The following is a 69664-nucleotide window of genomic DNA, read 5'->3' as shown; positions in this document are numbered from 1 at the left end:
TTCTTTTTGGTACTGGGATTGAACCCAGGGGCACTTTATCACTGAGTTACATCCCCAGCCCTTTTAATTTTTTACTCTGAGACAGGACAGGGTCTCATTAAGTTGCTGAGGCTGGCCTTGAACTTATGATCCTCTTGCCTCAGCTTTTCCCCAGTCTCTAAGATTACAAGCATATGTCACTGTGCTCCACAAAAAAGTTTCTTTCTTAAAATAATGGTAGGTTTGCTGTGTTTATATCTCTGTAATTCATCATCCATATCTATTTCTCTAGATTTGGATCATCCTCACCATCTTTAGTTATAGTTTTATATGTATAGATTTGGAGCTAGACATAGACCTAAATCTACATTTAGAGATATAAATAGATACAGATCTAGACATTCCCACATGGATATAGATATCTATTTTTGCCATGGTAGGGAGAAACTCATATCATTTTTAATAAAAAACTAAAAAAAAATAAGTAAAATGAAATAAATAAAAATGACACATGCTCCCTAAATTAAAAAAAAAAAAATTAGCCAATACAGAATGGGGGAGAAATGAACAGCCAAAATCATATCACCCAAAACACCTCTGTTTATTTATTTTTTTCTTTTTCTGTTTAATATTTTGAGTTTTTTTTTTTTCTCCCAGTATTGGGGATTGAGCCTGAGGTGCCTATCCTCCTATCTCAGCCTCTCCAGTAGTTTGGATTAAAGGCATGGGACTCCATGCTCACCTGAGAATATTTTTATTGTCTTCTGTACTGCCTATAGGTTTATAAAATAGAAGCAGAAGTAACCATATGTATGTACAACTTTGAATCCTGCTGTTTTGCCAGGATAAATATAACCTTTGACCATAGGGGAACTTGACTTTCAACACTAATAAATTTGTTCTCTGTTTTATGTTATTCATTTTCTATTTCCACTGAATAGTTGTATTTTACTTTTTGTATTCCACTATAAAGCACCTCAAACCATTACTAAAAATTAAAGAGTTGGTCTTCTCTGGGTAGCTGTACCTTCATGATGAGAGGGGCACCAACCAGGCTGTCTGCAGGAACTTCCAATCTAGCACCAGGCTCACGTAGGTGTTTGCATGGGACAGGCCAACAGGAAGGGTGAGCAGGTGATGCCATCTACACAGAAGCAAGACCTCTCAGGGAGGGAGAATCTGTGAGGATGTAGGGACCGGAACACGGAAGGGGGTGATGTGGTAGGTCTTGAGGAGAACTGGGAGGATCTTGGCATCCTGAAGGAGCACAGCCTCTGCAGTCAAACACCAGCTGTGGGACTAACACGGGTCACCGTAGCTCCCTGAACCTCAGCTTCCTCATTTGTAAGATGTGGATAATAGCACATTCTTTGCAAAAATAGTGTGAGGACTAAGTAAAATAACATGTGAAGCACCTGGCATAGAGAAGACGTGAAACAAAAAAGGGGATATTTTGATAATTGCATCTAGGAGTTGTAGTAGGTGATGAAGCCCATAGCTTGAATATTTGAAGGTCAATTAAAGGGTCTTTGGAATAGTTCAGAAAAAAAATGCAGTTTTGGGAGGGGGGTACAGGGGATTGAACCCAAGAGTGCTTGACCACTGAGCCACATCCCCAGCCCTTTTTAATATTTTATTAAAGACAGGGTCTCACTGAGTTGCTTAGGGCCTTGCTAAATTGCTGAGGCTGGCTTCAAACTCGTGATCCTCACAAAATTGCAATTTAGACCCCTTCCTCCATATTTCCTCTGAATAAGGATGAGAAGGTGACTTGTCCATAGGTGATTACAGGAGAGGCTGCGTCAGCAGATGAAGCACGGGAAAGGGATGCCAAAGACATGCACGGTGAGTGCTGAGAGATGTCCAGAGCTTGCTTCCCTGGTGCAAACATGCAGGAAGGTAGAGGGTGGGGAGAAGGGGGCTGTGGGGTGCTGCTTCCTGTTTGAGATGGTTTAGGTTGATGGGAGAGGATTTCTCTCCCATGTGCTGACTGCATCAATGACTTAAATAGGGGTTCCCTGCTTCTTCCTCCAGGGCTCGGTCCTCATCCCCAACCCTCTCTCTCTTTTTTTTTTTTTTTTTAAGACAGAGAGAGAGAGAATTTTTTAATATTTATTTATTTTTTTTAGTTCTCGGCGGACACAACATCTTTGTTTGTATGTGGTGCTGAGGATCGAACCTGGGCCGCACGCATGCCAGGCGAGCGCGCTACAGCTTGAGCCACATCCCCAGCCCCCTAACCCTCTCTTGACTGCAACCTCCACAGTGTAGACTGGTCACTGCTCAATTGTTCCAGGGTCAGTCCTTGCTGTCCATTACTCCTTTGATCCAGTCCACGTAGTTGAGTACTTTGGTGTAGAAGCCGTACCCCTTGCCACACCCAATGCCCCAGGATACGATGCCTGTGGCCACCCAGCGATGGGTGCGATCATCCCACACCACATAGACACTACCACTGTCCCCCTGGCAGACACTGTTCATCTGCATCTTATCCCCAACACAGAACATGTTGTCAGAGAACACCTCAGTTCGATGCCTCTCCCGGAGCCAGGCCTCACAGGCCTCCCTTGGAGCTACAGGCAGCCGTGAGTATTTCAGTTCCTCAGTTAACCAGCCCATCTCCACACCAAACCCACTGACATAGCCCCACAGGCCATCAAGGTAGAGGCTCTCGTTGTCAGGCAGACAGACTGGGAGGAGGTTGGGGCCCAGGGGGACGCTGTGCTGGAGCTCCAGGAGGGCGATGTCCCCATTGAAGTTGTGGGACTCGTTCTGATGGTAGTCTGGGTGCACAAAGACCCGGCGGACAGGGTAGTTTCCCACTTTCAGCATCTCAGCTATGTCTGTGTGGCCCAGGAACACATTCACGCTCCGGTTCTTCCTGAGGCAGATGCTGTCCTTAGGCTGGATGGTGTGGGCAGCAGTGAGGATCCATCTGTCGCCCAGTAGGGCCCCGCCCCCACGTCCATAGATGCTGGTGAAGGCTTGCCAGGGGAAGTTGCCCAGTTTAGCTTTGGAAGAACCCAGGATCTTTGGGTTCTGGGCAATGGGGGTGACTGGCTGTCCACAGACTGGGAGAGAGAGGGAGAAGGGAACAATCAGCCCTGCTACCAGACACATGGATTACAGCGCTGCTCTGTGAGTGTTGTGGTGGATGCATAAAGAAGGCCCCAGGTAATGCTCTGCATGGGATCAGGACCTTACGATGACACAGACCCATGAGTGTAGACCACAGGGACTGATGGAAGCAGTGAGTCAACTCTGACACTACTGGGCACATAACCTGTGTGGGACTCAGGACAGTGGACTGAGAGGTGGGGAGCCTGGATGAGCACTTTTGGGACTGACTCTGTGGGGCTCCCTTTCCTGCCTCCTCGGCCATCTTTAAGCCATTCCTCTAGACTCTTGGTGGGACTACCCCTGGGCCACATCATGGTGCCAGCAGAGTTTGTCTTTAGTACCTCTTGCCTGTTTTCTATGTCATTTCCTAATTTGTATCATGTGCATCTTCTGTCCTCCAACCCACTCCCTGAGCAGGAAACTTCAGGCTCGCCCTATGGTTTTCTGTGGATCCTATTGGATTTGGAAGGTAATGCTTTAGTTGAAAATGTGGCCAGGTGCAGTGGTGCACACCTGTAATCCCAGCAACTTGGGAAGCTGAGGAAGGAAGATCGCAAGTTCAAGGCCAGCCTTGGTAACCTAGTGAGACTCTGAGCAACTTAGTGAGACCTTGTCTCAAAATAAAAAATAAAAAGGGCTGGGAATGTGGCTCAGTAGTAAAGTACCCCTGGATTCCACCCTCAGTACTGGAAAAACAAAAGTGAATTATAAGTGATGGGTTTGAACCTTCATATTGCTGGTGAGATGTAAAATGTGGCAGCTTCTATGAAACACAGTTTGGTGGTTCCCCAAAAAGTTAAAGATGGAATTATCATATGATCCAGCCACTTCACTCATATCAGTATATTATTCATAATAGGCAAAAGTGGAAAGAAGGGACTGGGGCTGTAGTTCAGTGGCAGAGCACTTGCCTAGCACATGTAAGGCACTGGATTTGATCCTTAGCACTGCATAAAAATAAACAAATAAAATAAAGGCATGCTGTCCATCTACAACTACAAAAAATTTTAAAAAGTGAAAATAATCCACATGACATGCCCATCAGTTGATATATGGATAAATAAAATGTGGTATATAGGCACAAATGGATATTATTTAACTATAAAAAGACTGAGGGCATAGCATGGTGGTGCTCAACTGTAATAAGAGCAGCTCAGGAGGCTGAGGCAGGAGGAAATTCAAAGCCAGCCTCAGCAATTTAGTGAGGCCCTAAGCAACTTAGTGAGACCCTGTCTTTAAATAAGTAAATAAAAAGGGCTGGGATGTGGCTCAGTGATTAAGCACCCGTGGGTTCAATCCCTGGTACCAAAAAAGAAAAAAAAAAGTATAAAAGGAATGAAGTCCCCTGTGCACAGTGGTGCACGCCTGTAATCCCAGCAGCTCAGGAGGCTGAGGCAGGAGGATCCTGAATTCAAAGTCACTTCAGAAAAAGCAAAGCACTAAGCAACTCAGTGAGACCCTGTCTCTAATATAAAATACAAAATAGGGCTGGGGATGTGGCTCAGTGGTCCAGTGTTCCCGAGTTCAATCCCCCTGTACTACTGCCCCCTGAAAAAGAATAAAGTACTGCTACAAAGTATACATATTATAACATTGATGAACCTTGAAAACATTATACTAGGTGGGAGAAGCCAGACACATATTGTGTGATTCTACTTGTATGAGATGTCCAGAATAAACAAATCTACAGAGACAGAAAGTAGATGAGTGGTTTCCAGGGGATGGAGGAACAGAGAGTTAGAGGTACTGGGTTTTTCAGATGGAGGATGGTGGAAATGTTCTGGAATTAGTGGTATTGTTTTTACAAAATCTACTGAATTGTACACTTCAAAATGGTTAAAATGGTGAATTTTGTCTCAGTTAAAAAAAAAAAAAACGTAGAGGGCTAGGGCATAGCTTACTGGTTAGAGCACTTGTCTAGCATATGCAAGGTCCTGGGCTTGAAGCTTGGCACCCTTCCCAACACACACACACACACACACACACACACACACACACACACACACACACACGTCTGCCATAGTGTAGCATCTAGGCAGGAAGATTTTGGGAGGGCAGGCAGAAAGCCTGTCTGTACCCTTAAAATACATACAAAGAGAATTTTCTCTTATTTCAACTTTCCTTTTCTTCCTCATTCACTCACCCAACTGATTATCCTCTTGTGCTTTTCTTTTCTCAGACATACTTTGACCCTTGAAGAATAAGGGACAAGCTCCTTGGCTCTTCTTTTCTGGGCCTTCCTAATTTCCTCCTCACTTTCTGTTCTCACACCTCTCTCTCTCTCTCTCTCTCTCTCTTTTTTTTTTTTTTTTTTTTNCATGTGCTAGGCAAGTGCTCTGCCACTGAACTACAGCCCCAGTCCCTTCTTTCCACTTTTGCCTATTATGAATAATATACTGATATGAGTGAAGTGGCTGGATCATATGATAATTCCATCTTTAACTTTTTGGGGAACCACCAAACTGTGTTTCATAGAAGCTGCCACATTTTACATCTCACCAGCAATATGAAGGTTCAAACCCATCACTTATAATTCACTTTTGTTTTTCCAGTACTGAGGGTGGAATCCAGGGGTACTTTACTACTGAGCCACATCCCCAGCCCTTTTTATTTTGTGATAGGATCTCGTTAAGTTGATCAGGACCTCACTAAACTGCTGAGGCTGGCTTTGAATTTGTGATCTTCCAGTCTCAGCCTCTCAAGGCGCTGAGATTACAGGCGTGCACCACCATGCTCATCTACTCTCATCTCCTCTTTCTACCCCAAGGCTTTCCTTTAGTCCCCTGTGTCCCACAGGTCAAGTTACAGCTGAGGCTTGTTTGGGAGTGACCATGAGAACAGCACTGGGCAGGTAACTACTCACCAGGTACACACTGAGGAATCTCCACCCCATCCTGTCTGTCCTTCCAGGTCCCCCAGGATGGGCAGCTGAGTGTCCCTGAGGAGCAAAATGGGGGTTGGGAGCAAAGAAGCAGACTCAGAACTGGAAGGTGTCAGGCTAACAGATTAGGTCCTTCGAGGGCCTTAGTAGGTCTTTGGGTGGGAGTGAGACAGATGGAAATTGCTTATTCAGCAGATGGGAACTCACCCGCTGGCACTGTCTGATAATAGGGTTCCTGGCAGTGTCTATGGATCTTGGAGGAGTTGGCTCCCGGTACAATGATGGGTTCAGAGCCTCCACTGGCCTGGTTGATGGGCTGACTGCAGCTCACAACTGTAGGAAAATAGCTGTCATTAGGCCTCACACAGACTTGCAAAGTGGCAACTCAGGAACTGGTTCTGGCCATAACTATATTTTGTTTGACTTGAACAGTGCTTTTTAAAAAGTATTCGAAGGCCAGGTGCCATGGCACATACCTGTAATCCCAGCAACTCTGGAAGCTGAGGCAGAAGGATGGCAAGTTTGAGACCAGCCTCAGCAACTTAGTGAGACCATGTCTCAAAATAAAGTATAAAAGAGGGGCTATAGATGTACTTCAGTGGTAGAGCACACCTGGGTTCAATCCCCAGTACCACCCCCCCAAAAAAAAAATTGAGCTAGTTCTTACTAACTGGTTGTCAACATGCAAAGACTTCAAAAATAACTATGGCTAAGTGGGATATGGGGGAGACAGAGACTTCCAAACATGGTTGGTGGGAGTGTAAATCAGTAAAACCTTTATGGAGGGGAATTTAACAATACCAAAAATAAAAATGCAAGTCTTTTTTGACTGACCATTTCAATTTCTAAGACTTAAAGATGCTCTCTTACACACACTCAGAAATGTATATGTAAGGCAATCCACATCATCATTGTTTATGGCAGTAAAATATCTATTGGCAGAGAATTGATTAAATAATTATGACATGTCAATCAAAGGGATATTCTGTGATCATTAAAAAGGAATGAGTCAATGCTAATCCTATGCATATGGAATGATTGTTAAGATACAGCAAGTGAGAGGGTGGAGTTGTTGCTCAATGGTAGAACGCTTGCCTGGCATGTGTGAGGCACTGGGTTTGATTCTCATCACCACATATAAATAAATAAAATGCAGGTCCCTTGACAACTAACTAACTAACTAACTAACTAACTAATTAAATAATTTTAAAGAAAGATATAGCAAGTGAAAAAACAATTTAGAACATTGTATATAGTATGTAACACACACATAATATATCTTCAAAGTGTATAGAATATTTTGGAAGAATATGCAGGAAATGGAAAGCAAAGTTGTTTCTGGAGAAAGTAACCAGGAACTAAGGGCCAGAGATCAGAGGAACACTTATCACACTATCTACTGTGTTTTTGCCTTTTAATTTAACACATGGAAGTACTTTTTTTAAAAAAAAGTCTGAGTCACCATTTGAAAAATCTAGAATTTTACTTAAAACTCTTTTTGGCTTCTCTTGATCTGTAAATACTGGGACTGTAAATCTGCCTGGAAACAATGGCTGGAGCTAAGCAATGATTTCCCCTTAATTGGGCTGCTTGCTAGTAGGGTCAAGAATGGGGCAAGGATGGGGTCCACCCAGATGTCCCTGAACCCCTAGCCTCAGCAGTCACTCAAGTTTCCACTTGTCCCTTCAAGATACCAGTATAGTGGCACCCCCTACTCCACAGAAAATTTTAATTAAGCTTCTCCAGAGACCCTCACCATAATTGTTCTTAGACTATCAGCAAGAATTTCTGCAAAAGAGTTTCAAAAGTGGTTAAGCTTCCTATTTCCTGTTGCTCTATCTTGTCATAACTATCTTGTGGGCCCGGAGGAGATCAGCACTCCAGATGTTGAGAACCCCTTTACTAGTTTTTCACAACATTTATGGGCTATCTAGTGTAGTAAATTTTCTAGTCTAAAATTACATATGATTGTAAGAGTTTTTAGGCGGAAAGTGTGTTTACAAAAGCAAAGTGTGATGAAGGAAGCACACAGGCTCCTTTAACACAGCCTCTAGCCTTAGCTAGGAAGCCTTTGCAGAGCTGTTTACATTTCAAAGGAAAGTAGTTAGATTCTGGGGAAAGTCTTTTTTTGGGGGGGAGGGTACTCAGGGGCACTTGGCCGCTGAGCCACATCCCCAGCCCTATTTTGTATTTTATTGAGAGACAGGGTCTCACTGAATTGCTTAGCTTCTTGCTTTTGCTGAGGCTGGCTTTGAACTGGATCCTCGGAGCCCCTGGGATTACAGGCCTATGCCACCACAGGTGGGGGTGGGGGTGGGGGTGTGGAGAGGGGGGAGTGAGGGGTGTCCAAAAGAGTAGATGAGTAGATGGTGCTGGTGCTAATTAGGTTCCTTGGAAAAACCAGCTGGTGGGGTGTGGGGAGGGAGAAGGGGAGGCAACTGTCCCTTTCCCAGGCACTGATTTTCACAGAGAGTGTCCTAGAGTTATTTTTGTATCCAGGCTTGGGTTGATTGCCCAGAACAATAGAAAAAACCTACTTTTATATGAACTTCTGCAGATTGTGAGTCTCTGAGCTCCCCCTCCCCCTATACACTGGGTATAAAGTTTTAAACATTTCTGAACTTTGGGTTCAGAGAAATTAACTGATTTAGATGAAAGCCTTCCTCTGGACCTGGGCTACAGCCAATACTGCTTCCTGCTGATTCCTCAGTGTCCAGCTTCATCTGTCCTACAACACCGGGACCATAGCTGGGGACAGAGGCTCTCTGCCTGCACCCAAGGAGGGATACTCACCCACAGCTTGGAAGAGGGCCAGAAAGCCCTTGTGGAGATGGGTGGTCTTGTCTTTGGAGGAAGTGTGTGCACGGAAGGTCAGCCGAAATCTCCTCCCTGAGGACACAAACTCCCCCTGACCAGGGGGGCTGCCCAGAGAGGAGCCCTGCTTACCACAGAGCTGGCTCAGATCTATCCTACTAGCTGAGATCTGAAAGGAAGACACAGAGGAGTGAGAGGTCAGGTAAGTATACAGTGAGTCTGCACCATTGGTGGACACAGGGTCACTTTTGGGTTAGTTGGTGTGTGACTCCAGTCCCACCTAGAAGGTCTGCACCTCTCTGGCACTCAAAGGCCACACTTTCTTTTTCTTTTTCTTTTTTTTGGTACTGGGAATTGAACCCAGAGGCACTTAACCACTGGGCCACATCCCCAGGCCTTTTTAATACTTTATTTAGAGACAGGGTCTCCCTGAGTTGCTTAGGGCCTCACTAAGTTGCTGGCTCTGGCTTTGAATTTGCTATCCTCCTGCCTCAGCCTCCCGAGCTGCTGGGATTATAGGCAGGTGCCACCGCACCCAGCTTGTGCCTCAGTATTTTGAGAAAAGCTGTACATTCCTGGATAAGAGTTTGGAAGAAATTAGTTACAGGGAGAACTAAGCAAACTAAAAATTGAAACAAAACCCAACAACCTTCCGGCCCTTGGAGAACTCCCTGTCATTACTGACTCCTGGGAAACCCAAAAGTTGGAGAAGGAAATATAATTACTGAATACTATGTGCACAAATGTGAAATAATAAATATAGATTCAACTAATAATGGTAACATTGATAAACTGGGAAAATTGGGCAAGGGAAATGTGGATGGTGAAGGTCTAAGAAAGATAAAACCAGTCCTTATTTTCTATGGTTGGAATTAATAGGAAATGAGAAATAATGAAAAATGAATAATAGACTAAAATTGAAAAGTGAGTAATAGACTGAAAATTAACAATGCATAATATAGTAAGCATTATTCATATATATGAAGGTAAATACCAAATGAAACCGTTACATGAATTGGAAAGGATTGCTCCTGGAGAGCAGCATTTAAGGGGGGGTGAGAGGAGTAGACTGCAGACTGCTATTTCTCATTAGAAGCCTTGAAAGACCCTGCTTTTTTTAAAAAAAAAAATATGTGCATGTTTTATTTTGATATAAACAAAATTTAAGCCAAAAGACAATATAAAGTACTGTTCTAAAAATGTCCTCATTCTGAATAATGCCCATGCCCTAAGAAGTCTTGGGGTATCTTTGCCAAGGTAAACGTTTCCCAGGAACTCAACAATAGCTGATGTGTGAGTCCTTGACCTTTTCCTCTAGAGCTGCAATGTTTATGTTTCCTTTTGTAAGTCTAAAATGCAAGACCTGTCCTGCCACTTTCTCTTTTGTCCTCCAGCACTCAGATAGTAGCCAGGGACAGAGACACTGGTAGGAAGCCATGTTTTGGGTAGACTGCCACTTCCCTGACTTGCACTCTTCATCCCCCTGCCCCCCCCAGATGGGCGATTCAGGGCAGATTCACCTCCCACTGCCCCTGGGAGTCTCCCTCCCCAGGGTCCCTGAAAGCCCTCTCCCCGAGCTCACTGTGACAGAATCCCCTTCTGGAAATGGCTCTAAGTCGAAGTCCTGGAAGACTAACCTCACAGTAAACCCTCTGGAGCCTCAGTGCTGCTCTCTTGGCCTTTAAGATATGGCTTTGGGTACCCAGGGGATGTCAGCTCCTGGGGGAGTCACTAGGCCACGGGCACAGAGCCCTGTGTGGGGTAAGACTGGAGGACTCCCCAGAGGAGGAGCCAGCACCTGTGAGTAGGGGAGGCCATGGATATATGAAAATAACATATATCCATGGCCAAGTGACAATAAGGAATAGGAAGGCCTGTGGCAAAGGCAGGGCCAGTAGCTTTGGCCTCAGCCCTTGAGGCCTGGCCACTTCCTGTCTACTCCCTCATTATTACCCTTTCCTCACCCAATTCCTACAGCCTCCCATTCGGCTTGAGCTGCAGAACTCAGTTTTCCACCCTCTGAGGACATTGCCATTGCTCCTTTCCCTGGAGAGTCTCATCTGCAGAAGGGCTGCCTTCTGCCTGGATCTGAAGCAGCAATGAGGGTACAAGAGGGGGACATTTAAATGTTTCCTGTTCAGAGCATTAAGCCTGACCAGCCCCAGGGAAGAAGGCTGCTAGAGGCCATAAGCAAACTCCAGTTCCCTCTGGACTAACTGCTCTGTGCGTGTGTGTGCGTGGGCTGTGTGTACATAGGCTGCATGTGTCCTATTCCCTGTCCTATCCTCCCTCTCCTCACCCTTTTCCTCTTCCAGGCCTCTCCCCGGGGCACACTTACATCTTGCCTGGGCAGCTTGTGGAGGGAGGGCTTTTCCAGAGATAGCTCCCCAACTCTGGGACCAGCCATCTGGAACCAGACATCTGGAACCTGCTAGAGGACTTGGCCCAGGCCAGGGAACAGGAAGTGGGGCTGGAGAAGGCTCTGTGGGCCCTGTGGGGAGGAGGGAGAAGTTACTGGAAATGAGTTGAGTAACTAGTTCCCTTTTTCTAATTCTCTGGGTTGAGTGCCACCTGCTGTCCAATAGCTTATCCACCACAACTGGGAAAAGCAATCTCCAAAACCATGCTGGCCTTCAGGCATCAGAGTGGAGGGCACCACCTTTTGACACTTTTTTTTGATTTTTGTATACAGTAAAAACTAATTTTTACTGTATGTGTATCACGTGTGGTATGATGGCTTGAGCCTTTAACCAGTCATCTCTCTCCCTCCCACTCACTTACATTACCATCCTGCAGCTTGGAGAACCTGTGACCCATGAACTTGAGCATTCTTTTCCTCTCCCTTTTCACCAAAGATGGGTTGGGGTCATTCGACTTACACCATCTTTTATTTTATTTATTTATTTTTGGTACTAATGTGTACTTAACCACTGAGCTCACTCCCCAGCCGTTTTTAATTTTATCTTGAGACAGGTTTTGCTACGTTGTTGAGGCTGGCCTTGAACTTGTGATCCTCCTGCCTCAGCCTCTTGAGTTACTGGAATTATATGTGTTTGCTGCTTGGCTTATATAGTCTTTTAAATCCCTCCCGTAACCTCTGGAAGTTCCTTATCTACCATGGTCAGGGCCACAGGCGAGCTCAAGTATCCCCACATCCCTAGGAATCAGCTCAGCTGTCACTTCAAATTTCTTAAGCAGATACAAGAGGACAATTGGGGTCAGAGGGTCCCTCACTACACTCCCGGGAAGGACTCTTACTCATGGCTTGGCAGTGGGCCAGGAAGCCCTTGTGGAGGTAGGTGGTCTAGTCCTCAGAGGAAGCAATTGTATGGAAGGTCTAGACACATACCTGTCTTGAGAAGAATCTACTGTTTCTTCCATTTTACTTTTAGTAACTTGGTTTTTCACAAAGGCAGCAAGTTATAATCCCTAACAGGGTATGTTCTGGATGTTTGGTTTTTCCAGATTAAAAAGGTTTGAAAGAGCCACAGTCCATAGCTATAAGGGGATGGCAGAGTCATACCTGATGTCCCAGGCAAAGTCTAGAAATCTACTCTACCCTGTGCACCATGTCCCAACCCCAAATACACCTGGGGTTGATCTCCAAAAATTCATCTTTTGAGGAACAGGCCCTTCTGGCTGGGATTTCTTCCTTCCCCCCAAAGCACTGAAACCCACTCTGTCGTCTTAGGATCACATATAGCAGTTGGAAATCCAGAGTTGCTTTCATGGGGTGCCCAAGGTTCCAATCCCACAACCCACCTGTTGGGAAGAAACCAGTGTGGCTCAGGTCAGGGCTTATTCCCCTGAAAAATCAGGGAGGATCAGAACTATCCTCTGTTCCTGAGCTATTCCTAAGAGGGGTGGGGACTGGAATACTAGTTTAGCAGGTCTGAGGAGACTTCCCTGGAGATGTTCTGGAGGAAATGAGGAAAAAGGCCTTTAAAGGAGGCTCCAGAGCATATAGGAGGCCCAGCTGTCCTGATGTGCATGTGACTGAGGGGCTTCCTGCGTTTTCAGTTTTATAACAAAGCAAGTTCTGGGAAAACCAGGACATTGGCTGCCCCTTCATGGACAGGGGTTAAAGTGCTGGATGGAAAGAGGACAGGAAGCCAAAAGAGAAAGAGACAGTGACATCCCTAGAGCTGGTGACTGTGTCAGTCTGGGGCTAGATGTATGGGTCCCTGTTTGGGTAAATCTGACAACTTGAATATGAGGATCTGCTTTGTTCTCACTTAAGTGGTGTAGCTGCAGGGTGTTGAGGTCCAGGGTCCAGTCTCCAGGGACTTGGCCCTGGAGATGGAGCCTGACAGCTGTGTGTAGCTGGTGTGAGGCCTACAACTATGCTTCTATCCTGTTTGCAGCACCACCTCCCCTGCACCTAGGCTTCTTCTCCAGCTTGCAGGGACACAGAAGTAGCTGTTGCTCTCTGGTTTCTAGCCTGGGCAGGAGAAGCAGAATAGCTACCTAAGTAATTATGGGCATAGATGCAGACACAGGCTTTTCAGGACTGACACTGCAGGATGGCACACTTGTCCATGTCTGGGTGGGGAGATAGGAAAGATGAGAAGTTGATGATGTGGGTTTTAGAGCTGTGGGGACGGAGCAGGACTGAGGGAAAACTAGCACTCCTTCCTTAATTTCATCACCAGCAGCTTTTGTTCACTTTGATCTCTCTGGGGCCACAGGTGGATGCTAGAATAGGCTGTGAAGGTTATAGCATCGGGCCTCTGAGCCACTCCCTTGAGCTCCATCCTCTAAAAGTGGGTTTCCTCTCATTGTGTGATGCTTGGCTCATAACCAGGCTGGAAGCAGCTTGAGTGTATCAGATATTTCTACCTTTGCTTCTCTAAATAATGCTTGCATGGAACAGACTCCACTAAGCTGAAAAGATCTGAACTTACATTTGAGCTATTGTTTATCTCAAGACAGTTTGTAGCTTAAGTAAATAGCCTACTGGAAGCACACACACGTAACAGAAGAATGGAGATGGCAGAAGGAAAAGTCAGTGATCTTTCCTCTGAACAACAGAGGAAAATATTCTTTAAAAGAGCAGAAGTTCCAGGAAACCGTTAGACAATATAAAAAAAACAAAACAAAACACAAAATATATGTTTTCTTGGAATTTCAGGAGAGAGAGAGAAAGAGAATGATGCAGAAGAAATATTCAAAGAAACAGTGACTGAATTTTCTCTCATTTTGGTGAGAGATACATATTTTTAGACTCAAGAAGCTTAGTAACCCCAAAGCAGAGTTGAAAGTAAAAAATAAAAAAAGCACACATTGACATATCTTAGTCAAACTTCAAAAAAAAAAAAAAGCAAGATAAAGAAAATATCTTGAAAGTAGTCAGAGAAAAAGGACACATAACATAACGGAGAAGAATATTTTCAATGTCATTGTCTTGTCATCAACAGCTAGGCAGACTAGGAGATAGTGGAATAACATCATTAAAGGGCTGAAAGAAAAAAAGTCGGCCAAGTTTTTTTTCGAGTGAAGATATTTTTCTAATATGAAGATGAAGTAAATCTACAGATTTTGTCAGCAGCAGACCTGCACTGTGAAGAGTGCTGAATAAAGTTCTTCAGGCTGAAGGGAAATGAGGCTAGATGGAAGAGCAGAGCCATAGGCTGGAATAAAGAAGTAAATTTGTAGGTGAATGTAAAATACATTTTCCTTATCAAGGTCTTTAAAATACATAAAAAGCCTTAAGGCAAAAATTATCACACTGTATTGTAAGGTTTATAAATGTATAGATGTGCCCGGAGTTGTGGCTCACACCTGTAATCCCCGCAGTTTGAGAGGCTGAGACAGGAGGATGGAAAATTCAAAGCCAGCTTCAGCAACTTAGCGAGGCCCTCAACAATTCAGTGAGACCCTGTCTCTAAATAAAATACAAAAGAGGGCTGAGGATGTAGCTCAGTGGTTTGGTGCCCCTAGGTTCAATCCCTGGTACCAAAATAAATAAATAAATAATAAAAAACAAAATATATCGTGCAGAGGGGAGTGAGAGGATGGTTGGAGCTGTGGGGATGGGAAGGACAGTAGAATGAGACAGACATCATTACCCTATATACATGTATGATTACACTACTGGTGTGACTTTACACCACATACAGCCAAAGGAATGAGAAGTGTGCTCCATTTGTGTACAATGTGTCAAAAGGCATTCTACTGTCATGTATAACTAATTATAACAAATTAAAAACAAAACAAAAGAAAAAAATAGAAGGAAGACTAGTAGAATAGAGGAAAGGGATTAGGGGGAAGGAGGGCAGGGAAAGTGGGGGTACTGGGGAATGAAATTGATTAAACTATACTGTTTTATTCTGTGCACGTATGAATATATTATAACAAATCCTACTTTTATGTAATTATAATGCACCAATAAAAAAAAAGAAAAAGAAACTAAAAAATAAAAATTAAAGGGCTGGGAATATAGCTCAGTTGGCAGAGTGCTTGCCTTGCATGTACAAGGCCCTGGGTTCTAATCCCCAGCACCACACACACACACAAAAATAACTTAAAAATAAAAATAAAATATGTGTAGATGCGATCTACACGGAAACTATAGCATATAGGATGAGTGGTTGAACTCAGAAGGTTATAAATTTCCTTCATGTTACCTGAAGTGTAACAAATATGAACTTTAAGACTAGAAAGTTAAGGGTGTATTCTGAATTCCTGGTAGATGTTTCTCTGGAGAGCAGTTGCTCTCTGCATTGTCTGGGAAGCCCTCTGGGGCGAGAGTCTTAATATCCTTTCAGGGGGTCTATTAGGTCAAAATGATTTTATAAAAGCACTAAGATACTATTTGCTTTTTTTCCCTCTCATTCTCTCATGAGTATACAGTGGAGCGTACCAGAGGCTACATGATCTGTGATGATTTATCTATCGCCTGATAACTATTGGAATGTGTGTTGTGTATATTTGTGTTTTAAATTTTTCTTTTTAATTTTTTTTCTGTTGATACTGGGGATTGAACCCAGGGGTGCTTTACCACTGAGCCACCATCCCCAGCCCTTTTTATTTTCTATATTGAGACAGGGCCTCCTTAAGTTGCTTAGGGACTCAGTAAGTTGCTAAGGCTGACCTTGAATTTGTGATCCTCCTGCTTCAGCTTTCTATAACTTTGGGATTATAAGCATGAGTCACAATATCTGGCTTTCTGTTTTAATTTCGAAAACATTGAATATTAATAGAAATAACTTACATAAGCAAATACTCTTCAGGGTTTGCAATATTTTTTTTAAATCTCTTTTTTTTTTTAAGAAAGAGAGAGAGAATTTTAGAGAGAGAGAGAGAGAGACAGACAGACAGACAGAATTTTTAAATATTTTATTTTTTTGTTTTTGGCGGACACATCTTTGTTTGTATGTGATGCTGAGGATCGAACCCGGGCTGCACGCATGCCAGGCAAGCGGCGCTACCGCTTGAGCCACATCCCCAGCCCTTGCAATAATTTTAAAGTCTATAAAATTTAAAAACAGCTACCCTAGGGCAAACAAAGGTGGGGAGAGGCAAAAATGGTATAGCTAAAAGGACAATATATAAATTAAAGTGGACTTCTGAACTCTGAACTGGTATAATTCAGGGGGACTTATTTCTAACAGGGTGATCAATTAGAAATCATCATGATTGAGCTGGGACTGAGGGGTTTCCTGAAACATGGACCTTTCAATCCTAGGCAAACCAGGACAGTAGGTCACCTTATTCTAATGCGTCAATCACTCACTTTGGCCCCTGTTCCCTTATCCCAATGTGAGCCCCTAGAGAGTACAAGCCATATCTGGTCTATTTTAAGGCCCCCAAATATAGGTAGGAGGATTGAGATTCCTGCAGGCTAGCTATGAAAAGAAGCAAGCTACAAATTGCAAGTATACTATATTCACAACTATAAAAAACTCCATGAGCAAATTCCCCCAACAACTGTGTCATATTAGAGCACAGGGTTATGGATAATTTAAAGGATGCTTAGTCAAATTTCTGTAATGTTATTAAGTCACTTTACTAGTTACAAAATAAATACATTTAAAATTATAAGCATGACTGGATCATCCCTTCTAAGCCAGAGAGGATTAGAAGGATGAAGTCACAGATCTTGAAAATAGTGTGAGACTTTGACTCTGGGGATTTTTTTTTTCTTTCTTCAGTACCAGAGATTGAACCCAGGTGTACTTTACCGCTGAGCTGCATCCCTAGTTCTTTTTTAATTTATTTTTGAGACAGACAGTTGTTTAGAGCCTTGCTAAATTGCCAAGTTTGGCTTCTTCAAGCCTGCGATCCTCCTGCCTCAGGAGGTCAGTTGTAGATCCTTTTTTTCTTTTCCTTGCTCTACTAGGAATTGCCCATTTTTTCTTTTTCTTCCTTGGGGTACTGGGGATTGAACCCAGGACCTCATATATGCTAGGCAAACACTCAACCACTTAGCTACACACTTAGTCTTCCCCCCTTTATTTTATTTTGAAACAGGGTTCAAGGGCCCAGGCTGGCTTTGAACTTGAGATCCTCCTAATCGTCTCCTAAGTAGCTGGAATTACAGGCAGGCGTGTGCCACTACACCTGGCTCTTTGTGGATTCTTTTAATCCTGGGGAACTGGATAAGTGAGAACAAGGGTGCTCCAGGGACCAGGAATACACTTGGGCTTTGTCTAAAGACAAAGTGATATTCCTCCCCTGCCTCTAGTTCTCACACTTTCTAAACTTACATCTGGGTCCATTGGATTTCGTTTCTCATTAACTGAGGAGGAGCAGAGGGCGGGGGTGGGTGGGGAACAAAAGCAGAAATAATACATGCGTGTAAAGGCAGGAAGTGCATAAATACACTTGAAATTTGGGCTTTTACTTTTGGTTTTGACAATCTTGTTGGTGCTGCCATCTGCTGTCCTGCAAGGGGGAAGGGCCCAACAGAGGAGGGATGTGTTCTGGCCAGGGAGGTTTTTCTGCAGCCTTTGTTTAAAGAAGAATTTGCTCTCTCTCTTGAAATCCAAACAGCCATGGAAGACCCTGGGCCCTGGAGGCAACAACAGCTATTCCTTTCCACGGTTTTCCTGTGTTTAGACACCTTGTCCAGGGTCAGGACATGGTGGGACTTCTACACCCAGTACCACATAGGAAAGACGATAGAGGACAGCAGCAGGATAAACAGCCTGAGTGGGCTGAGTTGGGAGCCTGGGCTTCTGTCCTGAATGGCCAGTACTGATTTAGGCAGGGCAGGGATTTAGGGGACAGGATGACCCCAATTAGACTGGGGTTTGTTCTGCATTCTCTTCCACCACCCATGTCATCTCAGGTTTGCAAATTAGGACTCTGATTTCCATTGGTTATGGACACTCAGGGGCCAAATCAATCCAAAGGAGTGTTAAGCCCGCCCTTCTTACCTGGTCAAATCTGTCCATATTCATCAATCATGCCCCTTGCAAGCTGAAAAATTTTCAAGGACTCTATCTTCCAATCCAAAAGATGCAGCCTGAGCTATATGTGGACCATGCAGTTTATTCCTTTGTAACCAGGCTCTATTTGTGTTTTGGCATCTGCACAGTTCTGCCACACATGTGTGTTCCAGTCACATTGATGACATGGTTTCCTGAATGTGTCTCACATTTGCACACATGATTCCCTGGCCAATATCTTGTTCTATATTTTTGGACTGAATATTGAACCCACTGAGCCACCTCCTCTATCCCTTTTATTTTTTATTTTGAGATGGGTTCTTGCTAAGTTGTTGAAGCTGGCCTGGAATTTGTGATCCTCCCACCTCAGCCTCCTGAGTCACTGGGATTATAGGCATGCATTAAGGGTGCCTAGCTCAATAGAATGTTCTTCAGTCAACAGAGACCAAAAAACAGTATAGCATTGTTGTAAAATGGGTGGGCTCCTATGCTACATTCACCAAGCTCAAAGCCAGGCACCACATAGAAGATGTATGACCATAGCCAATTTACATAAGTTTTCTGCGAATATCCTCCTCTTTGGAACAGAGAATGATGGTGCCCATATCAGAAGATTATTGTGATGATTAAATGAGTTAATAACCGATATTGTTTAGGAGAGTGCCTGGCATTTGGCAAACAGTAATGTAAATTATCATCATCATCATCATCGTCATCATCATAATCATCATTACTTGCTTAGAGAGGCCAAAGAGGTTAGGTCAGTGGTTCTCAATCAATTTTTCTTCCCAGGGGATATTTGACAATATCTACAGATTTTTGTTTTGGATTTTACAAGCGGTAGATGCTACTGCCATCTAGTGGACAGAGGCCAGGGACTCTGCCAAGCATCCTACAATTTACAAGGCATTACCCCTGCAACAAAAAATGATTTAGCTCAAAATGTCAATAGTGCCAAGGATGAGAAACCCTGAGTTAGGTGGTCAGCTCCAATCTGCTTGGGTCCAAACCCCATAATACCCTTTTATTTGATATATAACCTTATTAAATTCCTGAAACTCACCATTCCTTAGTGTCCTTATCTGTAAAATGGGATAATAATGTGTGATGGGGTTCTTGAGAGGAGTAAGTGCCTGGTATGTGGGAATCATGCCACAGGTGCCAGACATTATTATGATTCTCTCTGCATGTGTCTCCTCCTCGGGAAAGCCCTTCTTGACTCAGGATCCCATTACTTTCCCTGTGCATATCTTGATACATGATAACCACCTGTCCACTTGTCTGTCTTTCCCACAGGACCGTGAGTTACTTGAGGGAGGATTTGTCCTGCAGGTTGCAACATCCCCAGGACTGAGCACATTTCCTGGCACATTAGGTACCACCTGTGTCTCCAGTGGGGCAGAGCAGGAAGTATGTACTAAGTATGTACTGGAGTTCTTGTTGAAGGAGAAGCAGGTGGTAAACAGGTGTGTTTGGGAGCTAGGGTTGGCATTGGAGGCAGATGGTCTGAGCATAGCCCTGCTCCATTTGCTGTTCCCTAGTGAGAGTTCTGACCTTTACCACGTGACCTCGCTCTTCACCTTTTGTTGGAGAGAGCAACCCAGTGAAAGGAAGAAGGATTCTGTCCCTCTGAGGGCCCAGCTGGCCCTCACCTCATCTGGTGATACAGCTTTTTGGCAGCAATTATATCTGGGACTGGTGTGTGTTCTGCTCCTCCTGGATGTTCTCAGTTGGCAGGCTGGGGGCTGCCTGTAGTCTCTGTCTGGGAGAGCACAATGGGACAGTGTCTCCACACACTTTCCCTGGAATCCTTCTCCTTTCAAGAATTAGATTTGGCTACATCATTGTTTTTTGTTTGTTTTGTTTTTGTTTTCTTTGGGGGGGACCAGGGATTGAACCCAGGGGTACTTAACTACTAAGTCACACCTCAGCCTTTTAAAAATATTTTATTTAGAGACAGTGTTTTACTGAGTTGCTTAGGGCCTTGCTAAATTGCTGAGGCTGGCTTTGAACTCACAATCTGCCTGCCTCAGCCTAATGAGCTGCTGGGATTACAGGTATGCACCACCACACCAGCTCAGATTTGGCTACATTTGATGGCCCCTGCACAAGCCTTCTTCCATCTGCATCTCCCCATCTTACTCATCTCATTTTCAGCAGAGAAACTTTGGTTCCAATATCACTGTGCTGGCCCTAGAGGAGTAGGGAGGACCCAGAACCTCCTTCTTCTGGGAGGTATATATGAATCTCTAGGTGTGGCCCTTTTTTGCCTTGTGTATTTGAAATGCTACCTCTTCCTCACTGCTGCTGGTCTTCAGGATCCTCTGCAGAACTGGTCACCTGCTTCCTCCCAGTAAAGACCAGGTGCCATGTGAGTATGCTCCCCATCTCCAGTTATGCCCTCTCTTTGATGACATGAAGCTTACTGAGTGGTGCTCTGATATACTTGCCTTATGAAGCCACAGAATAAGGCTGCACACCAGTGAAAGGGGTGGGTACCACCTGAGATGCCAGATCAATTACATAGGGAAGACATGGCTTCTCAGATAGTATTTAGGCAGGTGGAGCTTACAGAGGATTGAAAGAGAACAGCTGCCTGTCTCTGACCTTCCTTCTCTTTAGATGTGTGGAGGGGCTGATGCTGAAATGTGAGCCCCTGTACCGAGTGGTCAGGTGGTATCTGGGCTTCTAGCTAGGATGGGATGCCTGTGTATACTGAATAGAATCATATCTTTTTGTGACTGGACATGTTTTTATTGCTTCAAGTCATCCCCCAATTTTTTGCCAGCCTGACAAATACTGAAGCTATGGTTCTAGGAGAGATTTGCTTGTGATGAAATTCAAGATTGGGACTATGTATTAATTATCTGTTATTGTGTAACAAATCACCCCTACACTGAGCAGTTTAAAACAGCAAATGTGCATTATTTCACACAGTTTCTGACCATCAGGAATCTTGAAGTGGCTTGAAGGGTCCTTTTGGCTCAGGGTCTCTCACAAGGTCTCAATCAAGGTGTGACCAGGGCTACAGTCATCTGATGGCTTGACTGGGGCCATCTTGGGTCTTCCTTCAAGATGGCGCACTCCCATGATTGTAGAAGGAGACCTCAGTTCCTTGCCACAAGGCCCTCTTCATAGGACACTTGAGTATTCTCAAGAGTGACCCAAGATAGAGCTGGGCATGGTGGCACAAACCTGTAACCCCAGCAACTTGAGAGCCTGAGGCTGGATAGGCAGGAAGATCACCAGTTTGGGACCAGCCTCAGGAACTTAGCAAGGCCCTATGCAATTTTGCGAGGCCCTGCCTCAAAATAAAATATGAAAAGGACTGGGGATATAGCTCAGTGATGAAGTGCCCCTGGGTTCAGTCCCTGGTACAAAAAAAAAAATAAAAATGTGACTCAAGGTGGAAAAAAACAAGGCAGAGGCCAAGATGTCCTTTGTAATATAACCTTGAAAGTGACAAGTGACATACCATTTCTGCCTATTCATTTAGTCACTTGGACTAACCCTGATGCAATGTGGGAGAAGACAACACAAGGACAGGAATTCCAGGAAGGGGATCATTGAAGGCTGGCTGTCACAGAAGCAGACCTCATTTTAGTATATTTATCAAGATGTTATTTTTTTTGGGGGGGTGCTGGGGCTGGGGCTCAGTGGTAGCGCACTTGCCTGGTATGTGTGAGGTACTGGGTTCGATTCTCAGCACCTCGTATAAATAAATAAATAAAGATCTATCAACAACTGAAATATATATATATATATATATATATATATGATGTTATTTTTGCTAGCTCTCTTTGTATTTCAGATACATTAACCTGAATCCAGAGAGTTGGGAGGACTCTGATCTTTTCTTTGTACCTTTAGATCCGAAGGGCCCAATATCCATTCTCATCCAGTGGTAGGACTGGATAGATCCAAGTGTAACCTGCAGGAGGCTAACCTGAGAGATGGTGGAACTTTGGGAGGATAGCAAAGGGTTCAAAGGGAAGCCCCAGCCAGCCCAGTGAGTGCTGTAACCCTAGCAACTAGGCTGTGTGAGGTAGGAGGGCCTTGGCAATTCAGCAAAATCTTCCACAACTTAGTAAGAACCTGTCTCAAAATAAAAATAAATAAATAAATAAATAAATAGATGTAACTCGTGGTAAAGCACCCCTGGGCTCCATACCCAGTACAAAAAAAAAAAAAAAAAGGAAAAAAAAAAAAGCCATAGGTAAACGCCCTTTCCAGTTCAGGGAAATTAATAGCAATTCTGCATCCTGAGAATCCCAGGAGGTTCCACTCCGGCAGATTGCCCAAATAAACAAGTTCTGAGTCTATAGAATCTAGTTCTAAACTTACCGGGCAGCACAAAATCCTGCCCAGGGAAGAAAAAGGCTGGGCGATTAGTGCTCACTATGCCAGAAATATGTGGAGTCAGGTTGGTAGGAAAGTAGGTATTTTTTAAAGCCAACTTTGAGGGAAGAGGGAAGAACTTAATCGTTTCAAAGTTGCCATCTCCACAATTCCTGAAAATCAGCAGAAGTTTAAAGGAGAAAAGGCCAGGGAGAAGAGGCAGCTGTAGGTCAGCCACATAGATGCTGGGAAAGTTACAGTCGCAGATTCATTAGCTGGAGTTAGTGGGGACAGGGGCCACCTTGGCTCCCATCTTCTTTGGCGCCTATCAGGGTTGGGGGGGTGGTGTTGCAGCCTCTCCAGCTTCCTTCTCTTTGGAGGAGAAGCTCCTTTTGAGAGTCTGGAGTGGGGTGAATTTGGCCTGTTTCAAAACCTCCCACACCCCACAGGCTTTGTGCAGACTTTTATGTTGCAGCAAAGTCTTTAAACACATGGCCCATGATCTTGGCACACTAACAGCAGAGCAGTTCTGTTCTATCCTGCACACCCCTTCCTTGACAATGGGTTCATGGATGAAGCTATGCTTGTATATTACTCTGTTCCATTTCCCTTTTGTTTTCTCCAAGATTTTAATAAACACTTATTCAAACCATGTACCTTGTCCCATCTGTGCTACTCAAAGATAAAGGGACTGCAGGGGGACAGAAAAGGGGTGGTGATTGCCACAGGGTGGGGACAGCCTCAAGGAGAGGGGCTTTGCCGTCTAGCTACCCCTTCCTGTGTGGGTTCTCTCTCTATTGGGGACCCAGCAGAAGCCCCAGTTACATTAAGGATGACAATAGTTTCCTTGCAGCTGGGTTAAGGATATGGAGCAAGACTCCTCTGAAAACATCTGGAAAGAGAAACTCAAGGGGAGAGGGTGGGTACAGAAGGCAGGAGACATCAGTTGTAGAATATAGGAGCTGGACAGGACCAGTCCTGTGAGGAAACAAAGGCACACAGAAGTAAAATTATTTGCTCAGGATCACACAGGAGAGAGCGACAGTGGATCCCTCAATGATGCTTTCCGTTCTGCTCTGTGTCACCTGCCTAAGTCAAGGAAGAAGCCATAGCCATTGTTTCATGCACGAAGGAAAGAGCAGAGAGGATGCTGACTTTCAGTAGGCTTGCGGGACAAGGAAGGAAAAAGGCCACGCTATGATACACACACGTCCCCACAGACAGTATGTAGAAGAGGTGTGTACCAGAAAGACTCGTACAGGCTATGCACATATATGTGAAAGAAGATCGTTCAGGGTCCACTTATGTAGACCCTGGGCCTGTCCACTCATTTGTGGGTTAGGGCTGGGGGGCCCAAACCAGGCTTAACCAGAGGAGGGAAGGCTTGAGCTGGTGTAGACAGGAGATAAGACATTCTGCAAATCAGGGTCAGTAGGAGGGTGGAAGCCTCCTAAGAGGAAAGGGTGAGAAACAACTCCAGGGCAGGGTAAGGGTGCTGGTTTGTTGTCAGTGTGTAGTGGTCTGCTTCATCTTTTGAATATAGCCCTGAGGCTTATTTTATTTATTTATTTTTAAATTTTTTGTAGTTGTAGATGAACAGAATGTCTTTATTTTATTTGTTTATTTTTATGTGGTGCGGAGGATCTAACCCAGTGCCTCACGCATGCTAGGCAAGCGCTCTGACACCGAGCTATAGCCCCAGCCCTGAGGCTTATTTTTAAAAGGGACATGTTTTCCTTTTCCTCTTTTCCCTCTCCCCTTCCTAACCTGGGGGCTGGGAACAGGATTACCTTGAGTTATCTCCACAGGAAAGAGATATCAGCTAGAGGATCTAGCAAGTAAATATCTCCCAAATTAACAAGTGAATACTAACACACCACCAGCCTGCCCTGGGACCCCCTGTCAGGACACACCTGGAATGTAGCCTTTGAATATCTCCTTTAAAATCCCCCTGTTCCTCCAGATGGGCAGAATCACAGCCTCTGGGACAGGAGTCCCTTGTGTTTCTCCTTTGGTAGCAGAGCCATAAAAATTCTTTTTCCTTTTCCTCAAAACCATGTTCCCGTTATTGAATTGACGTTGGGGAAAAGGACTGAGCTTTTGGTTACAGGTGGGGACAAAGATCTGGGAGCAAGAGGGTCAAGGAAAAAATGACTGAGTCTGCAGCTGGTGACTGGAGGAGCCTGCGGCCTGGACATAGCCTGGTCACCTGTGACCAGCACCAGGAATCAAGCACCTCCAGTGGAGAAGCTTTAGTGTGCACTGTGGGAGAACAGGGGTGGAGCAGAAGTAGCCTCCCTAATGCTAGCACAGGTGCTCTGTGAGCAACACTCTTGTCCTCTCCTGGGGATAAGGGGTTGGATCTAGTGGGAGAATCTGGTTCTGGAGGCTGAGGGGAAAGCAACAACTCCCCTTTGCCCCCATCACCCCCAGACAATCTCCCTGCCTGGGCCGCAGGGTAAGAGCTATATCATCCCCACTTGTCTGCTATGGTCACTTACACTTTGGTACAGATACATCACTGTGTAATCTCAGAGGTATTGGCAATTGACACCTTATCCTCAACTGTAGAATACAAGGCTTTGCTTCCAGTTAAGGAAATTTCAGTTACTAAGTGCAGAGGTAGGGAGCAATACTAGCAGTGATGTTGAACATTTATCAGTGCTTACTCTGTTCCTGGTGCTTTGCTGGGTGATGGTTTATGGCATCTTCACAAAACTTCTTGGAGGTTGGAAGTACTCTTAGTACTTCCTTGGATGACTGGCATATGCAGCTTATTAGCTGAAGGTTGGAGACTTGTATATGCTCACATAGCTAATAATAGTTTGATACCAAAGCCTTTTCACATGATCAATTTTGGATGCCATTTTAGATGCTCTGAAGCAAGTACTTATCTGTGAGCCTAATGGCCTGACTATTTTTGAGACCCAGAGGACTGTCCCCTCTCCCTAGTGGCCAGAGTAAAAATGAGGATAGAGGGAAGGAGGAGTCTCACCTCCAGCTAGATAGTGATCCTGGAAGCCCTTGAGAAAACCAGAGGTCCCCCTTGCTCTTGCTGGAAGAGTGATGTGAAAGGTCAGCTTCATTTCAGTCCCCTGGGACCTAAGTGGCTTCTGGTGGGGGTGGGTACTTAGTAAGGAGCATAGGTACCCAAAGTGCTGGTCCAAGTCTATCCTGGTGACTGAGATCTGAGGACAGGCGAGGACCTGAAAGCTGCCCATTCTGGGCCCTGCCTATTCTGTGAGCTAGGGTCTTGCAGCATTGGTTGTATCCTGGCCTCGGGGTCTGGTGGAGTGGAAGTGAGGTAGGGACCTGGCTTAGGAGAGTGCAGTTGTTCCATATCATATGGAAATAAATGTTGAACCATAATGCAAAAAAGACAATTGACTCCAATTTAAACCAAATTTAAGCAAGCTTATATTGTGTACACAAAAGAGAGCTGGCCAGCGGCTACCTCACCTGAAAAAACAGGGCCAGAGGACAGCCACAGCTCTCCGGGAAAAGAAGGTTTTTATAGCACAAAAAGTTACAAAGGGGGGTATCTTGGGAACTTACAGCTAAAAGGGTTCCGGCAAGCATAATACAAGGGCAGATAGCAGGTTTATGATCTACATCTCAAGGTAGGGAACAAACTCAGATTCCAACATCAAAGTTAATGAGGAGCATCTGGGATTTCAGGGAGGGTTGTTATCTGGTCAAGGAGAGATGGGCACTGGTAAGTTCAAAGCCTGGGCAAAAATCCCAAGCAAGTTTTTAAAACATCAAATTATGGTCAGGCCAAATAGAAATCTTAGTATTTTACAGTAAAACAGAAATGAACTTTTCATGACTTTGTGACAAGATGGCTCCCAATTTTAAGATGGAATTAGTCTGGGTTCATCAATAAACATTTTGGATTCCTGATCATATCCCTAAGGTCTAAGACTGTGGTCAACAAAGTCAACTCTACAGTTTCATGTACTCTAGGAAGGCCTGGAGTGAGATCCAACCATCTAAGGCCCTTGCCCCCTCCCTTGCTGGATGGAGCTTGATTTGAATGAGGGATAAGGGCCTTGTGAGGGTGAGTCTGTGGGCTGGGAATTGGTGTGTGTGTGTGTGTGTGTGTGTGTGTGTGTGTGTAGAGGGGCGGGGCTAATATCCAAGAAGGTGGTGGAGGAGGGGGTTGGAGTTGAAGGATGTGACTTCTGCTGCAGTGCATAGTGCCCCCTGCTGTCCACAAGGGAAACAGCAGCTCTGGCTTCCCCCAGTCTCAGCAGGCCAAGGCTCCTGTTGGCTTCTAAAGCTGCTCAGCATCCTAGGATGCTTGTGTTCCTTTGAGGGGACCTCTCATTGGATTCTGGCTCCTGGAGGGATGTGGTTGAGTGGAGGATGTGGACCTGCAGTGTGTATGTGGGGGGATTCTGGATGCCCATGTCACAGGAGTTTTGAGGGACTGAGCCCTTTTTAGCATGGGTCGGAGAGCCACCCTGGAGGCCTACAGTTCCTGAGTCAGGAACTCTGACAAGATTGCACTGAGGAACACTGAACTGACAAGAACACTAAGGACAGTCCTGTGGGGAGAGGCTTGGACATGCACTGTGAACTCAGAGAACCAGGATACTTAGAAGACCTCATGACCTGGGCAATGTGCAAGTACACACAAACATGTTCCTGTGCTTTGGGGAGGGATGCGCAGGATCCAGTGGCCTGCAGAGCCTCTGCTAGGTGGCTTTGAAAAGTAAAGACTTTTCATTCCCCACTCTGCTGGGGACATCTGTGGAGAGGCTGGGCAGGGAATATACTATTAGTCCAATTCTGAGTTATTTTCCAAATTCACTTCAGGGCATGTGGTAGGGTTAATAGCACAGGCTTCCATCCTTGCCAGAGCCCCAGTAATTCTTGTATGCGTAGGGGACTCAGCCATCGCAGGAAGAGGAGACAAGGATGTGCATCTGCTGAGGGCCAGGGACTTTCCACCCCTCCACCAGGTTCTGTTCCCACCCACATATTGAGAAATGTCAGAGAAGACTCTCTGACACTTGCTCTATAGGACTTTTATTCTGAAAGAACCAAGGCCCCTGGAGACAGGGAAGAGACCAGGCTGGAGCTGGCCCTGACCCTCTACCAGCTCCACCTTTCTGGGCAGTCTCCCAAGTCAGTGAGTCTGGGACCCTTGGGGAGGAGCCTTGCTGTCTTCAGCTCTCTCCCTTGTGCTCAGTCTCCAGGTTTGCTGGTCTTCAAGCAGAGGTTGCTCCAGCCACTTCTGCTACTGTTGCTTGCACACCTGCATGTTTTCTTCACCTCTTTATTCCCTGGCCTTGCATCCTCTATCTGCTTCCCTTTTCTTTTCTTTTTCTTTTTTTTTAATATTTATTTTTTAATCGTAGGTGGGCACAATATCTTTATTTTATTTTTATGTGGTGCTGAGGGTCGAACCCAGGGCCTCACGCGTGCTAGGCTCTACCACTTGAGCCACAACCCTAGCCCCTGCTTCCCTTTTCAGTCCTTCTTGCTGCCTGTCTTTCCCAAAGTAGACACAGAGGCCAGGGCACTATTTGGAAGCTCCCAGACTCCCCATCACTGGCCAAAAGTCTCACCCAGTCCCATCCCTTTTCCCCAACACGTGGGGGAAACTGGCCAGGATGTCTTCAGATGTCAGTAAGCTGGATCCGTGGGACTGAGTGGTTAAGGCCATGCCTCTGACTGGGTTTTGTTGAGTACTTGAGGCTTTCTTGAGAATAAAGACAAAGAAACAAACAAGAAGTCTCTAACAGCGGAGTACATTTAAACTCTTGAACCAGTCACGGTTTTCCAAAAGATCTACTGGGATAGAATTTTCAAGAACATTTGAATGCCTAAAGTCTAGTTTTTTTTCTTAGATGGAAAATAAGAAGCCAAATTAACTACAGAATGGAGGTCAGTTACTCTCAAGGGTCCTTTCCTCTTTGCCTTCTTCTGCCATCCAGGAGGCCTGACCTTGAACTGGAAGCGGGGCCGTTATTGAGCAGTGGAGTGTGTGAGAAAAAAGACTTTGACCTGGGGGCTGCAGGTTACCAATTAACATGGGGTGAGGGAGGATAGTGGCCGAGATGGGGACGCTGACCTGGCACAAGCTGGGCTTGAAAAGGGCACAAACAAGAGGGGCCTGGATTGGTGCTGTCGGGAGGGCCTTGGCTCCTCTCTGGCTATCTGACCTTCCTGAAGACCTGCTTGCACACCGCATCCCTCGCAGTCAGTTCCTGGGGGTAAAGGAGGACAGTGAAGAGGAGAGGGTTCTCACCAGCTGGGACTCAGACCTTCTCACAGTCCCTGACCTCACTTAATCCCTCAGGATACAGCAGCTAAAGCATTTGATGTATGGGGAATTGTATCATTGTTTCAAATCCTCAATTTTTCACCCCAGAGGAAGGAAGGTCGCTGGGTCAGGAGATGAAATGGTGGTTTCCATATCTCCAGTTATGATTTGTGGGTATTCATCTGATTTTTAGCCAGGACCCACCTTGGCCACTCTGTATCTTTTTCTCCCTACTCTTACAAGTGCCCCGCCCTACTTCCTTGGAGCAGACAGTGAGGGTGGGTTGGGGTGGAGGAATAGACTTTCTGGTTTTGGACAAGAGGTCCCTCTCCCAGCATCATCCCCCCCCACCCCAACTTACCAGATGCAACTTCTCTCCCTCCAGCCAGTGTCTCCAGCCCCGGTTGGGGACCTCCCCTTTCTGCACACACACCAGCTGCTCCTCCTCCCAGGTTACTATGGTCTATAGGGGAAGGCAGGAATAAAGGAAAATTGGGAGGAAGGACACCCAAAGACTTCTCAACTTACTCTGTTTTCTCTGGTCCCTTCATTCTGAGACAGATGCTCTGATTCAGCAGGACTCCAGCCCCCTGATCCTAAAAGCCTTCAGAGAGGCCCACAGTTATCTTTGGCAACCTTTGGTGGAGAGCAGGGGAGGAGGAGGATAACTAGGGTGAAACTGGGGAGGGCGTGATGAAGAATGGAAACTTTGGTATCTCTGGATACCACTGACTTATCTTTTCAGAAAGAAGAAAGATTGGTTGAGAGTTACTCCTAGGTATTCTCCTTTCTTCTCATTCTCAGTTAACCTGTTCTTAGGACTGAAGGATCATCCCCTGTAGGCTTGGGCATTTCATCAACATTTATGGAGCCTTCCCAGAGGATATGTCTGCTAAACAAGGTATCTATTACCTGAGGATGGAAGAGGGAGGGAAAAGGCAAATCTTCAAGGAAGTTAGGAGTTAAGTAGATTGGAGATAATGGGAAATTTCTTGCAAGGAAACAAATAGCATAGAATTAAGAACGGAGAGCAGATAGTTCTCAAGGGCCCTAACTCGGTACATGGGAAAGCAATGAGGAGCTGGTCTACTCTGTGAAGCATGTGGGCTTTATCTGAAATGTAATAGATCTTCACCAAAGGGTTTAGTCAGGGAGAGACATGGTCACTTTTACATTTTAGAGGATCCTGTGGCTATAGTACACAGAATGGCTTCCAGGGGGTTTAAGATTGGGGACTAATTTGGGGCATCCAGTGAGAAAATTAAGGTGCTGATAATGAGAAAGACTAGGAGGGAATGGATAAGACACATTTAGAAGAATGATGAACAACAGAAATAAAATGCCACATTTAATGCCAGGCACGGGTGGCATACACTGGTAATCCCAGCAGCTCAGGAGGCTGATGCAGGAGGATTGTGACTTCAAAGCCAGCCTCAGCAAAAGTGAGGCACTAAGCAACTAACTCAGTGAGGCCCTGTCTCTAATTAAAATATATAAAAAAGGGCTTGGGATGTGCTCAATGGTGTCTAGTGCCCCGGAGTTCAATCCCCAGTACCAAAAAAAAAAAAGCCACATTTACAAAACAATTATCAATTATATGAGACTTATTAGGAAAACTTAATTAATTATTTTCTGCAGAACTGGGGTAAACCCAGGGCCTCAGGCATGTAAGTCTAATGATTTATCACTGAGCCACACCTCCAGGCCTTTTTGTTTTACTTTAAGACAGCATCTTGCTAAAGTGTCCAGGCTGGCTTTGAATTTGTGGTCCACCTGCCCCAGCCTCTTGAGTAGGTCTGCTCAGAATTGCAGGAGTACATGGCCATACCCAGCTTACTTAAATTTAATAACATTTTATTTAATCTAATATTCAAAATGTTATAATTTCAGCATGTTATCAATAGTAAAAATATTCTGAATCTGGGCATGGTGGTACATGCCTGTAATCTCAGCAATTCAGGAGGCTGAGGCAGGAGGATCAGAAGTTTGAAGCCAGCCTCAGCAACTTAGCAAGGCCCCATCTCTAAATAAAATACAAAAAAGGGCTGGGGATGTGGCTCAGTGGTTAAGCACTCCTGTGTTCAATCCCTGGTATAAATATGTGTGTGTGTGTGTGTGTGTGTATTTTGAGATGTTTAAATTTTTTTAATATTATTGTTTTAAAATCCAGTGTATATTTTGCACACATGGCACAATTCCACTTGGTCTACTTCCATGTTAGTGTGCAGAAGTTATATGTAATTAGTAGCTACTATATTGGACAGTGCAAAAAAGTTATAAAGATTTCTTTTTATAAACAATTTTTTTGTAGTTGTAGATGGACAGAATTTTATTTGTTATTTTTTTATGTGGTTCTAAGTATTGAACCTAGTGCCTCACATGGGCTACAGCCCCAACCCTGTAAAGTCTTCTTGATGTGGAGGTTGTGGGTTTGGGGGGCATAAGAGTAAGGAAACAAGAGACATCAACTGCATCTCCTGGTTGACTGGTTATTGCCATTAACAGAGAAAGTAAATATAAAAGTGGAGTAGGTTTGGATAGGAAGATAATGAATTCAAGTTTGACCTTGAGGCACACAAATGGAAATATTTTTCAGGCAGTTAAAAACATCACCCTGGATCTCAGGAGATGGCTCTGGCTGGAAATGAATGTCAAGGACAGTTTATAGATGGTAGCAGAAAGCTTGGATGTAGGTGATTTAGCCCATGGATGGTGTACAGGTAAGAAGGTCAAGAATGAAACACTGTGAGGAAAACCCCAGTTTAAGGGATAAATAAGGAAACTAAGGGGACCAAGAAAGACCCTGGAAGAAATAGGGAAAGCCACAGAAGACTAGGGTTATAGAGAAGAGACTGTGGTAACCCACAGTGTCACAGGATAGAAAAAATGTTTGCTTACCCTTGGGTGGCTTGCTCTTTTTTCCTCTGGGAGATGATAAGAGGGAGCAGGAGTGAAGGACGAAATGAGGGGAGGAGCAGAACCTTCTAGTCCCAGAGCCTGGTACCCTAGGACCCCATGGCCTGCTGTGGTGGTCATTTTCCCTGGCTCTGATGTCTGAGAGAGGATCCTTTGTTTTGGTCCACACTATTAGGAGGCACTGGCTTGTCCTTCCTCTCCCCCCCAAGCCTGAGAGAAAGTACCTGGCATTTTCGTCCATCCACGATCCTTAAGTCCTCTTCAAACTCAACTCCCACCTCAAATTCCATGACATAGTTGCGGAAGGTGCTGAGCGTCTTCACTATTATGCGGTCGCCCTGGTGGTCAATCTCCTTATCTGGCTTCAACAGCAACACTATTTTCCGCAGGGCCATGTTGATGTCTGTGGGGGTTAAGTCTTAGCAAGGTACCTGCCACCCAGCCAGGTACTCCCCTGCCGTAGCAGCGCCCGGCCTGTGGCTTTGAGCACTCCCTTAGTAGAGTCTGGCACTGGGGATTTACCCACCCACTATTGGAAACGAATCTCAAGTCAGCTGCCACTTGACAGAGCCACAAAATCCAACCCCAGTGTGCCCCCTTCTTAGGGGGAACTAGAAGTATCAAGGGAGAGAGAAGGAAAGTGAAAGAGGTATGGGAGGGTGAGGTCATTACTTAGGGCCTGCAGGTAATCCTCCAAGTTCTTCTGGGAGACAAAGCGGTAGTAGCCAGTGAGGTTGGGAGGCATTGTTCCACTGGTCAGAATGGAGATCAAGATTTCAGGAGAATACAGGAGACACAGGCAGGCGGGCGAAGAGGCTAAAGAGTGCTGACAGACTTTGGCCAGTCCTCCACAAACACACAGGAGAGTGGAAAGGTCCCCTGGCCAGGGGTTTTATAGGGCTGAGCCCTGTTGCAATAAGAGTCTTTACCAGCCTTCCCTCCCCCATGACGAGTTGGGGGCTGGTGTCTACAGCTTGATGGAAAGTCTGGGACTTGGCAAAATTGAGCCTGATCTCAGCTTTTCCTGAGGAAGGAACTTGGGGCAGGATTTGGGACTGTCAATCACCTAAAACTTGAGCCTTTCCAAAAGTCAGTTTTGGCTTCCACCCCATTTCTAGCAGGCTTTGAAACCTTCCTGGAATCCTGAGGGGGCAGCCTTCCCCAGAGGATGCAGCCATGGCTGCCCTGACTCAGTCAGATGGGGATAAATGAGTTCTAGGAGTATCCTGAGATCCTGAGACTGAGTCAGGGATATTGAAAGGTATGTGGGGAGGAGGGAGGGAAACAGCCAGCTGGCCAGGAGCCACAGTGCAGAAAGCCCTGGAGCCCTAGTCTCACAGCTCCCTCAGACAGTTGGCTGAACTGGGACCCCAAACTGGTATTCTAGGATCTTGGTCCTGTTAGGTTGTAGAGAGGGTGGCAGAGAAACTGACTGTCAGCATCCTCATGGGTATTGAGTTCAAGGTCTGGAGCAGGTGTGGGAGGGATCTGTCTGATTATTCTGAAGAAATTTATCCTCTTTGGCTTAAGACCCAGAATTTCTGTCTTGAGTTGCCAATGATACCACACACACACCCCCCCACCCTTGAAAAGCTCATTTTTACCAAATGTGTTCGCATAATGGTGTAGAGGACCCCTAAATTATTGTATGTTCCACCCCCAACTGCACATTTCTCTCTCAAACCTGCCAAATTCCCTGGCTTCAGAATCTCCTGGGCTGTTCTATCATGGCTTAAGTTGGGAAATTTGGAGAGGGAGGTAGAGAGAGTAGGCAGTACAAAAAGCTGCTGGTGAACTGTCCCAACAGGGGTGTGAGTGTTGGGAGGCAGGCACAAACATCTCATTCTTGCTCCAGTCCCAGGGAGCTTTTCATGACCCTGATGACTCTCCTATGGTTTCTACAGAGACCTGGACTGGGACTTAAAATTTCTAGGATTTCTCATGTTCAGACTGAAGATTTTACTTAGCAGTTCCCAGAAGCACACAGCAGGGACTTGCTGATGGAAAGTGCTGTGAAAAGAGGTTAATGCAGAGTTGGGGGTGTGGTGATGTGGGTACCGCCCCTTCTGGCCACCTCGGGTCTCAGGTCTCGGTGGATGTCTCCCTTCCCCATCCCTGGCTTCTAGCTTTTCCTTTCTCTCAATGTCCCCCTTATCTCCCATCCCCTGTATGGCTTTCCTGCTTCCTCCCCAACCCCCGCAGTTCCTCTGCTCCCCCAAATTGCAGTCAGGGGAAAAAGCCCTAACACATTCTCCCGCCCCTGCTCCCCAGTCCTATTGGTTCCCTCCCTCCCTGCAGCACCTGGCACCCCCAGTCACGCGATTGGCCAGCAGCCTCATCAATCCTTGCCTGGCTGTGCTGACGTCATCCTGCAGTAGCGGGGATGGGGTGGGAGTGAGAGAGTGAGGACGCTGGGCTCAAGAGGGAAGAGAAGAAGCCACTGCAAGTCCCCCATCTCAGCCACTGAGACTGGGGTCTGCCAGCGTGTGCTTTATGGACTAGCGTGGGCAGCAGGCTCCTTTCTGTCACTGCCTGCTGCCCTCCCCTCTGTGGAGAGCCCCGACATCTCTCCTCTGAGGTGGAATTAGCAGACTTGAGTCTCCCAGGGGACAGCGATCGCCTGGCCTGGCCCTGCCCCACACCCACACCATGACCTTCCTGCTGCTGCCCCTCTTGCTGGCCTTTCTGCTCCCACCCAGCTCTGGGAACAAAGGTGAGTGAGGTGGGGGTGGGGGCTCTGAATGAAGGTATCAAGCAGAGCAATGTGGGGATGGGGTGGGAAGAAGGTGTTGAGACTCTCTGGCACCTGACAGGTGGCCCTTCCTCTCTGACCATCCCTGTTCTTATCCATTTTCTCAGACCCGTTTCCTACCCCTCCTTCTCACTTCCCAGAGCCACATCTTCCTCTCTAACCCATCTCTACCCATGTGCTTCTCTTGCCAGTCATCCTGCTCCTATTTGGTTACCATTCCTGTCTTGGGGGTGGGGGGGTCTCTTGCTTCTCTCCTCTCTCCCCCAATTTCTCCATACTAGTAGATATCTTAGGTCTTAGAAAGACTTGCCCCGAGAGGTGGTATACTTATCTCAATGATTTTCCTTTCTCACTGGGGTGTGCACACGCTAAGGGTGTGTGGCAGATCCATCTGGATCCTTTCCATCCCATCCTGGGGAAAAACTGTTGGTTGCAGCTCAGCAATTCCGAGCACGTATGTTTTTGCGTGTTGCTCTGCATCCATACCCTGTGCCTGCATCCGCTGGGCTGTGGGTTACCAGAGCTGCCCTCTCTGGCAGACAGCAGATAAATTCAGCTGGGTGAGGCTGTCAGAGGGATGGAGAGAGGGTGGGAGGGAGGGGTTGGAGCAGAGGGCTCAGGTAGGTGGAAGGAAGGGAGAAAGGCAGGGAAGGGCAGAAGTGGGTGTGTGGGGGTACCAAGTGAGTGGTGAGAAGGAAAGCTGAGGTGGAGGAGAGGGAGGTGAGATGTGGGAGGAGGAGAAGAAGGGGATGGAAAAGGGTAAAGGTAGAGGCAAAAGAAAGGGAGGAATGAAAGGAAAATCAGGAAGAAAAGTGAGAAGAGAGGAGGCACACAGCCAAAGAGTCAGGGAGCCTAAGAATGAGTGACAGGGAAGGAAGGAAGGAAGGAAGGGAGACGGAAGGCGACCAAGAAGAGAGCAACAGGGGAACAGAGGCTCAGGGACCAGGAGGAGATGCGGGATTGGAGGGGTGAGGTCTGGAGAGGGTGCCCAGCCCTGCCCTTGCCATGCCTCAGCCCTTCCATCTGCTCTTTTCTCTCTTCAGGACCTCAGCCTGGCTTCTGAGCCTCCTGCCACTTCCTGTGCGGCCTTCAGTGCACCATCTTGTGGCTTTCTCTTCAGCCATTAGGGAAGGGGGTTATGGTGGTTATCAGCAAGAAGGGGGCAGGCATTCAGGTACCAGGAAGTGTGTTGAGGTGTGGTTGGAGGGGAGAGTGGAAATCAGGATTTCTTGCTCACCCACATTACTGGGGGTGAGATGCCCTTTGGTGACTCAGTTTCCCTCAGATGACACATCCTCCCACACACGTGTCCAGCCAATGTGCCAAAGTGAACGGGCCTTTAAATCCTGGGTGTTTGCTTGACAAGATTAGATAGAACAAGCTGTGGAGGTTGGGGATGGGGGTGAGGTAGAGGGGGAAGGGAATGCGTTGAGCTCAAGGAACATGCTTCGGTTTCCCCACAGCTCCTCGCCAGGCCAGCGGGAGATTGGTCCTGAGAAGCAGATGTGATTTAGCTGAGCCTGGTAGGAGATGGGGAGAAATGAGTCTGGCTGAATCCCACATTTATCCTGAATTGGTTGGTGGATGAAAGAAAGAGGGCTGAGGTAGACAAGAATTGGGATTAAATCATGGGTCTGTATAAAAAGTTGAGTCTGGGCTAGAGATGTAGCTAGGTGGTAAAGTGTTTGCCTAGCAAGAACAAGACCCTGGTTTGATTCCCACCACAGCAAGAAAAAGTGGGGTCCAGGGAGTGTGGGGTTTGGAGGCCTTAAAGAGGACATAGAGATGTGCTGGTTGTAAATGTTCTCTTGGGTGTGGGGATGGGAAACAGGGAGGGGATTTGGCATTTTTCTAGGCCACCTCCATAATCCCTTAGGATGTCAGCTCTGCTGGTCCTGTCATTTGGCATTGATTCCTCTGCTCCATCCCTGCCCCTCTCTGTCCCCCTCCCTCTGTCCTATATATCTTCTCTTCTTTCCTTTCTCCTCTTCCTCTGCTCCGAGAGAGTGGCCTGAGGTTGGGGTCTGACTGGGAAAAGTGCAGAATGAAGGGATCAGGATAGAAATGGGGTTTGGAGTGTGTGTGGGAGGATAAACAATCAGGATGTTAGGAAACTTCTAGATTTTCTCTTTCTAGTCTTAACTCTGCCTGTAATTTATCCCTTCCCTTTCCAGGACCTTCTGAGGGCTCACTACTGCTTCCCGAGTCCCCAGTCTCCATCCTCTAAACATAGGAGGTCCCTAAAGAAGATTCTCCATCTCTAACTATGGTTCCCAGGGGAGATAGTGGCCCCCTTCCCCAAGGGCAGGCAGTTGCCATGGAAACAGTCCAACTTGCCATGGGAGAAGGCTCTGATCTCCCACAGACCTTCTGACTTCTATAGTTGATTTCTTATCTTTAGTCCTCCCTTTTGTAAGGTCCTCCAGCAGGGAAGGAAAGGGCGATGATGCTGTGGTGTGAGTTGCTGGGATGGGAAGGGTTCGGGTGGGAATGGTGGTCCTGCTCACAGGTGTTTCCTCTCCTCTCCCTGGGGTGGGACCAGCCAACAAGCACAAGCCATGGATCGAGGCGGAGTACCAGGGCATCGTCATGGAGAATGATAACACTGTCCTACTGAACCCACCGCTTTTTGCCTTGGATAAGGATGCCCCCCTGCGCTATGCAGGTAATTGGGGCTGGGGATGAGCAATGCAGGGGCAGGACAGAGAAAAGTGGGTGGGAGAGCAGAGCGCAAGGGAGGGAGGGAAGAAAGTGGGGAGAAGGCCTGGGGAAAGTGGAAGTGGGCTCAAGGAGGGGCATGGGCTGGCAGGGGTTAAGCACATTCCAATTTTGCCAGAACTCAGGCCTGGTGGTTCTGAGAGGTGGCTGCTTGGAGAAGCTGGGGTTGGAGTTGTATGTCTGATCACTGATGCTTTCCCAGGAGTTTGGGAGGACAGGTGGTACTGGATCCACCTGATGTGTCAGTGTGTCTCAGGTGGGGAGGCTGAGGGCAGCGAAGAAGTACCAGGTAGGGCAGGAGCCTCACCCCGTCTCTTCCCCACTTGGCCAGGTGAGATCTGTGGCTTCCGGCTCCATGGATCTGGGGTGCCGTTTGAGGCTGTGATCTTGGACAAGGCTACAGGAGAAGGGCTGATTCGGGCCAAAGAGCCGGTGGACTGTGAGGCCCAGAAGGAGCACACCTTCACCATCCAAGCCTATGACTGTGGCGAGGGTCCTGACGGCGCCAACACCAAGAAGTCCCACAAGTGAGGAAGGCCTTGTCCCCTACCCCATGTGCTGTGGGGCCCCCCTTCCTGCTCCCAAGCCCCTCACCATCCTCTGTCCATGTCTCATTGAAAGTCTACTCCAACCCCCACTATTCAAAAAGTTTAAGGACCATCAGTATGGCAGAGTTTACTGGGATAAAATTCTTTTGCCTCTTATGAGTTTGGACAATTTAGCTTTTTTGGACATGCTTTTTCTTATCTGTAAAATGGAGAGGAGTTGCTGTGAGGATTAATGGAGGTGGTTTGTGAAGAGGAAGAGAACAAGGTGAAGAGAATGAACACATTCAGCAAACATTCAAGTTCCTTTCAACTGTCCCCTCCAGTTTTTTTGCAGTGTGTGCCATGCACACAATTCATAATACACAGACAGCCTTAGGTGAGAGGAAGGGGCAGGGGGTATTTAGAGCGGTAAAGAGGTTTGGGCAGATACCTACATCTGTTTCCAGTTCACTTCTCATTTGAGAATAGGAGAAAGATCAGCAGTCAGGATTCCTGGGCCACTAAGAGGTATTAGAGATAAAATGCTCTTTGTGACTTAGTTTCCCATTTAGAGATAGGACCTTTTCCTCTGGGTCTGGATCCTGTGGAGGGCAGGGCCCAGCATGTAGGACCTAGACCCAGCTCTGCTTGCCCAGGTAAGTGCATGAGTGAAGAGAGACAACGGCTGACACACACATTTCATGCACATGCAGGAAGCCCATGGCTCACATGTACTATGTAGATATGTCAGGTGACTTACAACTTTTGTTTTTTGTTTTGGAACTGAGGGTTGAACCCAGGGGTGCTTTACCACTGAGTATTTTATTTTTTGAGACAGGGTCTCACTAAGTTGCTGAGGGTCTTGCTAACTTGCTGAGAGGATGGCCTTGAACTTGTAATCCTCCTGCCTCAGACTCCCTAGTCACTGGGATTATAGGCATTTGCCATTGCACCCAGCTGATTTATAACTTGTACAAATGCCACTTCCCTTCTTTTGGCTGGTTTTAATTTGGCTTTTACTGTGCTTTTTTTTTTTTGGTACCAGGGATTGAACTCGGGCACTCAACCACTGTGCCACATCCCCAGCCCTATTTTGTATTTTATTTAGAGACAGGGTCTCACTGAATTGCTTAGTACCTCGCCGTTGCTGAGGCTGGCTTTTGAACTCGAAATCCTCCTGTCTCAGCCTCCAGAGCCGCTGGGATTACAGGCACGTGCCACCATGCCCAGCTTTTCACTGTGTCTTGATTATCCCATTGAATCTGACTGCTGTGAAGGAAGGACCTGCTGGGCTTGAGCCACCTCTTATGGTTATGGTTATGGCAACCTAACCCATAGCATTTTGAACAGAAGTCATCCAGCTTTGCTCCTGGTGTCCCTTATCCTTCACTTCAGCCACCTTTTCCTGGGGCCCTCTTCCTTCTGTTTCCCTATCTCTGGCATGATTTTGGCATAGCCCTGTGCTCTGTGGGGCAGGGGTGAGCAGTCTCAGGGATAGACTGGCTCCCTCCAGCTCCGACTCCCCATTTGGATTTCTGCTTGTACCTTGCTCAGTGTATAGAGACTGGCTAATACTTCCTTGTCTCTCCTCCCACTCTGGTGCATGCAGGGCAACAGTGCACGTGCGGGTCAACGACGTGAACGAGTTTGCCCCAGTGTTTGTGGAGCGTCTGTACCGTGCTGCAGTGACGGAGGGGAAGCTATATGATCGCATCTTGCGGGTGGAAGCCATTGATGGTGACTGCTCCCCCCAGTATAGCCAGATCTGCTACTATGAGATCCTCACGCCCAACACCCCCTTCCTCATTGACAATGATGGTGAGTCCACACTCCCCGTGCCCCAGCTGCCAGTCCTATGCACCCACGTCCCTCAGGACAACCCAGCACTGTGCTCTCTACTTCTGCCCCCTGAACCCTCACTGCACCCTTCTTCCAAAATGTGGAGCCATTTTTATGGGGCTCCTTTTTTCTACTCTCTGCTGATAAATGCAGCTGCTGCCTTAACTTCCCCTTGCCCCCCTGGGCTTTCTGTAGTGCTCCTAACCCTATTTGTCCTCCCCTACTCCTGTGCCCCAGGGAACATTGAGAACACAGAGAAGCTGCAATATAGTGGTGAGAAGCTCTACAAGTTTACAGTGACAGCTTATGACTGTGGGAAGAAGCGGGCAGCAGATGATGCTGAGGTGGAGATCCAGGTGAAGCCCACCTGTAAACCCAGCTGGCAAGGTGAGGTGCTCAGCTCTGTGACCTGTCTTGTGAATTTTCTTTCACCTTAGCTTCTCTTTTTGTCCCTCTTACATCTAAGGGGGCTAGGCTAGGGGTTGAGGGACATATTTGCAGCCAGACATGTACTCCAGCCAAGCCATTTTCCTAAAAGCCTGAGATTATTAGTAGATAAGGCGGGAGAGGAGTGAGTAGGAGCGGCTGCCTTACCTTCTCTCTCTCCACTGCTCTCTTTGTGTCTGTCATGCAGGCTGGAACAAAAGGATTGAATATGCACCAGGCGCTGGGAGCTTGGCTTTGTTCCCTGGTATCCGCCTGGAGACCTGTGATGAACCACTCTGGAACATTCAGGCCACCATAGAGCTGCAGACCAGCCATGTGGCCAAGGGCTGTGACCGAGACAATTATTCAGAGCGGGCACTGCGGAAACTGTGTGGTGCGTGTGCCCCTTCCCCCAGCAGTCCTCAGGCCTGTCCTTTCCCAACCATCTGCACCTCCTCTGTTGTTTTCCTAAAAATTCCCTTATGTCTCCTCTGGCCATTTGCATGTGGATATTCCCACGGGACTTGTGGTATGTGGTTAGCTCTTGTGGGCTAAGGGTAGTAGACATGTCTTTGGAAATAGGCAACCAAGATTATAATTGTTGCACTAGTCACCAGATATATTATAGAACAATGGTAGGGAGAGATCAAGAGGTGGAGGATGGATTGAATTAACTGGAGAGCTATCCCCAGAAGAAAGGTCCATCCCTCTCTTGTCTTTGAAAGTTCACAAGAGAGAGTGAGACTGGTTGTGGGAAATCTTTTCCCATCAGTCCCTCTTTTCCTGCTTCCTTGCAGTTTCCCTATCTGCTGTCCCTTATCTAACACTTGTACCTCCTGGGGCCCTTGCAGGTGCTGCCACTGGGGAGGTAGATCTCTTGCCTATGCCAGGCCCCAATGCCAACTGGACGGCGGGACTCTCGGTGCACTACAGCCAAGACAGCAGCCTTATCTACTGGTTCAACGGCACCCAAGCTGTGCAGGTGCCCCTGGGTAGCACAGCTGGCCTGGGCTCTGGGCCCCAGGATGGCCTCAGTGACCACTTTACCCTGTCCTTCTGGATGAAGCATGGTATAACTCCCAACAAGGGCAAGAAAGAAGAGGAAACCATTGTGTGTAACACAGTCCAGAATGGTGAGCCTTCCTCAGAGCATGGGATTGAGAGTGAGAGACTAGCTTCTTGTCCTCAATCTGTCACTGTCCAGTGTTTGACTGTGGATAGGTCACCTCCTCTCTCTTCCTTTATGACACGCTTTGATAAAAGTGCTAGCTTTTACATTTGCTGAAATTCTATGATTTATCCCCAACATGGCATGCTGAGATCTACTGCTCTGAGTGTCATGGGACTCCTCGTGACCACTGCCATTCTCATTTGTAGTTACTCTATCAATCCCTTTGCATCCCCGATAGTTGACTGCCCCCATCTCTACTCCCATGAGCCATTGCAAAGGAAAAGTTTGGGTAATGGTGTGCCCATTTCTTTCTCTTTTTCCTCATGCCATCCTTCTCCTCCTCTAAGGCTAAGTGACTCCAAGTACCCCTCTTCCTCATCTGCGGTGGCACAGCCCCCTAGGGATTCTCAGCCTTGATCCACTCTTTTTTTTTTTAAATATATTTATTTATTTATTTATTTATTTTTTAGTTTTCGGTGGACACAACATCTTTGTTTGTATGTGTTGCTGAGGATCGAACGCGGGCTGCACGCATGCCAGGCGAGCGCGCTACCGCTTGAGCCACATCCCCAGCTCCACTCTTTTTTTTCTAGCCACTTCTCTGGGCTCATTTTTCCTGATCTGAAAAGGGTTGTCACCCATGATGTGTGTATTAATCAGAGGACCAGTGAAGAGCTGGACCAGGGGTAGGAGCAGTTTGGCCAGTGTTCCCCAACCAGTGCTTGAGAAGCTCTAGTCATCACTTGGACTGGAATATGGGTGGGGAGGGGGGGGATCGTGGAGAGGACACTAGAGAGAGGCGAAATGAGAGCATAGGAGAGGATCAACAGCATCCAGCATCTTCTTCCTACTGCTGTTCTTGCCTCTGGTCTGTGCTTGACTCCTCTCCTCATTCTGTACCTTCAGAGGATGGCTTCTCTCACTACTCACTGACCGTCCATGGCTGCAGAATTGCCTTCCTCTACTGGCCCCTGCTTGAGAGCGCGCGCCCAGTCAAGTTCCTGTGGAAGTTGGAGCAGGTGAGGCTGGTGCCCGGCTCCTGGGAGGGCCAGGTGGATGTAACTAATGTTCAGGGAGGGAGGGTCCCCTGGAGGGGTTGGCATGTTCTGGGTTGCCCTATGCCCCCTCTTTCACTCTTCAATCATTCTACTCCTAGGTTCTTCTCCAAGGCTTGTGCCTTAGGGAAAGACCTCCTGGATTCAAAGGAAATAGGCAACAAATTACTACTAACACCAAGGCTGCCCGATTGTTTTATTTCATCTCTCTTAGGTAGAACCTTAGCAGTACATGTCCCTGACTCTCAAGAGTTACAACCAAGAAAATAAATAATGCCAAAGTACACAGATTAGTTTTGAGCCTTGTTGGGGTACTTGCTGGCTATCAAATCTTGGTTAATATGTCTAAACTTTTGTAAGTCTATTACATAGAGATAAAAATAATTCTATAGAGCGTGCCTCGCATGTGTGAAGCACTGGGTTTGATTCTCAGCCCCACATACAAGTAAATAAAATAAAGGTCCATCAATGACAAAAAAAAAAAAAAAATTCTATATTCCAGGGTTGTTGTTGGGTTAGATGATATAACAGAATTTTATAGATTAAAAAGCACTCCATACATGGTAATTCTCACTTTTTTGTCCAAAATTATGAGGAATTAATAAAAGTGAACAAAAAATTTAAATCGTCTCTTGAGCCAACAGTTGTAGCTTTTTTTTTTTTTTTTCTCTCTTGTGGTGCTGGGGATTTAACCCAGAGCCTTAGTGCATGCAAGGCAGGCACTCTACCAACTCAGCTACATCCTCAGCCCCTTAGCTTTTTCTTTATTTAGTTTTTTTCTCCAAGTTGAACATAAGGACCAGTGAAAACTAATTTGAGTTGCCATCTTCTATTTTTCTTGCAAGCCACAATAGAGTAACTGAATAAGCACACAGCTTTTTAAAAAAAAGCAGAAAGTAAGAGAGAGAGAAGAGAAATAAGGGCTTAGAAAATTTACAAACTGGACAACTCAGGGCATGTGCAAAAGCTTCGCTGTTGGTGGCACTCTTTTAAAGACAGAGTCTGCCATTGCTATTTTTTGATCTTTCCCCCACATCGCTAATAGTCTACTTTGCCCTTCCAATTTTTCTTTAATTTACTCTCACTTATTGAAACATCAATTAAGGGGCTGGGGTTGTGGCTCAGTGGTAAAGCGCTTGCCTAGCACGCATGAGGCACAGGGTTTGATCCTCAGCACCACATAAAAAAAATAAAAATAAAAAATAATGGTATGCCATTGTGGAAAATTCAGAAAATAAAAAGCATTTTTAAAAAAGTAATTAGTATTCAGATATAATCATGTAATCATTAAAAAAAATCAATTAAGCTAGGCGTGGTGGCACACGCCTGTAATCCTAAGGCTTGGGAGGCTGAGGCAGAAGGATCTCGAATTCAAAGCCAGCCTCAGCAACAGTGAGGCACTAAAGCAACTCAGTGAGACCCTATCTCTAAATAAAATACAAAATAGGACTGGGGATGTGGCTTAATGGTCAAGTGTCCCTCTGTTCAATCCCTGGTACTCAATTAAAAAAAATATCAATTATGGGGCTGGGGATGTGGCTCAAGCGGTAGCCAGCAGCGCACTCGCCTGCCCTGTGTGGGGCGCTGGGTTCGATCCTCAGCACCACATAAAAATAAAATAAAGATATTGTGTCCACCGAAAAAACTAAAAATTAAAATATTTAAAAAAAAATCAATTAGGGCTGGGGATATAGCAAGGTTGGTAGAGTGGCTTGCCTCACAAGCACAAGACCCTGATTCAATCCCCAGCACCACAAACAAAAACAAACAAACAAACAAAAACAAACAAAAAAATCAATTAAATGTCACTTAAGTTCTTGTTATTCTGTTGGGTTCTGGGGATATAATGGAATAGAAAATGGAACAAAATCTTTGACTTCACTGAGTTTACACTTGGTTGGGAAGATAAATTTGTTTGTTCTTATTTTGCAGTGCTGGGGATGGAACCCAGGGCCTTGTGCATACTGAGCAAGTGATCTACCACTGAGTCATACCCCTAGACCCTTAAGAAGATAGGTTTTTAAAAACTAAATGGGGCTGTGTTAGCTCAGAGATAGGGTATGTATGTACTTAGTACGCCGAAGGCACTGGATTTAATCCTCAGCACCAAACAAACAAAACCCACAAATCTAAAGCCATAAAACCCCATCAATTATGATAGGTGCTGTAAAATTAACAGACAAGGACCTGGGATAAAATGTAGGGGAAGATAAGTGTGAGGAACTTAGATCAGATGTCTAGAGAAGGCCTGACTGAGGGGAAATTTTAGTTTAATGCTAGAGGAGAACTAGCTGACTTGAGAAGATAATAGGAAGTATTCCAGGTAGTGGAGGAAGCAGATACAAAGGTCTTGAGGCAGAAAAGAGGTGAGCATTTTCCAAGCTTGGAAGCAAGACCAGTGAGGCTGGGGCACAGTGAACAAGAGAGAGACGGGCAATAATCAGGTTGTACAATAGACTTCATCCACTGGGGTTAGTGTAGATTTTGTCCTGTGAGAGATAGGAAGACTTTTTTGAAGGATTTAAAGGAGGAATGTCACCTGATCAGATTTACATTTTAACAAGATCCCTTTGGCAATAGTGGGAGGATTATACTGGAGAGTGAGAGTAAACAAACAGTCCCCACAAAGGGGCTGGGGAGTTGACTGGCACATGATAATGGAGATATAGAGACCAGCACAGGAATCCACAGCTGTCCGTTCTGTTTGGACCTGAGATCCACAGTAGCTGCTGATGGACTGGATGGGAGGGTGAGGGAAAAGAAAGTTGAAGCTGTCTCCTAGGCTACCACTTGGGCAACCATGTGGATGGCAGAGTTTATACCACCTGGGGAAAACTGAGGGAATGGGGAAGGGGCATGGACTTCCATCCTCCACTTTACATTCACGAGAACTGCGAGACATCCAAATGGAGACCCTAGGATGGGGATGAAGACTGGGGAATTATCAGCATAAACATGGTACTGAACCCATGGGGAATAGACAAGGTAAATCCTGGGAAGAGGGAGAGAGCCTAGGTCTGAGCCTTGAGGGAACCTGAACTTTGGAAGTTGATAAGGCAGAGAACTCTCTGCTCTTCCTCTGCCATCCTCATTCGCAGCTGACCGACACTAGGAGAAAATGCAAAGGAGAGCAGTATTGGTCTTGGCAGTTCCTGTCGGGTTAGAAACTACCCTAGAGATTCTAGCGCCATACATACACACATACATATTTTCTGGAAAAATTTATTCACAGCGTAGTTTTATATTTATAGTATTTTGAGATGAGATTTCCCTGTGTTGTCAGGCTGGCCTTGACTCCTGGGCTCAGGAGAGCTCCTCCTGCCTCAGCCTCTGGGACTCTGGCTCTATGTATATACATTTAACTGCACTTCATTGAAATTTTATCGTACTTGTTGCTGTTGTAACAAATTACTACAAACTTAATAGTTTAAGAAAACACAAATTGAGCCAGGTGTGGTGGCACAGGATTTAATCCCATTGGCTCCGGAGGCTGAGGCAGGAGGATCACAAGTTCAAAGCCAGCCTCAGCAATATCGAGGCACTAAGCAACTCAATGAGACCTTGTCTCTAAATAAAATACAAGATGGGATGGGGATGTAGATCAGGGGTTGAGTGCCCCTGAGTTCAATCCCCAGTACCCCCCAAAAAACACAAATTGATTATCTTACTGTTCCATGAGTCAGAAATCTGACAGAGTCTCCCTAGGCAAAGAATCAAGTGTCAGCAGAGCCTTCTTTCTAGAGGATGTAGGGAAAAAGTCATTTTCCTGACTTTTCCAGTTCCTATAGGCTTCCTACATTCCCTGGTGTGACCTCTTCCTGCATCTTCAAAGCCAACAAAGGCCAGCTTAGTCCTCACGGTATTTGACTCGCTATAGTTTTAAAGATTTACTTGACTTAGTGGAATTTTCCAAACTATGTTGGCTACCTGATAAGATTTTGGTCAATATTATTCCTTGACGGAAGGGAAGGCTGGGAAGGCAGCCCTGTTGGTAAAACTAAGAACATACTGGACTGTCCTCCTCAGAAGATGAGGTGGTACTTGAGGTTAGTTCCCTGAAAAGGAAGTAACTGAGAGGTTCCTGCCCTCACCCTGCTCCACCAGGTCTGTGACGATGAGTGGCACCACTACGCTCTGAACCTGGAATTCCCCACAGTCACTCTCTATGCTGATGGCATCTCCTTCGACCCTGCTCTCATTCATGACAATGGCCTCATCCACCCACCGCGAAGGGAGCCTGCACTCATGATTGGTGCCTGCTGGACTGGTAGGTCCCTCTGATCATCTCAGTGGTTTAGGGTTAGTGAGGGAATATAGGCTGATGAGGAGCAAGAGAGCAGCCTGACACTGCAGCTACGGCCATTTCCTGCATCTCCCTGCAATTGGGCAGGATGACTCTTAATGGTCTCTGCTGGAGGAGATCTTGACCTCCACATCTCCTCTAGTTCCATGGGTCATTATCTCTGACTTGGTGGAATTTACTTCTGAGTGTCTCCAGAATTTCTCTTTTTGTGACTTCAGCCAGTTCTCACTTTGTTCCATTGAACTGACAGTGATTTCCACTCCCCTGCTGGAGGGCATTACCCCTCGGAGCCTCATCAAGCTTCTAACTTCTAAGTCATTTCTTCCTTTTCTTTTTTTCTTCTGGGGGCACACATGTGTGTCTGACCAAGATCCTTGTGTTTCCCCAGCAATGTATGTGGGGGATGGTCTATAACAGAGGCCTGAAATTGAGACATGACAAAAGAAGAGGAAGACTCTCATTCTTCTCATCAATCTCTTCACAACCTAAGCTCACTGTCACCTCTTTTTTTTTTTGTCCTCAGAGGAGAAGAACAAAGAGAAGGAAAAGGGAGGAGACAACAGCACAGACACCACCCAAGGTACCCGGTGTCTATGAACAGGAGGCCAGCGAGTTCTCAGCTTTCGGATCTCTGTTCCCTTTTCCACCCAAGTCCTGTCCAGCCTGTCTAGTTGCTGCTTGACGGCCACCAGGGGGCAGAGCCGCAGAGAAATTCAGCAAGGCAGGGTCTCCCTGGAGCAATGAAGCTGGATGTAGCCTCCCTGGATTCTGTTTTTTTCCTGCCCACAGAATGTAGGAAAGGGTTTCTCTTGCTGGTTTTTCACATGGCAGAAAGGAGGTGGCCGGAGTCAGACATGCAGAAAGGGAAGAGCTGGGCATCTGTGAAGTTCACACACATCCCTCCTGGTCTCCTTGCATGCCACTGTAAACACACCCTCTCTTGCAGTCTCCCTCTATCCTTTCCGTTTTTCCACCGGCCACCCCCTCCTCCTAGTTTCCTTCTCTCTCTCTCTCCTTCTCAGAAGCTTTTCTCATTTCCAGTTGCTTCTATTTTTTACCCTTCTTTCCTCCAGCTTCCTCCTGCCTTCATACTTGCGGTGCTGGGGATGGAACCCAGGGCCAGGCACATGCTAGGCAAGCTCTACCACAGAGTTGCACCCCCCTTCTGTCTTTTCTCTCATCTCTCTCCCTTCTCCATCCTGCCCCTTATCTGCATTCCTCTCTCCTCATCTCTTTTCTTTCCTTCTTTTCCATTTCCATGTTTCTCCTTTTCATCTTCTTCCTCAAGTCTTCTGCTCACTCTCTTTCCCCTTTCTCTCAGCCCCTGTCCTGATTCCCTCTTCTTCTTTCCTCCTCTCACTGCCCGGCCTGCTCCTGTGTTCCTGCCCTAGGAGACCCCTTGCCGATCCACCACTACTTCCATGGCTACCTGGCTGGTTTCAGCGTGCGCTCAGGTCGCCTGGAGAGCCGCGAGGTCATCGAGTGCCTCTATGCATGTCGGGAGGGGCTGGACTATAGGGATTTCGAGAGCCTGGGCAAAGGCATGAAGGTATAGCCCCTTCCCCCGATCCTTTCCTTCTCGGCATGCCCCTCCCCTTGCCCACCTCTCTACCTTTGCTCCCTACCTCTCCTGCCTCCTGGTCCCGCTCTCAGCTGTGTCTGTGTCTGGGGCCCAGGTCCACGTGAACCCCTCGCAGTCCCTGCTCACCCTGGAGGGGGATGATGTGGAGACCTTCAACCATGCCCTGCAGCATGTGGCTTACATGAACACTCTGCGCTTTGCCACGCCCGGCGTCAGGCCCCTGCGCCTCACCACTGCTGTCAAGTGAGTGTTGGGTGGGCGGGGCAAATCATGGAGCATAGTCAGATAGTTCTCAGCTCCTGGGCCTAAGATGACACCTAGAGTTAGTACTTCCCTCTCTGCCCCCACCTCCCCAGAGGACATTTGGTCTGCTGAAGGTCATATAGTAGTGTTGGTAAAAGAGTCTGGTCTAGATTCACAACCTATTCATTATTCTTTCCACTAAGCCACACTCTTGGGATTTTGAGGTTTTGTTCTTCTCCATACCTTTATGCAGATGCATTAACTAGGAGCAAGAAGACTGAGAGCTGGGGACCTGACATTAATCATGACTCAACACTAATTGACTGGATGACCTTGGGCAAATAGTGAGCTCTAGTTGCTTCACTGAGCTCTTGAAAGTCAAACAGGATGATCCAAGCTAGGGGTTGGCACCCTGTGGACCCAGGTCAAATCTGGTCTATTGTCTGTTTTGTAGTAAAGTTTTATTGGAACACAGCCATGCCCATTTATTGACATATTTTCCATGGCTGATTTCACAATAGGATGGTACTGCTGTGTAGTTGGAATTGAGACTATATGATTAAAAACTAAGAGAATATTTGGCATTTGGTACTTTATTGAAAAATTTTGCTGACCTCTGAATTATAAGTAAATTATTTTGAATTTCTTAAATGAATAAGATTATTTAAAGATTTAAATACTTATTAGGAATTTGAAAATGAAGATTGAGAGGCAATGAAAACATAATAGTTAAGGACACAGGGTTTGTTACTAGCTTTTTAGCATTTGACAGATGTTATAAAATGGGGATATTAATAGAATCTAATTCATGGAATTGTTATGAGAATGAAATGATATATCCCAGATCAAATGCCTAGTAGAGCCTAGCAGAGTGCCTTCTGTATTATATGAAGGCGTCTTTACCCCTTATGGTCTATGGGGCAGTTTTGGGGAGATACTGCCATTTAGTGTGTGGATTTAGGAGTCAGGACCCCTGTGTTCTCACAGCTGCCCCTCAACTTCTCCATAAGCTGTCTGAAGATCAACATCTCTGAGGTATCCTTATGTTGGTAGGGGCTGGAGGGGAGAGGGCTCTGTATTCTGCAGTGACTGGGCAAGATTATAACAGGCTTCACAATTAGAGCTGTAGAGAGAAGGCAGAGTCAATGGCTTTGGGGAATTGGGCTGCTGGTCCATGGTGTGGTCATGGAAGGAGAAGGTTACAGGTCACGTGGCACAGATGAGAGAGCTGAGTGTGCACCCCACCATGCCCTAGTCAGCACTCTAGTTGTTAAGAGCTGCCATCTGATTATGAAGGGCTTAATCCATCAGAGACCAAGGAATTGTCCCATTTCCTTCACTGTGCTCAGGAGCCACATCAGAAGGGAGGGCTGTCTTTTTGATCCAGGGTGGAGCTCTGCAAGCACAGGGGGAAGAATTGACATCCTTCTTGTTGACTGTCTTATTTGAATTCCTTCCAACTCTTTCATGTCTAGGATAGAGGCTTACCCAAGGGCTTCGATCTCGACTTTGGTTCTTCAGGAGAGGGAAGGGGCCTTGACATTTTCTTTATGAGGTTAAGAATGAGAGCTCTTTTCTCTCCATTTCTAAGGCTACCACATGGTTGGTGCTACCCTTATACTTCCCTTGTGGGAGAAAAATTTGTGAATGTGTGTGTGTAACAGGGAGAGACAGAGCATAGCAGTGCCTCCCTTTCTCAGTTGCATATGCTTATCCTTGCCCATGTGATTTCCCTAACTTCTAGTATTCAGTTCTTGGATCTCTGTCCATTTAAAACCAGATTTGTATGACTGGTTAATACTTAAATGCAACTTTCCTCTAAGATTAAATTTTTTTTTTTTAATTTTGTTGCTTAAGGAGGCCTGTGGATTCATGGCCTGAACCCTGGAACAGATGGAAACCAGATCTTTTTCTCCAACTTTGTCTTCTTTCCATATCTTTAGAATTTACACCTGCTTTCTGTAACTTCTATCCAGATGACTTGCCAGCACCTCTACCCAAATGAGTTAGTGCTGACAAAATTAACTTTAATTAATCATTGCCCAAAGTAGCTACTCCCCCTAACTTCTCTTTCTAAAGATGTCTGTCCTTGACATAACCCAGGCTTGAAACCCCTTAGTCATCTTTGGTTCCTCCCTGTCTTTATCCTCCACATGCCAGGTGGAGTTTCCAGAGTCATCCAGCGTGCTGGTGTTTGCAATCTGTTTTATCTTTTTCCCATTCTGTTGTTACCCCTCCCACTGAAACTCTCCTTACCTCTCACCTGGCCTGTTGCCTCCTAACTGACTAGCTCCAGTACACCCTACACCCTGAAGCTAGATAAGTGATCTTAAATCCGATTTTTGATCAGCATGCTCTCCTGATGAAAAAGATATTAATGACATTTTGTCCATGACATGAAGCTATAAACCGAATTCTTATCATGGCATTTAAGGCTCCGAGCCATCTGGCTCTGGTTTGCCTTCCTTGCCTCATGTCCCTCTGCTCCGGTGGTGTGCTCATCACCATCCTCTCTACCTTTTGCATTGGCAAAGTCCAACCTTCTTTCAAAGCTAGCTCAACTACTAATTTTCCTGACTTATTCCTACTTTTCTTTTTCAAGTGCCCTACTCCATTCCCTTTCCTCTGTTGGTTTTCCCCCCTTTGGTCCATTTGGTCTAAGGTTTGTGTGCCATATCTAATCTCTTTACCAGATTGTGAGTACCTTTGGGTCAGAGACAGCCTCTTATTCTTATTTGGGTGCCCCAGAGCAGTAATGTACTACAGGATTGCTCACTGCATTGGAGATGCCTGCTGGAGTTATTTTTCAGGTATAGGAACTCAGTAAGTTCTAGGCATTGGTAACTTCAGGGACTCTGGGCTAATCATACCTGTTGAGAGTATGCTTTTTTCATTTTGGCTCCAACAGCCAACCTGGGCATGCTCAGTGATACTGATAATTACAACCTCTCTGCAAAATCATTTCAATTAGTAAAAGCATATGGAGTCCCTACACTGCCTTGTGAAGATTGCTTGTTCAAAGGGGAATGTCTTAATTTTGTGCTGCTATAACAAAATACCTGAGACTGGATAATTTATAAAGAATCGAGTTTCTTTCTTTCTTTCTTCTTTTTTTTTTTTTTTTTTTTTTTTTTATAGTTTTAGAGGCTTGGAAGTCCAAGATTGAAGGGCCATCATCTGGCTAGGGCTCCTTGCTGCATCATTCCATGTTGGAAGGACAGTTGTGTGTGTGTGGGAGGGCAAGCAAGCGAGCAAGAGATAAAACTCACAGACTCAAACCCTTTTATAATCAGCATTAATCCATTCATGAGAATGGAGCGCTCATGACCTAAAGACCTCCCATTAGGCCCCACCTCTGGACACTGCTTCTTTGGGGAGTAAGTTTCCAACACATATGTTTTGGAGGACATGTTCAAACTATAGCATTCTGTCTCTGGCCCCCCATATTTGTTTTCCTCACATGCAGAATATATTCATGCCTTCCCAACAGTCCCAAAGTCTTATCTCATTCCAGTACCAATTCTAAAGTCTAAAGTCCAGAGTTTCATCTAAATCAGAGATGGGTGAGATTCAAGGCATGATTCATCTGCAGCAAATTCCCTTCCATCTGTGAACCTGTGAAATTAAACAAGTTATCTATTTCCAAAATACACTGATGGGACAAGCATAATATAGACATTCCCATTCCAAAAGGGAGAAACAAGAAGGAAAAAGGGTAACTGGTTCAAACAAGTTCAAAAGCAAACAGGACAAACAACATTAAACCTTTAAGAATCCAGAATAGTTTCTTGACTCCATGTGCTGCCTCCTGAACACACTAGGATGGGGGTTCAGTTCCCAAGGCCTTGAGTAGTCCCACTCCCAGGGCTTTGCTGGGTCCAGCCCATGTGGAGCTCTTACAGCTTGGAGTTTCATGCCTGTGTTCTCCCAGGTTGTGTTGGAGGCAGGTAGCTCTGTAATTCTGGGGTCTCCATGGTGATTTCATTTCCATGGCTTTACTAGATATGACCTTAGTAGGGACTCCTTGTAGGGGTGTTGAGCTGAAATCCACTTAGCTCTTTGTAGTGGCTCTATAGCTTCCTGAGTTCCCTGCCATCTGGGACATGCTTTGACATATAGGCGAAGGAAGCCATGCCCCTGAAGCTCTTGCATTTTGAACCCCTGCAAAGTCAGCACCATGTGGATGCCACCAAGACTTATTGCTTGTGCCCTTTAGAGAAGTGGTCTGAGCTGTGTCTGGGATGGCTGAGCCACGGCCAAGGTGCTGCACCAACATGTGGGGAGCAAAGACATGTGGTGGCACAGAGCTGAGGGTGATGATTTCTCTTGAGTACCCTGGGTTGCTCACTTGGGGGCTGCCTCAAGATCTCTGAAATGCCTTTGGGGACATTCTCTCATTGTCTTGATGCCTAGCACCTTCTTTCTTTGTTTTATTTATTTATTTTTTGGTACTAAGGATGGAACCCAGGGACACTTTTGTCCCCCGCCAGGGACACTTAATCACTGAGCCACATCCCCAGCCCTTTTAAAAAAACAATATTTTATTTAGAGACAGGGTCTTGCTGAGTTGCTTAAGGCCTTGCTAAGTTGCTGAAACTGGCTTTGAACTTGAAATTCTCCTGCCTTAGCCTCCTGAGCTGCTGGGATTACAGGTTTATGCCATAGCACCTGGTTACCTTATTTCTTTCTATTCATGCTAATTCCTTTTTCAGAGGGTTACTTGGTCATACTTTTGCATGCTTTTTCATTTACTTGGCCAGGCTGTGTATTCTTCAAATCCCTTAGTTCTTTTTCCCTTTTGATTATAAATTCCATCTTTATTTATTTGTTTTCTGGTACTAGGGATCAAACCCAGGGACACTTTACTACTGAGCTACATCTCCAGCCATTTAAAATTTTTATTTTGATGGGGGCTGGGGATTGGCTCAAGCGGTAGCGCGCTCGCCTGGCATGCGTGCGGCCCGGGTTCGATCCTCAGCACCACATACAAACAAAGATGTTGTGTCTGCCGAAAACTAAAAAATAAATATTAAAAAAAGAAGAATCCTATAAAAAAAAATAAAATAAAATTTTTATTTTGAGACAGAGCCCTGCTAAGTTGAGGAGGCTGACCCTGAACTTGCCATCTTCCTGCCTCCTCCTCCAGAGTTGCTGGGATTATAGATGTGCACCACTGCACCTGATTATAAATTCATCTCTAAACAATTTCTTTCTTTTCTCATTTTACTCTGTGTGGTTAAAAATAGTTATGCAACTCTTTCAATATTTAACTTAGGTATTTCTCCTGCCAGATATTCCAGTTCACTGCTTAAATTCTTCTTTCCACAAAACCTCAGGCATGAATACAGCTCAGTCAAATTCTTTGCCAATTTATAAGGATTACCTTTACTCCAGTTTCTAGTAAGATAGTCCTCATTTCGGTCTGAAATCTCATCCAAAAGGCTTTACTCTCCATATTCCTACAAGCATTCTGATCAGGTCCTCTTATCTCTAAAAGTTCTGTACTTTCCCTGTAGTCCTTATTTCTGAACCCTCACTAGAATCACCCTTAATGTTCCATTCATAGCAATAAAGACCTTTTTTTCAGAATTGACTTCAAAACTGTCTCAGCCTCCACCCATTAGCTAGTTCCAAAAGCTGCTTCCATATTTTTAGGAATTGGTTAAGCAGTACCCCACTTTTCTGTTACTAAGTTCCTTAGCTGGTTCTGTGCTGCTGTAATGGAACAACTGAGACCAGGGAATTTATAAGTAGTAGAGATTTGTTTCTTCAGTCCAGGAGGCTGGGAAGTGCTAGATTGAGGGACTGGCATTTGGTGAGGGCTGTCTTGCTTCATCATCTTATGGCAGAAGGGAAGAAAGAGTGAGAGACAGAGGAAGAGATCAAATTTATAGTATGAAACCTTTTATAGTCAGCATCAATTTGCTCATAAGGATGAAGCCCCCCAAACTTAAACCCCTTCTGTTAGACCCCACCTCCTAGCACTGTTGTACTGGAGATTAAGTTTCCAACACATACTCTTTTGGAAATATATGAAAACTGTATTATGGAACTTCTTTATAAATAAATTTTGTTGGTGAAAACTTGATCCCTAAATGGTGGCTTCGGTTTAGTGGAAAGATCAGTGGACCTCAGTTTAAAATCTTGACTCTTAAACTGTCAAGTTTGTGTGGCCAGATGCATGATCTAAGAGCTTAGGTGCCTTCTCCCTATTTTATGGCATTGAAGCAAGTTTATTATGAAAGACTGTGGGCAAAACGCTTAGAAACTGGCCAATGCTATGTGATTGTGAGGTGTCATTAATATTGGCAAAAGGAGGGGTTGGAGGTGCTCTGGGAACAGCTACTGAGCAGCTGTCCTGTAGTTTGATTTGGCTTGGCAGAGTCCTACAGGACTGAAGCCCAGGCTGCAGGGGGTGGATCTAGGTCCAAGGTCAGATTATTTCACCTCCCTGTCAGTTTCTCTCATATCAGGGAATGGAAGACACACCAAGGAAGAGGACATCCCTTGACAGATTTTTCCACCTTTCCTCATGTTTTATATTTCAGGGCACATATCTGCCAGATATTATACTGAACCCATGTACATTTTACCTCCCTGGTAAAGAACTGGGTGTGTATACACATTTTTATCAGTTCACTTTATTTTTCATTAAAATATAATTTGACAGACATTCCATAGTTTTGGGGCATGGCAAATTGATGATGTGATCACGCCCACAAGTTGGGGCCATCTCCCCTTCTGTCCCTGACCTTTTCCTTCAGTGACATTCTATTAGGGAAGGAGACCTTCCCTCCAGCTTTGATGTGGGGGTTGGGGTACAGAGACACAATCCCTCCCCAACCCCTCTCTAACTTGGGTGCTCCACTGTAGAAGAGGAGGCCCAGAGGGGTGAAACAGAATATAGATTTTTAAAGGAGGGGGCATTGGGGTCACCAGCTGCCTCTTTCCCTTTTCTCACATAGATGCTTCAGCGAAGAATCCTGTGTCTCCATCCCTGAAGTGGAGGGCTACGTGGTGGTTCTTCAGCCCGATGCACCCCAGATCCTGCTGAGTGGCACCACTCATTTTGCCCGCCCAGCTGTGGACTTTGAGGGACCTGAGGGGGTCCCTTTGTTCCCTGATCTTCAAATCACTTGCTCCATTTCTCACCAGGTGGAAGCCAAGAAGGACGAGAGTTGGCAGGGCACAGGTGAGGATGATCCAGGGAGTGACATCATCCAGAAAAAAAGCCAATGTTTGGAACCAGAATAAGGGAACAAGTCTGGGGCTAGAAATGGAGAGTGACTTCCTTCTGTGTTTCTGTGACTAGAACAACTTACCCTTAAGAAATAGAGCGATGAGGGGCCGAGGCTATAGCTCAGCAGTAGAGTGCTTACCTCACACATGCAAGGCACTGGGTTGGATCCTCAGCACCACATAAAAATAAACAAAGATATTGTGTCCATCTACAACTAAAAAATAAATTAAAAAAAAAAAAAAGAAAGAAATGGAGTGGTGGGAGGCCCATGAATATGAAGAAACTATTATGGAATGATCATGAAAGGTTGACTACCCTTAAGGATGTCCCTTGGGGTAGGGGCAGTGGCCATAAGGTGATGACCCAGCTCTGACCCAGACTCTGACTCTCTTTACCCAGTGACAGACACGCGCATGTCAGATGAGATCGTGCACAACCTGGATGGCTGTGAAATTTCCCTGGTGGGGGATGACCTGGACCCTGAGCGGGAAAGCCTGCTCTTGGACATGGCATCTTTGCAGCAGCGAGGGCTGGAGCTCACCAACACGTCAGCCTACCTCACCATTGCTGGTCAGTGGGGCCTGAGAGCCTCTCCCTGTGATTAAGCACTTAGGAAACCCAAAGGGTCCTTTTTCCAGGCCCAGGGATGTGACCAAGTGTCAGCTTGTACCTTCCCAGCTAGAAGATCTCTTGGCTTCCATATTGCCCATAGGGAAAGTGAGCTGGGGTGTGAGCTCTAGCAATTTCTCTCCCCTTCTCCTCTCCATAGTCTGGGTCAGCTCTACTTCTGCTTCCACTTCTGTTCTCCTTCAGATCTCTTTCATCCCTCTCCTCCTCTGTCTCAGTCTTCCCAGACTAGCTTGCTCATCTAGCTGTTTCGTATTACTGGACATCTTCTCTATCTCTTGCACACACTTAAGTTAAGTGCGCATCTCATATTGAATAGTGGGGAGTGATGATTTGGTCATTTGCAAAAGAAACCTCCCATTCTCTGAAGGGCCCTCCTCAGGGAGAACGGGAGAAAGTAGCTATCAAGCATTTATTAAGCACCTATAAGGTACTAGCACTGTCTTAAGATGCTATTTGGGATATAAAATATTATAGGACAGATACAATACCAATTCCCTCCTATTTTCATTCTCTCCCAGGGCCTCACGGAGGCTGTGTGTTCCCCATTTATTTTCTGTTGGCCTCCTCCCTTCTGTTTTTCAGGATGTCCTTATTTTCTCCTTTCCATTCTTATCCAGAAACCACTGAGTTAGTTGAGAAGGGCAAAGCAGAAAACAGCTTTGGTTGCTTTACCCAAGTCCATCCAAGTGGGGTTGAAAGTGGGGGAGAATTTCTTCCCTGTTGAGGGATGGGGAGAACCCCTTCTATGGCTTTGTCAGCTGGTGGGAGTCCAAGAGAGGGGCCATGTCCCCAGGCCCTGCACTGAGCCTCTTCCTTGTCCCCAGGGGTGGAGAGTATCACTGTGTATGAAGAGATCTTGAGGCAGGCTCGTTATCGGCTACGACATGGAGCTGCCCTTTACTCCAGGAAATTCCGTCTCTCCTGCTCAGAAATGAATGGCCGCTACTCCAGCAATGAATTCATCGTGGAGGTACCCAGAAAGTCTCTTTCCTTCCACAGCTACTATCTCCTGGCAAGGAGCCAGGGTGGGATGGACTCAACTCAATAGTGGTGAAGGGCCCTGAAGGGCAGGACATGGCAGCATGAGGACTTCTAGACCTGGCAGTGGGTAGAGAAGGAGATGTGGGACAGCAGTTCAGAGATGGAGCTGGGCTCTAAAGGGGTGAGAAGGGGTCTGGGGAGAAGCATGGTGCCCATCGAGCCTTCCCTCTGCCTAGGTCAATGTCCTGCACAGCATGAACCGGGTTGCCCACCCAAGCCATGTGCTCAGCTCACAGCAGTTCCTGCACCGTGGTCACCAGCCTCCTCCTGAGATGGCTGGACACAGCTTGGCCAGCTCCCACCGGAACTCCAGTAAGTAAAGCTAAGTGGGTCCAGGCAAGAGTGGTGGGTGGTAAGTGAGGGTTGGGTACTAGCGTCTCTTCCACCCTTGGGAGGAAAGGAGAAGGAAGAACAGTTGATTCTGTTTCCTGTGGTACCTGTTTTAGTTGACAGCTGTGGACTAATCCCTTTATCCCACTGAATCATTAACTCCCTTGTGACAAGGTGTGCCCTGAGTCACTGAAGAGACATTGTGCCTGGAATCATAAGTCAGTGTGTGGTATAGGTGTCTGTTATTCCTGCTGACCAACCTTCTCCCAAATTAGCTCTGGGCTTAGAGATCCTCTGCAGTGGAGCTATCAAGCATTTATTAAGTGCCTACAAGGTATTTGCACTGTCCTAAGATGCTATTTGGGATATAAAATATTATAGGACAGATACAATTCCTGTCTTCAAGGAATAAGTTGGTACTTTTACATGTGGCATTATGTGCTTTCTGTAAAGAAGTAAGAATATTTCTAGAACAAAATATGGAAAGTATCACCTCCAGATGGGGTGTTGCCTTTAAAGCAATCTCAGTTCCTGACCATGGTCCTTTCCAGTGGTATAATTTTTACTTTCCAGTACAAATTGCTCAGCTGAAGAAAAACTAGAAAATACCAATATACAGAAGAAAAATCTGCCTTACTTTCATCCCAGAGAGAGGAGAACACTGTTAATATGGTGTATTATGTTCTAGTCCTTTTTTCTATGCCTATTTTTCTCTTTTTATAAAATTGAGATTGATCTATTTTGTAATCTGATGTTTATACTGGGATTACAGGTGTTTGCCTCTGCACCTGGCTATACTTAATACCATAAAACAAGTCTTCATTACTGAAAAATGAAAAATGATGCCGACATTGCTGAAAGTAATGTTTGGAATCCCTCTTTAGAATTTTTTTCAAAGCTCACTCAGGTGGTGCATTTATTTTTGTCACTTTTGGGGCACACTTTGCTTTTGGCCTGGTTCAGTATCATCTAACTTCATCATCTACTTTTGCCAGAGTTGGCTCTGGAGATCATTCTACTCTTTTTAAGCATTAAAACCACTACCAAAGGCTACAGACTTGTCACTTTTGGAAAAATGTCAAAGGGTTGTATCCCAGGCTCTGAAACCAACTCCCTAAGGAGTTCCACGAATGCCTTCTGGGGGGAAATTCAGGATCACTAAACAGTACCATGAAGGTAAGCACTCATCTCAGTATTCGTAATGGTAATACCACAAACAGGGCTCTCACTGTGTTACTGGGTTTACATATATCAACTCATTTAGCCATTACAAACAAAAAACGAAATAGATGCTCTGTTCCCTTTAAATGTAAGGAAACAGAGGCACAAAGAGGTCAGGTACCTTACCCAAGGGCACACAGCTAGAAAAAAGGTGGAGCTAGATTCAAATCCAAGCAGCATGATTCCAGAGCCTGTGCACTAACCATGGCCCTTAACATCCTCCTCAGGCTTCCCAGAATTTCTACCAAAGGCTAGCTACCCTGCTGCTCCCAGGGATTCATTCTGGTTTCCTCTCCTTGTGCAATGGCCACCACCTACACAGTTTCTGTGTCTCTGGTTGTCTCCACAAACAACTGCAGAGTCCTTCCTGTCAGTTCTACTATGATTTGTTACAGCAAAGTAGATAGGAATAGAAGGGAGGAGGGGATATAAGGCATAATCAAGTTGCAAAGGTTCAAAGACACTTCACATAGTATTTTAGATTTATTAGCAAATGAAACCTGTTTTTTTTTTTTTTTTTTTTGTGAGTGTGTGTGTTTAGGATTTTTTTTTTTTTTAAACACTTGGGGCTAACCATATATATCTCCCTGTGACTCCTTAGTTCTTTCTCTAGTTCTTTTCTTGGAATCATCCCACTCAATCTTTTCCCGGTTGCATATTGGATCCTGCTATTACAATTAGGCTCAAGATAGATCTGGGTATGCTTCTGGGCCTACCAAGGTTCTTGATCTTTTTTTTCTTTGGTAGGAAGGCCCAGATGAGGGAGTGAGTCCTTGTTCTTTTTATTAGTTGTAGTTGGACACAGTACCTTTATTTTATCTATTTATTTTTATGTGGTGCTGAGGATCAAACCCAGGGCCTTGCATGCATGGTGAGCGTTCTAGCACTGAGTCACAACCCTGCACTATCCCAATCCTTGTTCTTAATGTTGCAGAGCTTCCTCCCCAGGGTGTCCAGTTGCCCTGCAGTAACTGGTCCCATAAGCAGCTTTTCTCACCCACCATACCCCAGACCTGCCAGGGGTGGGACTGATGTTTGTAGATGTTAACTCCTTCTCCTCATGACAAAGCTTAGGCTCCCTTTCTTTTGTTTTGAGCCAGTGTCTAGGTCTGCTGAGCTTTCTGACGGAGATTTGGGGTGCAGAGATACTGGGGATTGAACCTAGAGGCATTTTATCTCTTGGCCACATATCCAGCTCATTTTATTTATTTAATTAATTATTCGATTTTATTTTTTGGTACCAGGGATTGAACCCAGGGGTGCTCGACCACTGAACCACATCCCCAGTCCTTTTTTATTTTAGACAGGTTCTCACTAAGTTGCTTGGGGTCTTACTAAATTGCTGAGGCTGGCTTTGAACTTTCAATCCTTCTGCCTCAGCCTTGTGAGTGAGTAGCTGGGATTATAGGTATGCGCCACCACACCTGGCTCCTCTAAGATTTTAAATAGCGTAGAAGCCTGCCTTTCCTTCTTCCCTTATTTCCACCTGAATGGGCACAGGGTTCATAGTTTCCCTGAGGACATTGCCTGTGCTCCTCAGGTGACCTTTTCACATGCCTTTTCTGACTCCCCAAGGTGTTCCCTCCCTTTTACCTCCCAAGTCCAAAAGTGTGTTGCAGAACTGTGGTTTCACAATATCAAACTATAAACATGCAGAAGCAGTTAGACATGTGATCTTAAGGCTCATTTCTCTGCAGCTCCTAAGATTGGTGTGTATTGAGATAGTCAGGGAAAGTTTTATGGCATATGTAAAGTTTGAACTTGGACCACAGGAAGAAGAAGGTCTCCGAACTAGAGAAGCATGAGAGAGAATGCAAATTTGAGAATTTGGGAGGGTGATTAAGAGAGTTTATGGTTAGGAAGAGCAAGATTGTCTGAGACAAGATGATGAAGACATTATTTATGTAGTTGATCCAAACTTTGATGTACATCAGAGTCAACTGTGGAGCTTTAAAAACTTCTGGTGTTTAAGTGGCATCCAACTGATGAGATCAGAGTGTCTAGGACTAAGAGCACCAGGTATCAGTGGATTTAATGATCCCCACTTGAGTCCAGTGTGCAGCAAAGTCTGGAATTATTCTACTTTGTTTCCTCAAGTATCTGAAAGTTTGCTGAAAGACCCATGAAGAAATAGGATGAAAAAGAAAATGAGCCAGCACAGTGGCATTGGCTATAGTTCTAGCTCCTCAGGCAGCTGAGGCAGAAGGATCACTTAAATCCAGGAGTTCAAGGCCAGCCTGGCAGCAAAATAAGACCATATTTCAAAAAACAAATAATGTCAACTAACCAAACCAACCAACCAACAAACAAACAACAACAACACAACGGGTGTGGTGACATGCCTGTAATACCAGCTCCTAGGGAGGTAGAGGCAGGAGGATTTCAATTTTGAGATCAACCTAGGCAACTTAGTGAGACCCTGTATAAAAATAAAATAAAAAGGGTTCGGGCTGTAGCTCAGTGGTATAGCATTTGCCTAATATACATGAGGTCCTAGGTTTGATTCCCAGTACTGCAAAACAAAAACAAACAAAAAACCAACATGTAATAAAAAGGATATGAATTAGGCAATAAACAGGAAAGGATAATGATGAAAGAAGAATAAGATGAAATAAGAATAAAGTCAGTTCATAAAATACATACTATGAGAAACAGCACAGTTGTAAGGGTAGGGCCCAGAATTTTTATTCTGAACTTCCTTGGGGCTAAAGCAAAAGGAAACCTGAGGAGTTTTGGAAGTCATAGAACAGGGACCAATTGGTATTGCAAGAGAAATCCTGGGACTGAGATCAGAAGATTTCTCTACTGAGGCTTTTTCTTCATAGAAGGCACCATGTGGGGCTGCGGTCAGGGCTTTCAACAGTGCCATTCTGATGACATGGGCCGTTTGTTAAAATACCCCTTAAGGTCAGCCACAGAGGCCATTCAAGGGCAGAATCTGTTAGGATCTAATGCAGCAAGAAAGGTTGATTGGACTTCTTAAATGCTAATTTTTGTCTGTAGCTAAAAATCCTCCCATCTTCCTGGTCTCCGATTTATCTTAACCTAATTAATCAGACTTGTCTGCCTACAGAGAAAAGTATCTACATTTTCTTTCTGGTGGTCATTTCTTATTTCTAGTAATTAACTTGTCATTTCCTTTACTAGGCCAGGAGCTCAGAGGGACAAATTTTATCTATCAATCTATTTATTTATTTTTATTTTTTGGAACTGGGGATTGAGCCCAGGGGCACTTAACCACTGAGCCACATCCCCAGCCCTTTTAATTTTTATTTAGAGACAGGATCTTACTATGTTGCTTAGGTTTTCACTAAATTGCTGAAGCTGGCTTTGAATTCGTGATTTTCCTGCCTCAGCCTCCTGAGCCTCTGGGATTACAGGACAAAAGCTTTTGATTAAGGTGTTCACCAGAAACTGTGGCTTGTTCTTGTTGTGGCCATAGTGCTAGTTGACCTGCTGTGGCCCCACTTTGAGGATGGGGTTGCCATTCCTTCTAGAGCCTGGGCTTAGCCACAGTGGGCATCTGCTGGTGGGGTCACCCGCCAATAGGTCTTTTCCTTTGACGTGGAGACCTGCGAGGGACTATTTGGGGCAGCTCTATCCCCTTTCCCCTCCTCCTGATCCCCAGCCAGGTGGAATGCTGATCCAGCCAGGCTGACCTTTGCCTTGGAGCCAGCGCCCAGGGAGCCTACCAGCTCTGCCCCTGCAGAGCCAGCTGTATTTTGCAAGTGGCCCCAAGTAGGCTATGGGTCGGGTCAGGATGGGGATCAACTTGGTAGAGAGCCATCAGGGTGGCCTCAGGGAGGTCTGTGGGTGGCAGGCCTGCCTAGGCAGTGTGTTTCCACTCACCTGGTTGGCCCTAAAGCGGATGGCAGCAGGAGAGTTTGACTGCTGGTGAGGAGGGGTCTGCAGCAGGATGTGGTAGTGGTGGGGGGCTCTGGTGCCACATGCTTTTCTATGCTCTGCTCTCTCTCTTGACATGTTATGTGGGTAAATTTGAAACTGTGCTGGGATATAATTGTGTGTGTATGTGTGAGTCCATGCACCTCTAGGGGCTTGCTTATGTGACCGCTAATTGTGTGTGTGTGTGTGTGTGTGTGTGCAGCTGTGGGAATCCATGTGGCGTGTAGTGACCCAGATGCCCGCAAGGGCCCTGGGCCTGGTGTTGTGTCTCTGGGGTCTCTACCTCCACTTGCTGTCCCTGGGACTGTGGGCTCTCCCTCTTTTCTTCCTCATGCTTCTCCGAGTGCTGTGTGTGTGTGTACAGAAAGGAGGCAGAGTTTTGTACAGGGCTGTTTGCTCCGCAGTCCTTCTGGTCCAAGTCTGTACTGTTTACATCTTTCTTCAGGGTCTTGCTTGGTCTGCTCAGCTGGCAGGGAGCTGGGTGACACTGCACATATGGCTCTTATATGCCTTGCTGGAGACTCTGAGACGCATTCCATTAATCCTGCTGTGTGACCAGGCTGCCAGGTGGCTGGTGAGGGCAAGTGTGCAGGCCTGCAGAAGCCTGGCTCAGTTGAGGGGTATGGCAACACTTGTCCCACTGTGTGCCCACACACTCTTCCTGGGCATGTACCTATGCATGCACATCTTCTTTGCTGCCATCAGCTCAAGGGTCCACGTGAAAGTGCTTGCGCCCTTCTGTTTCTTGCTGCCTGTTAGGCTCCGTGTCCCTCTGGACCTGGGCATTAAACTGAGGCTGCAGGGCCAGAGGCATGGGAGGGCCAAGGAGGAGGCAGTGAAGCCTCAGGGGGAGATGGTTGGGGAGAAGAAGAAGCCCCATACCTCCAGGAGCCTCCAGACCTCAAGAAGACGGGAGCTGTCACCTGGCAGAAGTGAGCCCAGTCCAGGTGGGTAAGAGAAGGGGCCACTTCTTGTCCCAGGGACCTGTCCCCAGTCTTGGGGCTTGCACCTCCTTTCAAGCAGCTAGGCTAAGCTTCCCCTCTGCCCATCAAGCTCCTCTCTGTCCCCTGTGGGTACTGGGCCATCTCTTTCTAGATTGAGTGGTCTCTCTGTAAGGCACAGGCAGAAAGACCAGGCAGATTCCGGTCCTTGTCCCCTGTCTGTGCTGATGGTAGGGTTGTTCATGGCAGTTCAGGGTCAGGAGCCTTCTTTTCCCCTGCCCTTCCCTCCCTTTTCCCACCAGTCCACTGTCCATGGCTCCCTTTGGCTCTTGCAGTAGCCATTCAGCTTCCCGCCCTCTCCTGTTTCTTGCCCTACCTAGTGGGCTGTTTCTCTTCCAGTTTCTCAGTTTCTTCTTCTGGGCCACCATGGATGCTGTCTTGTCCTAACTCAGGAACTTCCTCTGCTGGGGAGCCTCTTCCCCCAGGCCTCCCCCCACTCCTCCCTCGTGTGTCAGTTCTGCTAACCTCCCCACTCTCCCTACTCTCCCCACAGTGGTCCCCAGTGCCGCGACCCTCATCATTGTGGTGTGTGTGGGCTTCCTGGTGCTCATGGTCATCCTGGGCCTCGTGCGTATCCACTCCCTTCACCGCCGCGTCTCAGGGACTGGCGGGCCCCCAGGGGCCTCCAGTGACCCCAAGGACCCGGACCTCTTCTGGGATGACTCTGCTCTCACCATTATTGTGAATCCTATGGAGGTGAGTGGCTCTGAGGAATTGGGGAAGTCTATGGAGTCAAGACACTCCTGGAACATGCCCAGTAAAGACCCCTGGGTCCCATGTGAAAGCTCTTGGCAGAGCTATAATGAGCAGGGAGGAAGAAAGTTCTGACTGGGATGAGGTGGGGAGGGGGTAAAGGGACTGAGGGAGGCGTGGCTCCTAAAGGAGAGACTCTGGGGTGGGATCCTTGTCCTCTGTGTTCCCACCCTCTCCAGTCCTATCAGAATCGGCAGGCCTGTGTGGCAGGGGCTGCTGGTGGCCAGCAGGAAGATGAGGACAGCAGTGACTCAGAGGCAGCTGACTCTCCTAGCAGTGACGAGAGACGCATCATCGAGAGCCCACCACACCGCTACTAAGGCCTACATCCCGGACCAGAGAAAGAGAAAGAATTCTGCCCTGGTGGAACAGAGACGCCCAGGAAAGAAAGGAAGAAGGACATTCTGAGAGAAGAGAGACCAAGAGGGAGAGAGCTCTCTCTAAAAGAGCTGTCCTTTAGTCTCAAAACCCCAGTGGACCCCACGGGAGTCACCCCAACCCTTTCTCCTCCCTCCTGCTCCTCCTGCCTCTGGGCGGTCACTCCCTGTGGCATCTGGGCTGGATGACTCTGCCTGTCCTTTCTGCCTCCCGTGGCAGCTGCCCCCTTAGCTCAGCATGTCTTTGTCTCTCCCAACCAGTCATGCACTGAACTGGGGAGAGGGTGGCATTAGCCATGGCTGGGACAGGGCGGGATTGAGGGAAATCCTCTACTCTGTCCTTCTCTACTCTATCCTGTCCAAGGGATGCCCTCCTCCCCTGGGCTCTGTGGGGGAGGAAGGCCAGGCCTTCTCTGGCTCTCTTCTGATCCCCTCTTCTATTTCCATTTCACTCTGGGGATCCCTGCTCCTCCCCCTCTCCTGATTTCCTCCCTTCATTGTCCTCTTTCCTCCTGCCTTTGCAGTCCTGAGGTCCTGCAGCTCCTGCCCCTTCCTTCATGACCTGCTTGTGGCTAGGTTGTGGGGATGGGAGAGAGAGTGAGGGCCCCGGGTGTATTATATATAATGTATATTTTTTCAATGTTGTCGTGAGCGCAGCCCCTGTGTTCCTGTGTGCAGCTCACAGCCTTGTGTGTGTGTGGCATCGTCATGTCCTGGGGTGAGGGTAGGGGATGGGTGTGGTGAGGGAGGGGACACACCCTAGGGTTTTCAAATAAAATAAGAAAAAAGCTCCAGAAGCTGCCTTCTTCCTGTCTGATCCTGTGTGGGCCTGGGTAGCAGGCTTTTGGTCCTTCAGGGCCATTCAGGTCTCTGAGCAAGGCTGAGTGAGGGGGCAGAACTGATTATCTCTAATACCCTGACAGATAAATCCCCAGGGTTCCAGGCTAGTGGGAAGGTAAGATGGGGGCAGGTGGCTTTCACTGTCTCTTTCCCTTAGCATCCCCATAAAAGAACAGACAACTCAAGGAATGCCACGGGCACCTTGAGAGATGCTGAGTGCTTTGTAGGGGACACTGTCAGCCCCTCCTCATCACTTGGAACATCCTGCCTGACCACATGGGCTCCAAGCCCTGGAGTTGAAGGGAGAAGGCAAGCAACCCTGCTGTTTGGAACTAAAAGGGATCTGCAGCTCTCTTTGCTGACCAGTTTGTGACCCTCAGCCCAGGGAACTTCTGCTTTGCCTATGTTTACATGGCTCTCCTGACATGGCTGCTGAGTGGCCTCTCTTCATGCTGACCTGGCAGCCCAGCCTGAGGTCAGGCAGATTCTGGTCCTTCCTCAGCGTTTTGGGACACTGGTTTTCTGGTCCAGGTGGTAAAGGAACAAACCAGAGGGATTTACCTAGAAGAATGAGCCACTGGTGGGAGCATCACTCCTGTGCTCTCCTTGTCCTGGGAAATACCAGGGGCCCCAAGCCTCAGTTCCTTTCTATAGAAAGAAGGGAGTGAGAGTACCATTAAGATTTCTCCTAGTTTTCTCTAATACAATGGGGTGGAGGTGGAGCTCTCTGGTCCTATTCTCATTCCACCAGGTGACTGTGTCCTAACCCATGGCTTCAATTACCAGCTATTAATGCTGCCACATTTTTATCTCCCCCTCCGGCCTCTTTCCTAACTGCTATTTCCACCTACCTATGGTCCCTCCACCTGGGCATCCTGTGCCTTGAACTCACCTTTATATTCACCTAGTTACCTAAGCTAGAAACCTGGGGGCCAGTCTAGATTCCTCCCTCTCCTTCAACCTTATGTCCAAATGATGACTAACCAGTCATTGCTACACCTTAAAATCTCTCCAATATGACTTTTCATCTTCCTCTGCTGTTGCCTTGACTCATACCCTCTTCTTCATTTTTTGCTTAGTCTATTCCAAGAGCCTCCTACCTGCCCTGGCCCTGTGTCTTACTCCATTCGATCCCATCTTTAATTCTGGGGCTTGTGACTCTCTGATTATGTCACTCCTGCTTGGAACCTTCCCAAAATACCTTCCTGTCACTGCTTGGGTCAAGCCCCTTGGCAGGACCCTTAGCCCAGGTGGATCAGGTCCTGCTTCCCTGATCTCTTTGCTGTCACCATCCCTTCCTGCCTTGCATGCCCTTTCACCATCGCCCAGCAATCTTATCACTGAAGACCCAGTTCAAATGTCACATCTTCCAGAAAGTTGTTCACATCTCCATGACAGCACTCTCCATGAAGCTGCAGTACATGTTTATGACAGATTCTCTGTATCCTCAGCAACTCACATGGGGCCTGACACACAGTAGGGGCTCAGGAAATGATGAATGAAGTTGTGCATGGTTCTCAGACTAAGATAATATTTACCAGTAGGCAGTGAGAGAGAGAGAGAGAGAGAGAGAGAGAGTTGCATAGGTGATATGCTTGCCTGGGGAGTTAGGGGACAGGGGGTGACCAAGGAGATAATCTACAGCAGCCTCTCCCATAGTGGTCTGCCTTCACATCAAGCTATTCTGTCAGTGCCTGCATGTAACACCATGTGAGAAGCAGCTCTACCTGTTCACCTTGGAATCCCTCTGGAGCTCCAGGTAGAGGTCAGAAGCTCGAGACAACAGAGAACTCTAGTTCTCAAAGGCATATGAATTGCAGGTTTTAGTTTGTGGCCTTGAATTGCAGTGTGTTCAATCCCCTTTCCACTCTCTTCTCATTCTCCTAATCATTCACCCTGGCACTGGAGGCCACAGCTTCCCACTGCAGAGAAGTGAAACCAGGTGGGATCTATTATTTCCGTTGGTACTTGGAGTACCCTACACCATAGCTAAGACTTGTAACTTGGAGTTTTTATTCACCTCCAGTTCAAGCTTCAGGGGCAGAAAGGCTGCAGATGAGAGGGCAAGCTGGCTCTTGATGTGCGCATACCTGCAGACTGCCACATGGCAGCATATAGTAGCATATCAGTTCTTGGCCCTCCTAGATCATCTGTCCCTGGGACTGATGATTTTTTTTTTTTTTAATGTAACCATTCTACATTAGTTTCCTTGGAAACAGCCTCCAGATTCAGAATCATCGGCCACTGATTATTTCTTGTAGATGTAACCTCCCCTATTACTCTTCTTTATCCTTAGCATCGGATACACAGGGCCCAGTCCACTCGTTCCCTCTATGACAGATGGGCAGGTCACACGGGGTGTGTATGTCAGTGGGGTCCTGGAGGCCTGCAAAGACCTTGAACTCTTTATACCAACACATGCCCTGGACTGTTCTCAATTCACTGTCTTCCCTCTCTCAACTTGTCTCTCTCATGTGCATGCGCGCGCAAACACACACATGCAGGAATAGGATCAAGTATGAGGCAAGATGCTAATTCCAATGATGCAGGCAAAGAGCAGCAGGCAGGAATCCAAACTGGTTTTTATTTATTTATTTATTTTTCGAGATCTGTTGGAAAGATGTTCCCTAACCTCCCTCACAGAAGCTGGCAAAGCCTCAGGATGTTGAACTTGGAAGGGTTTCCAATTCACCTATTTCCAATTTAATTAGAAACAGCATACGCATTTCCCTTGGCTCCACTCAAAATTTTCCTCCTGAGATTGGGGGTTGTTTTCCTCTCAAGTCCACTCTTTGCAGTGAAAATTAATTAGCTTCTCAAAAGGTGCATTAAAAAGAGCTATGCCTTTGGGAAAAAAGCCATTCTGTAAAAGCAGATATGTTAGCTACCAGTTCAGGAACAATGTGTGTCCTTCCTGTTACCCAACCAGAGATGTGAAAACTCACCTTTGTGCCATTGGGGTAAATGGGCGCAAAGATGTGGGTCTGCCCACTTTGAGATTTCACCCTATAGCCTTTGGGCTGATGCACTGATCAGCAATACTTATAAGATCACCCATCAACCCCCACCTTGGGAGTTCTACAGGTCTGCTCCCAATCTTCTAGAAGCCATGGAAGATCTCATTTCCTTCAGATTTTACCTCCATTTCAGGGTTTCACTGAAGCAGATCCAATAGGATCCCTAAAGCTAACATAACTCAGTGCTTCTCTGGACTGTTTGATCCACTGGATCCTTGAGACCCTGGAGATGAGCTGATTGATGACCATTAGATTCCTCTGTGCCCTGTGGGTCCTGGTTTCCTCAATGCCACCTCCCAGGGAACCCTTTCCTCACTCAGGGTCCCGTGGAGTGCCTGCTCCTTCATGCTGCCTCCCTGGTGAGCCCTTGGCAGGCTGCTGTCTGAGAGAGGAGGAGCTGCCATGTTTACCTGCATGAGGCTGAAGTACTGGCTCTCCTGTGGCACCATGCTGCTGAGAGCTTAAAATACCAACGTCCTACAGGAAAAGGACAGATGAGGGTCTAAATTTAGTGACAGTTGGTAGGAGGGGGCGGGGGATGGAGCCTCTGGGATGTGGTTGAGCTTTGTTGGGAAAGGAGTAGGAACCCTCCCATTACCCTCCCATTACCCTCCCATTACCTCACTTTTTGCTGAGGCTGGCTTTGAACACCTGATCCTTCTGTCTCAGCCTCCTGAGCTGCTGGGATCACAGGTGTGCGCCAGTGCCCTGGCTTTCTTTCACTTCTGATTGCTGTGAGTTAAGCAGCTTCCTCTGCCATGTGCTCCTGCTGTCACATGCTCCCTTGCCACAAGCTCAAAAGCAATGGGCCCAGTTGATCATGGACTGAAACTTCCAAAACCGTGAGCCAAAATAAACCTTACCTTTTTAAAGTAGTTTCTCTCAGTTATTTGTTAAAGTAATAGAAATTGACTAACACAGAGGCCATTGGCAGGCCTATAGAATCTGGTAGGACAAGAAAAATACAAAGGGCATGCAGAA

At 46.4% G+C, this 69664-nt stretch overlaps 3 protein-coding genes across 5 annotated transcripts; 1 reads left to right on the top strand and 2 right to left on the bottom strand.

The window, feature by feature from the left end:
* Nucleotides 1–2091: 2091 nt before the first annotated feature.
* C1rl (complement C1r subcomponent like) lies at nt 2092–11288 on the bottom strand. Its single transcript, XM_015500652.2, has 5 exons — nt 11133–11288; nt 8774–8963; nt 6188–6313; nt 5963–6037; nt 2092–3050 (listed from the first exon to the last, which is right to left on the bottom strand). The coding sequence occupies exons 1-5, from the start codon at nt 11199–11201 to the stop codon at nt 2278–2280; spliced, it is 1233 nt and encodes a 410-aa protein (XP_015356138.1). The 5' UTR covers nt 11202–11288; the 3' UTR covers nt 2092–2277.
* Nucleotides 11289–25917: 14629 nt separating this feature from the next.
* On the bottom strand, nt 25918–32601 carry Rbp5 (retinol binding protein 5). The gene is made up of 4 exons (XM_015500651.2): nt 32387–32601; nt 31939–32117; nt 29160–29261; nt 25918–28742 (listed from the first exon to the last, which is right to left on the bottom strand). Exons 1-4 carry the CDS (start codon nt 32457–32459, stop codon nt 28689–28691), a joined length of 408 nt encoding a protein of 135 aa, XP_015356137.1. The 5' UTR covers nt 32460–32601; the 3' UTR covers nt 25918–28688.
* A 1472-nt stretch (nt 32602–34073) lies between these two features.
* On the top strand, nt 34074–65617 carry Clstn3 (calsyntenin 3). Of its 3 annotated transcripts, none has more exons than XM_015500650.2 (18): nt 34074–34427; nt 36997–37131; nt 37516–37711; nt 39321–39529; nt 39788–39937; nt 40185–40370; nt 40828–41109; nt 42054–42166; nt 46307–46469; nt 47029–47085; nt 47897–48054; nt 48182–48330; nt 55296–55522; nt 55970–56140; nt 57025–57170; nt 57418–57553; nt 64190–64392; nt 64629–65617. In XM_015500650.2, exons 1-18 carry the CDS (start codon nt 34364–34366, stop codon nt 64767–64769), a joined length of 2886 nt encoding a protein of 961 aa, XP_015356136.2. In that variant the 5' UTR covers nt 34074–34363; the 3' UTR covers nt 64770–65617. The 3 variants fall into 3 exon arrangements, with proteins under 3 accessions (XP_015356136.2, XP_015356134.1, XP_048643533.1); XM_015500648.2 differs by having other exon boundaries at nt 34075–34427; nt 37009–37131; XM_048787576.1 differs by lacking the exon at nt 34074–34427 and adding an exon at nt 35620–35640 and having other exon boundaries at nt 37009–37131.
* The last annotated feature ends 4047 nt before the right edge of the window (nt 65618–69664 follow it).

The sequence above is a fragment of the Marmota marmota genome, unplaced genomic scaffold (genome assembly GCF_001458135.2).
Source record: "Marmota marmota marmota unplaced genomic scaffold, marMar, whole genome shotgun sequence".
In the NCBI taxonomy this organism is placed as follows: Eukaryota; Metazoa; Chordata; class Mammalia; order Rodentia; family Sciuridae; genus Marmota; species Marmota marmota.
Note: the sequence above shows the minus strand (reverse complement) of the source record. Positions and strands in the feature narration are given on the sequence as shown.

Bases quoted from the DNA above. Each gene is read 5' to 3' on its own strand.
- Rbp5 (XM_015500651.2), bottom strand. From the start codon at position 32,459: ATGCCTCCCAACCTCACTGGCTACTACCGCTTTGTCTCCCAGAAGAAC. The intron at 29,262-31,938 runs GTACTTTCTCTC...CTTCCCCTATAG, and splicing joins TGGATGGACGAAAATGCCAG to ACCATAGTAACCTGGGAGGA. The intron at 28,743-29,159 runs GTAAGTTGGGGT...CTTTACCCCCAG, and splicing joins AGGGAGAGAAGTTGCATCTG to GAACTGACTGCGAGGGATGC.
- Clstn3 (XM_015500650.2), top strand. From the start codon at position 34,364: ATGACCTTCCTGCTGCTGCCCCTCTTGCTGGCCTTTCTGCTCCCACCC. The intron at 48,055-48,181 runs GTATAGCCCCTT...TCTGGGGCCCAG, and splicing joins GCCTGGGCAAAGGCATGAAG to GTCCACGTGAACCCCTCGCA. The intron at 55,523-55,969 runs GTGAGGATGATC...CTCTTTACCCAG, and splicing joins CGAGAGTTGGCAGGGCACAG to TGACAGACACGCGCATGTCA.
- C1rl (XM_015500652.2), bottom strand. From the start codon at position 11,201: ATGGCTGGTCCCAGAGTTGGGGAGCTATCTCTGGAAAAGCCCTCCCTC. The intron at 6,038-6,187 runs GTGAGTTCCCAT...TTTGCTCCTCAG, and splicing joins TTATCAGACAGTGCCAGCGG to GGACACTCAGCTGCCCATCC. The intron at 3,051-5,962 runs GTGAGTAGTTAC...TCTCTCTCCCAG, and splicing joins GATTCCTCAGTGTGTACCTG to TCTGTGGACAGCCAGTCACC.